Source organism: Sceloporus occidentalis, unplaced genomic scaffold (genome assembly GCF_023333645.1).
Source record: "Sceloporus occidentalis isolate IW3139 unplaced genomic scaffold, rSceOcc1.0.p SCAF_3, whole genome shotgun sequence".
NCBI classification, from domain to species: domain Eukaryota; kingdom Metazoa; phylum Chordata; class Lepidosauria; order Squamata; family Phrynosomatidae; genus Sceloporus; species Sceloporus occidentalis.
The window spans coordinates 28,887,747-28,959,835 of record NW_028316983.1 but is presented as its reverse complement, the minus strand read 5'-3'; the positions used below and the strand labels follow the sequence as shown (position 1 = coordinate 28,959,835).

The window sequence follows — 72,089 nt, the reverse complement described above, 5'->3', positions numbered from 1 at the left end:
TAAAGATAACAAGGGTTTAGATCTGAGTAAGAGATCAGGCTTATTATAGAATGTTTTGCTTTTATTTGTCCTGTGGTGGGGTTATGTATAATACTAGTGTATTTGACTAAGAGCTTGTTTGAATTTAGAGTTATTAGAGTGGGTAGAAAGCGCTATCCTAAGGAAGTTGTTGTAAGGAAGAAGACAATGATCATGTGATAATGATATGTTTGTGGTTTTAAAAGATATTAATTTTATTCTGTATGTAATGTTTGTATGTTCAATAAAGTCTTATTAAAAAAAGAGAAAAAAAGAAAAATGGAAACAGTATTTTTTTTAGAGCAGCTATTATTGCTCTATCTGCAATAGTGAGACTGGGGCTGTTTCTACCATTACACTCTCTTCCACATGCTCCCTTTGGGGTTTTTTAATTTATTTATTTTTTACACTTTTCACATAATTCCAGAGCTCTGCTACTGCAATTTAAAAAATTAAAAAATCAAGAAAAGAAAAGAAAAAAATGAAGGTAATTAGGCTTCTTGGGAAGAGCAAGAGGGAGAGGAGGAGAAACTGACACCATGCGACTACCAATACTGCAGCTGACCTGGCAGCAATATTTTGCACCAGGAACTAGCACAATTGTGAGCTCATTGAGCTCACCCCCCCACACACACATCAATGAAAAAGGATGTCCTAACCACACTTCAGTGACACAACAACTACTGATTGGAGGTGGCAGCATGTGGTAAGTATCTCCAAAGCAACTTTTTTCTGGATGCAATTTGGTTTAAAAGCCATGTGTGGAAGCACATCCCATTCATAGAAGCACATCCCATAAAGTTCAATGAAGATTTTTTCGAAGTCTAACAGGATTGAAGTCTAAATTAATAACCATCTCATCAAAATGACTGAAAAAATGGTCTGATTCCTGCATAAAAACCTACATCTGTCATAACATCTCTACCGGCTGTAAAATTATTATTATCATTATTATTAGTAGTAGTAATAATAATAATAACAATAATATGTTTTATTTATAGACCGCTATTCCGCAATGATCATAGCGGTGTACAGTAAAAATTGAATACAAAACAAATACAAGGTGACAGTTAAAGGAGGGAGAAGTCTCGTCCTTCAGGCAGTCCCTGATGTTGCTGGGTCTGTCTGATCGCTCCCTCTGAGGCCGAGATGACAGTTGAGGAGGGAGGGGCCTCTTCCTTCAGGCAGTCCCTGATGTTGCTGGGTCTGCCTGATGGCTCCCTCTGAGGCCGAGATGACAGTTGAGGAGGGAGGGGCCTCTTCCTTCAGGCAGTCCCTGATGTTGCTGGGTCTGCCTGATGGCTCCCTCTGAGGCCGAGATGACAGTTGAGGAGGGAGGGGCCTCTTCCTTCAGGCAGTCCCTGATGTTGCTGGGTCTGCCTGATCGCTCCCTCTGAGGCTGAGATGACAGTTGAGAAGGGAGGGGCCTCTTCCTTCAGGCAGTCCCTGATGTTGCTGGGTCTGCCTGATGGCTCCCTCTGAGGCCGAGATGACAGTTGAGGAGGAAGGGGCCTCTTCCTTCAGGCAGTCCCTGATGTTGCTGGGTCTGCCTGATCGCTCCCTCTGAGGCCGAGATGACAGTTGAGGAGGGAGGGGCCTCTTCCTTCAGGCAGTCCCTGATGTTGCTGGATCTGCCTGATCGCTCCCTCAGTAGTAGTAGTAGTAGTGGTAGTAGTATATTTATTTACATCCCAACCTGTTCCCAAGACTGGACTCATGGTGGCTTACAATATTTTAAAAAACAGAAAATTAAAAGCATACAAAATAGAACATTAAAACAGAATTAAATTACTACAATAATTAAAACAAATTGCATACTAAAATATCAAATAGAGTGGGCCCTCGGTATCCATGGGGAATCCGTTCCAGACACACACACCCCGCCCCATGGATACCAAAATCTGTGAATGCTCAAGTCCCATAGGGTTCCTCCAAGCCCCCAGAATGGAGGGGCCCCTGCTGTATCAAGCCCAGGGGTCCCCCAGACAGGGGCCTCCTGCAACTGAACACTCTTGTCCCAGCATTCTGACTACTTGAAAGGAGCAGCCAAAGGCTACATTGCACTAGCGTCACCTTAATATTAGTAATTAGAAATGAACATCTTCAAAGCACACTGTAAGCAGAAATTTAATCTCCCTGCCACCCTGTGAGGTATTTTTACAGATGATGATCTTAGGCCAAAAGTCAAAGTATGCTGCCTTTCATCCTACAAGGAAAGCGAATCAGAATGCTGGTCAGGTCACATTTAATCTCCTACCTCACCACTTTCTATCCACATCACTTTATCAAAGCACACTTTGGGCATACCTTTTTTATACCCATGTTTTGTTTGTTCAACTTGTCAAAGAGCTGGCCAAGTTAGTTTGTCACAGCATAAAAAGGATTCATTCAAAGATGTTATCAAAGTGGGCTGGACACACTAGGCAACTGCAAAATATATGATCTTTCTATGCATTCTTTCAGGGCTCCATGTTCCACCCTGCATTTGTATACAGTCTTTTCTGCTCCTTGCTTGGGGGTAACCCTCAGCAGACTCCACATGGAGAGCAAACCATTGGTGCCAACTACAGCAGCCGAGTGACAGATCCTCTCATGGATTAACTCCTCATCTTTGAACCAGTTCACGCTGATCAAATTAGGGGAAAAATTATTGATTCTACAGTTTAGCCTTAGCTCTTCCTCTGGTACAGGAATTGATGGATCTGCAGTGATCCAGAGAACTTCTGGAGGAGTTCCTGTAGGAAGGTAAATAACAAGATAACAAAATCACTGGTTAGATTATTTGTCCCTCAAAATGGCAGTGTTTACTGTCAGATTTGTGCAAATTCAGAACCTCTATGTATCAGAGTCCAATGTGTTGAAACAGCAAAGAAATACATTGAGAATATATAGTAAGAAATTCACCATTCAGTGTTTAAGCCAGAACTGCCCACCCACTGTTAGCCAGCTCCCCTTGCCATCCTTCTCACAGGCATTATCTCTCTTAGATGTTTATCACACTATGCTCTTAAAGAGGTACTATTCCAGTGTGACTCCTCTAGCTGCCTCCTGTTGCATGCTGGGATTGGCAGTTTTAAGGAGGGGTATTTAGAATTCTCAGGCAGAGAAGTTCAGCTCCTTAAAACTGCCAATCCCAGCATGCAACAGGAGGCTGCTAGAGGAGTCACACTGGAATATTACCTCTTTAAGAGCATAGTGTGATAAACATCAGAGTCTCAGACATTCTCACCATCCCCCCCTTTCTGTTACTACCAATCACCAACTCTACTCAGCCTACATCCCACACACAAACGAAGAGCTACCATTCCCATAACTATTCCAGGCAGCTGCAACTGACCCTCTGATAATGAGAAAGTGTGACTTGCCTACCTTCACCCAATACGTTTCCATGGCCAAGCAGAGATTTTAATCCTGGTTTCCCAGAGTTCTAGTCCACCATTCCAACATTACACCTCACTGGCTCCCAGGGCCATATTTAATTCTTACCATTTTGAAGATTTTTACACCAAACATAAAAAAAGCATACACTGAAGCTGACTTTATGACAAACAACAACAAATACAAAGCAATACTCAGCTCCACTCAGCAGTACGCTCCAGTGCAATGGCCTTATTAAAGTTGTTTTTGTGTGCCTTCAAGTTGTTTCCAACGTACGCTGACCTTATCACAGGTTGTAATGGCAAGATATGTTCAGAAGGAGTTTGCCTTTGCCTTCCTCTGGGATGAGAAAGGTTGACTTGCCCAAAGTCACCCAGTGGGTTTCCATAGTCAAGTATGGATTCAAACCCTGGTCTCCAGGGTCCTAGTCCAACGCTCAAACCACTACACCATGCTGACTCTCACTTTTAAAATATATTTATATTCATTTTCCTTATCCTTATCATAAACTAATTTCACCAACTTCCCTTTTATGCCTTTACTTTATCCACCCAGAAGTCCAACAAAGAGATAAATTGCAAGAATATGCTAATTGGAAGGGTCCAAGAATGTACAGGCTTTAAGCTTAATTTTGTTAATGCAAAAACCTTCCAGCCTGCAAGCTCAGCAGAGTTTCATGTTTTCCATCTATGCGCACATTCTTTTGGAGCAGGGCATTTCAAGTTTAAAACATTTTTATGTGCTCTTACCTCCGATAGTTGACAAGAAATAACAGCTTGGGAAGCTTATAGGCCAAATGTGGAATTTCTGTGAGTCACATGCAGCCTACATCCCAAAAGTTATAAATATTGGATACGAGAATTTCACTAGAACAGCCTTCCACAAACTGATGCCTTCAGATGGGAGAATTCTGGCAGTTGTAGTCCAGGATACATATAGATAAAGGAAAAGGTATTCCCCATTGACAAGGTTGTCAAGTTGTGTCCAGTCATAGGGGGGTGATGCATTACTAAGCTGAAGAGCCAGCATTGTCAGAGACTACTCTGTGATCATGTGGCCAGTATGATTGTGCAGAACGGTGTATACCTTCCCACCAGAGTAGTACCTACTTATCTTCTTGCATTTGCATGCTTTTGAACTGCTAGGCTGGCAGAAGTTGGGACTAGCGATGGGAGCTCGCACCATCATGTGGCACCCAGGCCTCGAACTGCCAACTTGCCGATCTTGCAATCAACAGAGTCAGCTTCTTAACCACTGGAGCCACCATATTTCTGTATCTATATACATATAGAGGGCACAAAATTGGGGGGGGGGGGGGATATACCCTACAATATACTCAAAAGCAAAAAAAAATGAGAATTTAGATTTGCTGAGTCTGAGGTCTGTTGAATGGCTCAATAAAAACTGGTGAAATTTCTTAAGTCCTTGAGATCAGCCTACCTTGCAAATTTAGTTCGTAAGAGAGTTCTTCTACATTTCCAAAGCTGCTGTGTTGGATCTGACAAGTATAAATGGCTCCTTCTTTGTCTTTGGTCAGGGTAAACTCTGTCTGGCTCCACACGCTGTAAAAGTCACTTTCACAGGGGAATGGTCCAAACTGTGTCACCTCTTCAACTGGTTGTCCATTTCGAAACCAAACCAAAGCAATGTCCTTTGGATAAAATTTCTCCACAACACAGGTCAGAATGAGCTTCTCTCCCTGGACAGGGAGCTGAGGTGAACTGAAGATGTAATTACTTGCTGGGCGAGCTGCCAAAGAGAAATCAAATGGGATAGGATTTCATTCCATCTTTTCAGACATTACACTGGCAGAATGTCATAATTTCCCAACTTGGGTCACTGCAGATGTTTTAGTCTACAATCCCCATCAGCCCAACCTGGCATGTTCAATGGCCAACAATGACAGAAACAGATGTAAAAATTATCTGGAGATAAAAACCCTAATATTGGGGGGTGCTATAGTGTGCCCCCATAGTCATGGAATGCTGACTATGTGTTGGTGATAGAATGGAGAAAATAGATGAGAAAGAAATGTGGAATGTAGTGTCCTGGCACACTAAAGCATTCTGTACTGCAACTTTCAGGTCCAACATGCAAATATTATAATATTATATAAAATTATTAAAATATTATACTGTAAAACCTAAATCTCAGTCTAGCAGAAATTAATAGGGCTGATTTCCCACTTCAGGACTTGTAGGCCAAAACAGCATAAGGAGCCAAGGTTGATTAATGCTCCCCTATTCACATGTCCTCCCAACTGTTCTGATTCAGTAGTAATAGTCCCTTCTGCCATTCTACTTTTTCATTTTCTTTTAAAATGTCCCAGTTTCTCTCTCCTTCTCCTACTTTTCTCCTTTGTCATCAGCTTACTTCAGATAGCGTAAACTGAGTTCAAAGTCCAAGAGTAGCAACAGGGAGAGGAGGGGGCACAGCCTTGCCCTTCCCCATAGGCTCAGGCAAAAGTAAAGGTGTATAGTCTCTCCTAGATTTGATTTTCCTCATTAGTAACTTTGGCCATCCTGACAACATTCTGATATTGTGTGGCCATACATGTCCCTTTTAGTATCTGTGATATGTTGGAGAGTGTGCTCCAGATCATCATGAAGTAGCCATGCTGGCAAAGGAGTTCTTGGAGCTGTAGTCTAAAAAAGAAATCTCAATCTTAAACAAAGAATTTGCGCCCCTATTATTATTATGTGGGAAGTTGTTGTTAATCTGATCTTTGAGTGTTCTAATAAATTCTTCCCAGATGTTCTGAGAGTGCAGGGTGGATTATGTAGGAAGAGGTGTTCCCTCAGATATTATTATTATTATTATTATTATTATTATTATTTGAATAGACTCACCAGTAACATGAACAATTGTGGATCTCAATATTGGGCTCTTGAGAGTGCTGTGCTGGATGTTGCATTCAAATTCCTCCCCATCATCCTTTATAGTAGGTGTGTAGGTTAGACAGGAGGAGATGCTATAATATCGGCCATTGGCTTCCAAGGGTTGCTTAGCCATGCTTGTAATATCTTCTCTAGCATCAGAAAGGGCCACATCTTCCCTTGCAGGATCTCCTGTTGGCATCATATGTGTGTTTTTCCGATACCATTTCACCTGGATTGTTTTGGGTCTGAATCCATTGATGTTGCATATCAGCCTGATTTTTTCATTAATTGGGATCAGATCTGGCTTAACGATTGAGGAGACCTGAGGCTCCGCTAAAAGGAAGGAAGGAAGGAAGTTAACATGCAGTCCTCTACAAGGTACTTAAAATTCTCTGATGTAATTCAAGGAATTTGACTAAAATTTTCTATGTGAGGATTCTGGGCACTTCACCAAACTACAAATCCCAGGATTCCATAGGATACAGACATGACTATTAAAATGGTATCAAAAAGCAATAACTGTCTAGCTTGGACAGAGTCCTAAACCACTTAGCAGGAAGTAAGTATTCTTAAACACAAGGGGACCCCTTCAGAATATGAATATAATTTCTTTGCTAGCTGATATTGCATATAAGTTTGATCTTTGCATTAATCAGAATTTGGTTCCAACCTGAACTGCTGCTAAAGTAAGAGAAAGAAAAACACTAGAGAGGCCAGAGATTGAACCTAGGACATTCTCCACACAAAGTGTTTTATTACTTAGCAATGGTATCTCCCCATTCTATGAGCTGCTATGAGTTGGTTTTAAGGATCAGATAACAAATGGTGGGAAACACCTTTATCTAAGGCTCTGAGCAGCTGCTACCAAGTCATAGAGTGCAATAGTTGCTTAGATGAAGCAACATCCTGACCTGATGTAGGACACTTCCTCTGGTTCACAGAACAGCAAAGTGCAGATTGATTAATAGAACAGAGAAGTCATGTCCACTAGTCAAAAGATGTTATAACATCAGTATGATGGGTCTGAAAACACAGGCACAGGAAACAGATCGTGTTATGTTTTCCAACTACAAATAGTAAGATATGCTGAATACTGTATTCAATGAAGTATCCACAAAACCTGGGTCATAATAGGTGTGTTACTTAATGGTGTCTATAGACTCTTTGTTGTGGTTGCTGCAATACACCATAATGGCTTTCTATATGGAAACCAGAATAATGAGTATAATTCTGGTCAGTGCACTTCAAAAAGGTCATTGGTTTGCTAGAAAAAGGCCAATACAGGGCTGCAGAAAATGCTCTATGGAGAAATGACACAATATTTTTGGCTTTTTAGCTCAGAAAAGGCTACAGTGGAGATGAGATAGCTTTCTAAAATTACACATGAAAGCAAGGGAAAGGCTTTTCTGTTATTCCTTATGATTGTCTAAAAATGTTAACTTGTTAAATTTATTGTGCAGTTCATCACCTTTTATTTACTTCCTTTTTTAGGGGGAAAGTTTAGGATTGATAAAATGACATAAACCTTGACATCCTATCAAAATACATCTTAAAAGTAGCATTAAAAATAACTAGAAACTATTACTTGACACATCAAGAAAGTATCAAGTTATTACTTCTCACATTCTTTTCAAAATGGGACTTGTTATAGCCTTGTTACCAAAAGGTAGCTACTATAAGTAACAGTGTAAGTGTTTTGTTCTATGTTCAGGTAACAAATACATATTATACCCTTTTGAAGTCCTCTCCCTGATCACACTTCGTAGATAATGAATGAATGTAGCTACTGTGGGTGACCTCCCCATTGAAGTATTTTATGTCAGGGTTTGTTTTGCTTTTTTGAGATTTACCTTTTGCAAGCCGCTCTTGGTAAAATAAGGTTAAAAATATGCTGCATAAACCTGTCACAACGATGCAAGCAACAGCTACTCCGATGATAAATCCTGTTTCCTGATGATAAGTTTGGGGTGCTAAAAACAAATTTATTATTATCAGTGCTGTAATAAGTATTCTTTCTGACATATACTCAGTCCCCTTTTCAGCCAAGCCTCCAAGTCAGACTACTTACTGGGACTGCCTTTCTTGGAGATTATGTCTTAATTTCACTTAGCCTAGCCTGTTATTTTCTCCAGCATCAGAGCAGCAGAACTATTTGTTTAAACAAAAGGAAAAGAAATGGATACCATAGTCCTGGAGAATCTGATCTTGGGACATAAATCACAAAACATCCTCTTGGCTCCAGCCCCCAAAACAATGTGTACTGCTGCTCATGATTATTTAGACAGGGTATCACATCACTTTTACATACTTTATATATAATTTTGCAAGTTTTTCCTTTCAAACAGATGTATTTATATGGGGCAGGCAACACTGGACCCCCTGCGTCTTTTTCTGACCCCTGCTGTCCTTTCCCATCTTTGCTGAACTTGCTGACACAGCACAAAATTATGCCAGTGCAGTGGCAGCAAATGAAGCTGCCCTCTCCTTCTAAAACAATAACAACAAGGTGCACAGGCAGTGTGGTTTTTTTGTTTTAAACAGAATCGTTTTTTCTAGAAGTCTCCTGGAAGTATGATTCTACTTTAAAACAAGGCACAGCCAGGGAGTGTGCACCATGCAACAAATTCATCTCACCCCTAAGCTGGAACGCAGCTTTGGCACAACTTCTGGCCTCTTAGGAAGCATGCATAATTTAAACAGCATACCTTCAAAGTGACTCAAAACAGTTTTATTTTGGTCTATCTCTATGGGGCCCTATTCTCTCTTTAGCCCCATTTTTGGGTGATGAGTTTCTTCTGAGAGCAGGATCAAAGCATACATGGACTCAAAACAAAGGCAGGATACAGACTACCCAAAAGGGCAGTCTCCCGCTGCCCTAGTTTGCTGCGTGAGGGAGCCGCAGCGGACAACCCGTGCGGCTTCCTTGTGCAGCAAAAAGAAGCCACAAAAAGCAGCTTCTTTTTCTGGCCTGGTAGTGATGCCACAAGGCGCCAATGGCGCACTTGCAATGTCACAAGGTGCCGAGACGTGCGGATGCTAGGTGTCCGTCACATCAAAATGGCGGCGCCCATATGTACAGGGCACCGCCATTTTGACGCCCTCATCATGTGCGAGGGGCGAGGGGCGTCTGAAAGTGCTGCCCCTCACACATGATGATGGCACCCCATAGGGCCCGTCAAGAGAGTGCCCCAGACCAAAATTGGTCTAAAGAAATAGATTTGTAGTTGCTTACCTGTGACCAATAATGTTGTAGTCTTCCTCAGTGGTTTCTTCAAGGACTCATGTTGCACCTCACAGATGTACAAGGAGCCATTGTTGCTCACATTCACCATTTGGGTTACACGACTCAACACAGTGAACAAACCATCAAAGCTATGTGAAGATGGGATTCCAGTGCATATATCTGAAGATAACGGTGTCTCATATACACTGCCATGCTTTTGGATCAGCCAAGAGACATTAATGGTTTGAGGGTAGAAGCTGCGGACATCACAAGAAAATGTCTTCTCTCCTTCAGCTGCAGTTAGTACACTATGGGGGGACAAATGAACTGCAGGCTGGGCTGAGATGGAAAGACAGATGACTATTAGAGAGAAGTCATTTTGGCCAATTTTGAAAAAGTTATATTTGAGGAACTGAATCCTATTGGGGCACAAAGGTTGCATAATGCTTGGTTACATGAGCAGCATTCTCCTTACTCATTCAAGGATAAATTTCCAAGATCTCTCTGTGCAAACAACTCCTAGCTGTTGTGAAGAGTCTGGGACTGCAATAGGACTGACTGATGTGCTTCATTTACTGTTCAAGAACATATATAAAGCTGATGGACTGTAACTCCCAGAATCCCCATCCATCATGGCTATACCCTTGTTGACTAGAGAATTCTAGGAGTTGTAATTCAAAAAAGTAAATTTTCTAAGTTATGCATTTGGGAATAATTCATCACTAACATATAAAAGGGATATTACATTTAAACAAAAACTTGAAAACTTTGAACCATAACCACCACCCATATCACCAGGTGACAAGTCTTCATTTGTGGAAGAGTCCTGTACATTGAGCAACTGTCCACTACAAAGACATTTTATATTTCAATAAATGAAGTTGGAGCAGGTATGGGCATCTATTGCCCTTCAGATGTTGTTGGACTAAAGCTCTCTCCTACCATGGGCTATGCTTACAAGGGTGTTGCTGTCCAACAATTGGAAGACCACAAATTTTAAACCTCTGAAGTGGTGGGAAGTGGAACAAAGTTTCCATGTTAAAGTGATGCCTGCATTTTAGCTGTTATTACAGGAACCTCAATTTAGTACCCAATTGTCATCAAGATGTAAGCATAACATAATGTTTTTCTACTCTTTCCTACCCACACAGGAAGGTTATACTGCAACATTTTGTTGCATGCCTCCATGTGTTCCCTCTATCAACAGTGTTCAGGAATATGTGTTGGTCCTTGTATAATCAAAACAGTGCCATCCATTCACAAGGAAATAATTGTTGGCTCAAAGAAACCCAAAGGTTAGGGAAAGGAAAGGAAGCCCCAAGGGAAAACTCAAAACAGCCTAATAAGGATGATGTTAATGGTGGTGGAGGTAGTGGTGACGATGATGGTGATGATAATTATTATGATGGGCAAGGAACATTAACAATATTATGATAAAAACAGTATCTTACAAAAGGGCATGAGTGGGTGGAACCCTAAATTTTTCAGTCTGTAACATTCTAAATGGCAACTTTATTGACCTTGACAATTTCCACTTTTTTTTGCTCTGATGACTTCAAAAGCAACCATACCTCTGACTTTAAGTTGAATCTTCCCATTTCCATACTGTGGCATTACTAAAACGGTGCATATATAAATCCCTTCATCCATCAATGTCACATTGGACAGAGTGAGTGATGCGATGCCGTAGGGCAGTAGCTCAGGATTCACTAATGAACCTTGTCGGTAACATGCTGTATGATTCCCATCGAACTGAAACACTGGTTTGTCTTCTCCAGACACCACTTTTTTCATGGTCCACTTCACAGCCACATCTTCCTTTTTGACACTTTCCCAAACAGTGAAGTTACAGTGAAGTACAACATCCTTGTATACCAGACCTATTACTGGGGAAGGGCTAATCTTCACCTCCAAGGCATCTACAAATAAAACATCATAATAATCATAACAATAGCAACCACAGGATCACCATGACCAACAGCTTTTAGAAAAAAAATTAGACAATGTTGTCAAGTTGCCTTCTTTATTGGACAAGAGCAAAATTGTAATGGGAGCACTGTAAATGATCAGTGGGTGCTTGAGTGCACAAATGGCTGCCAAATGCAATTCAGCCAAATGAAGTGGCTTTATTACCATTTCATTCAAATGATACCACTCAGCCAAATTAAGTGGCTTATACTCAGTTAGGTGGGACTAAATCCCATTGAACTCAATGAGTAAATATGCTTAAGCCTGCCCTGCCCTGCCAGTCCATGGAAGAGTTAAGCATGGTCTGAAATATTTCCCACTCAAATGAGATTTTAAGGTGGTAACAACAACAACGTTTATTTATAATGCCCTTTCACAAAGGGTGGTACAGCAGAACATATATAATAAAAAATGAACAATAAAACACTCCACCAAAATGCTGAAATAATAAAATATTAAAATAATATACTAATATGCTAAAAACAAAAACAAACAAAAGGTACTTCATGATGGTTAGATTGTGCCCAACATGTGCACGAACAAGCCACTCTGACAGTTTCTGAACATCCTACTCATGTACAAGCAGAGGGGTCTAAAAATATTTTCCTGTTCTATTTGCAAGCTACTGAGATGTGTTTTTTCCCCTTATCTGAGTGCTCAAACTAGTAAGATATGGCTAAATCTGAAGGTAAACAGATTTTAAATTGCTTCCATGCCCTTTCTCCTGTTTTTAAAATGATGGGAGTACACAGATATATAAACCACTTTGGACTCAAGACATAACTTACCATAAATTAAGCAGGAAACCCTATAGGGGGTAGAAATCTGGGATGATGTACAATAGGCCCTTGGTATCTGCTGGGGTGTCATTCCAGGACCCCCTGGGGATACCAAAATCCATGGATGCTCAAGTCCCATTACATACAATAGTGTACCTTATACAAAATGGCACCATCAAGGTTTGCTTTTTGGAAAATATATATAATATTTTCAAGCTGTGGATGCTTGAATCTGTAGATAAAGAATCCATGGATACAGAGGGCCAACTGTACTTTATGAAGAGATTGCAAAATAAAGTTTAGACTAGAGGGAGTTGCTTCTAAGATTCCTGGGTCAAGAAAAATGACAGTGGGTTGCTACTGCCCTCTACTGACAGATACCTGAGGTGGCATCCTCTAATACAAGGGCTAGCCCTAAAACTAAAATTCTGAATCTAAATTAGCAAGCATCAGAAGACCACTTTCTCCAGCACTGTGCTTCTATTTGATAAATTCTTCTAGGCTTGTCTTCTGATTGGAGGAAGACAAACCCAAAACAATCTTACTTATGCAAAGACACAAAGAGCAACCACCTTTCAGGGCAGGAAATTCATCTGTCTTGCAGTTACTTGTTGGGATGATTGCAACTCATCTGAAGTAAAAAGAAATGCAGGATTGTATGCACTCTTGGTTCGTCGGCATCCTTTAAAATACTGTGCTCAGCAACAGAGCACAATACTCCAGAGGTGGCTTCTTACAGTTCCTAAGAATATACCTTTTCAGGCACAAAAGAGAATGATGACTCCAGTTTTAATATGCAATTAAAGTTTACAGTTCCCTTTATCAGAAGTCTAGGCAAAACTGCAAGCTTGGAGCGGACATCTGATGTTTCTGTGTCCTCAGCTCTGGGTGGCAGCCATTCCACAAAGCGAAAGAGGAAGAAGGAAAGTTTTTTACCTGCAGCCATGAGACAAAACAGGAGCAGCAACATTTTCAAGGCATGGGCTCTTTGCATAAAGAAAGGAAGAAATGGGAGTGAGTGGACTTTGGCTGAACATTAAGAGATTAAAAGTACACAAAGTTTGTCGATAAGAAAAGTGTTACAGTGGATTGGCTTTGCCCACAAAGGTGCTGCTTTGAAAGTGTCTGTAATACCAGGAAGATAGGATTAAAAGTGAGATCAAGCGTGCAGTGCAGAAACAAGAAGCAGTGCCACCAGTGTTCTCATTTAGAAACAAATACCATTGAATTCGGTGAGACTAGGAAATATACTTATTAATTTATGGCAGTTTCATGTGTTTCAAATATTGATTGGGTTAAGGGATGGAGATATTTGTGTTTCAGATGCTGATCATTTGCAGCCCAGGAATACACATGGGGGAGGCAAAATTAAAATGTTGTTCAAGTTAGAATTCTACCCCCTATTAATTTTTCCTTCAGTTCCCAAATTGCACTTGAACATTCAGAAGTACAGTTTAAAAATCCAGCATGGCATAGGTCCAAAACAAACTTCAAAAATAATCCTGGGAATTGTGATTTATTGTGGCACTAGAGCTCTCTGACAGAGAAGGCTAAATGTCTCACAAAACAACAGTTGTCAGAATTCCCTAGCAATGAGCCATGACAGTTAAAATGGTCTCAAGCTGGTTTATTTCAGAAGTGTGTTTTGGACCATAGTGATTTGAAGACTGGACTATGACTTGAGACTTGGGTTCAGATCCCTGCAGGGTTTGTTCAAGTCACACTCTCTCAGCCCCAGATGGCAATAGCAAACCCCTCTCTGAAGAAAATTGCCAAGAAAATCCCATTTTATTTATTTATTTATTTATTTATTTATTTATGGGATTTATATCCCACATTTCTCCCAAAATGATATTCAAGGTGGCTAAGGTTCAACTCAGGGTCCCCATAAGTCGGAAACCACTTGAAGGCATACAACGACATCCAAAGACAACAGGCAGGATAAGAGAAAAATACAATAGAAATGAGGATTTATTTATTTATTTACAGTATTTCTACTCTGCCCTTCAGCCTTAAAGGCTCTCAGAGCGGCTTACACTTATTATTTTAATTAGACAGTTCCCTGCTCTCAGGCTTACAATCTAAAAAGACATAAAAGGAGAAGGGACTGGTGGGGGAACGGGGGATCAGGTCCAGCACTTCTTCACTCCCTCTGAGGCCTGGACCAAAGTAGATGGACTGGAGGGAGGGCTCTTCTTCTTAATCGAAGCTGGGCCCAATGGCATTAAGCCTCTCTTTTCACTCCCTCCAAGCCAGAAGATGACAGTTGGCAAGGAGGGAGGGCTCTTCTTCTTAATCTAAGCCAGGCCCAATGGCATTAGGCTTGTCTTTTCACTCCCTCCAGGCCAGAAGATGACAGTTGGCAAGAAGGGAGGGCTCTTCTTCTTAATCTAAGCCGGGCCCAATGGCATTAGGCATGTCTTTTCACTCCCTCCAGGCCAGAAGATGACAGTTGACAAGGAGTGAGGGCTCTTCTTCTTAATCTAAGCCAGGCCCAATGGCATTAGTCATAACCAACTGTAGAGGCTGTGTTCACCTCCTTTGCTAGGTCAAAGAGCCATCATTGCCTTAGGACTGTTCTGGTGGTCATGTGGCCAGCATGACTGCACCAAACACTGTTACCTTTCCACCAAAGTGGTACTTATTTTTCTATTTGCATTTGCCTGCTTTCAAACTGCTAGGTTGGCAAAAGCTGGGACTAGTAATGGGAGATCACCCCATCATACAGCACTCAGACCTCGAACTGCCAACCTTCCAGTTGTCAGAATTGGCATCTTAGCCACTAAGCCACTGCATTGTTTTACATATTGAGGATGGAGCAAGCTTGTTTTCTGCTGCTCCAGAGAATAGGGCCTGGAACAAAGGATTCAAACTACAGGAAAAGAGATTCCATCTCAACATTAGGAGGAATTTCCTGAAAGTAATAGCTGCTTGACAGTGGAACATGCAGCATCAGAAAGTGATGGAGTCTCTTTCTTTGGGAGTCTTTAAACAGAGGCTGGATGGCCATCTGTTGGGGGTGCTTTGGTTGTGAGTTCCTGCATGGCAGAATGGGGTTGGACTGGATGGCCCATAGGAAACCATTGGGGAATACTTACCCATAATGAAACATTAATAATAATAATAATAATAAATTTTATTCATATACAGCCTTTCCAACAGATCAAAGCAGATTACAAACATTCATAAACAATTACATGAACAATTGGAGAACACTTGCCTATAGGGAATCACTGGGGAATGCCTGCCCATAATGAAACATTGGAGAATACTTGCCCTTAGAGATAGATAGATAGATAGATAGATAGATAGATAGCAGAATACTTGCCCATAGGGAAACATGGGACAAGTGTTTTCCTATATTTCCCTATGGGCAAGTAATTCCCAATATATCCCTATGGGCAAGTATTCTCCATTGTATCCCTATGGGCAAGCCCTTCCCTGGGCTTCTCCCTGTAGGTGGCTATAAGTCCCTTGCGGTGCTGCAGCTGGGAAGGGAAGGTGTCTGATGCCGGGAGGCGAGGGGGAAGCAACTAAAAGTGTCTCCTGGCCGGTGGAACCCAGGATCCACAGGGGAAGCGGGCACTAGGCCTGGAGTTCTAGTTCTCTCGCAAGTAAGTGAATACGCCTCGGACACAAAGCAGCCCGGGGCGCTAGGACGCTTGCAGAGGAGCGGAGCGGAGCAGCCTCGAACTCGCAGCCCGCACCTCCTTCGCCTTCGCCTTACTTCTCCCGGCTCCTCTCTCTGCCCGCTGCGCCACTGCAGAAGCCCCTCCTCCTGGCCCTCTTCAGGAGACTCCATACAAAGCAGTTCCCAGTCACTCCTCTGCAACGTCGAGATTCCCCCCTCCCTGTGTCCTCCTCACTCACCACAAAGGAGGACAAGGGCCTGCAAAATGGAGGACATCCAAGCAAAATGGAGGAGTTGATTACAAATAAAGAAAGCTTGGATAAAAAAATATTAGGGGGAGAAGAAAAGCTACAAACACATAAATATTAATGCATGCTTTTCAGCTACTTTCAGAATGGGAGGCCTGGTGGAATTCCTCCTGGGCAGAAGGCTGAAATGTAGGACGCGTCCTGCAAAAGGAGGACGCCCGTGTTTTACTGTTTGAATATTAAGATGTATTAATATGTATTATGTTTGTTTTCATAGAATTCAAAGATATAACCATGTTAGTCTGTAGACTCAGTACGCAGAGAGATCTTGTAGTACCTTTCAGACTCGCTGAGAGAAAGAAACTGGCAGCATGAGCTTTCCTAGGCTTCAGTCTGCCTCCTCAGATCCATTGTCTGTCCCTGGCTTCCACTCCACCAAATCCACCTGAGGAAGTAGACTGAGGTCTTTCAGTGAGTCTCAAAGGTGCTACCAGATCTCTCCACATATTTTCATAGAATGTATGCCATGGGCAGGTTTCTTTTAATTGATTGTATATACAGCGCCGGGTAAATTTAGAGCACTTTATAAACAAAGCTTAATAATAATAGTAACAACAACAACATCTGGTTGCCCTGGCTCTGCTTGCTTCCAAGTACTGGGTCTTTTCTCCTCTCTTATTTCATCTTTGGGGTCTTAAACTGCCCCCCAGGTTTGCCTTCTTTGGCTGCATCCACACTGGAGAAATAACCCAGTTTGGCACCGCTTTAACTACCAAGGCTCAGTATTATGGGATTCTGGGATTTCTAGTTTTGTGAGATATTTAGCTTTTTCAGGCTGCATCCACACCGCAGAGAAGAAAAAACAGTGTCTGACACCGCTTTAACTGCTATGGCTCAATGCTATGACATTTCTGAGAAATGTAGTTGCTTGTGGTGCCAGAGCTCTCTGGCAGAGAAGGCTCAATGTCTCACAAAATTACCATTCCCAGAACTCCATAGCATGGAGCCATGGCATTTAAAGCAGTGTCAAACTGGATTATTTCTGCAGTGTGGATGCAGCCTCAAGTCAAATTCACCACCTGTACTTTCAAGGAAGCATGAATCCCGATTCCGAAGCTCAGCTACAGTTCAGGAAGCAGCGCTTCCCTTCAGAACAGGACCATGGCACCCTTTTCCTGGTCATGCAGTTTTCTCCATTAGAAAGAAAGAAAGAGACAGATGGACAAACAGACAGATGGACTATGCTCCAAATCACACTGCAGAAATAATCCAGTTTGAGACCACTTTAACTGCCTTAGCTCAGTGATAGGGAACCCTGGGGATTATAGTTTATTGTGGTACTAGAGCTCTCTGACAGAGAAAGCCCAATGTCTCACAAAACTACAGTTCCCAGAATTCCCTAGCATTGAGCCAAGTCACCTGTGGTATAAAATTATGTTTTAAATTGGAATTTTGTAATTGTGCTGGCCAAATGGCTGTAATAAAGTTTGTTGTTGAGCCAAAGCAGTCAAAGCAGTCTGAAAATGGACTATTTCTGTAATGTGTTTTGGACCTATGTTTGGCCAGCACAGTCACACATAGGCAAACGTTTGTTGTTCTTGTTGTGTGCCTTCTAAAGTCCTTTCTGACTTATGGCGACTCTAATGCAACCCTTGGCCAGAGTTGTTCAGAGGGATTTGCCATTGCCATCCTGTGAGGCTGAGAGAGTGTACCTTGCCCCAAGGTCACCCAGTGGGTTTCCAGAGTCCTAGTCCATTGCCCAAACCACTACACCATGCTGGTTCTCACTTTCAGTATTAGGTTGTCAAAATGAAAACTGGAGAAGGCTCCTACCTCTTGAATAGTTGTGCAGAAGCGGGGTTTTCAGCAGGTGTTTCTTCTTACCTGCCTCTATCTGCACAGCCGCTGCCCTCTCTAGATTTTATTCCGACAACCCTCTTAGTCAATTAACTCTCAACACACTATTTTCCATCAACATACAATTTTCCATTATTTGTAGATTGAGATCCTTAAAAGTGGGTGACGGGGATTGCTCTAGCCTAGTTTAAAACATTCCTAAGCCCTCCCAGATACACATTTCCTCTAGCACAGTTGTGTAGCTTTGAACAGGTAAAATCTTCACCATCATTGCAGCTCTGCAGAAGAAAACTACATAGTAAGTTGAATTTCTGCCTGTCAAGTGGCTCTTAAAGGCAGAAGAAAACATGCAATGTGATTATGGCAATGTGACTATGGGAACACAAAGGTATAGTAAATGTTGGCAACCATTACTTGCTGGCAACAGAAGCTGCCTTGTATGTAACCTCTGCTCAGGGGCTGAGCCAAGATATTATGCTGCCTTGTACAAGGCAAGAGTATACCACCTCTGTTCCACGTACAAAAGCTAACGGGAATTGTTGTTACATCTTACACTGGCAACAGGTACTGTACTTTGCCACACTGGAGAGCATCAAGCTAACTTGACAGGCTATGCAACATACAAAGTTCTGCCTTCCAAGTTCCAAAAGAAATAATCCAGTTTGAGACTGCTTTAACTGCCCTGGCTCAGTGCTAAGGAATCTTAGGCATTGTTTATTAAGTGCTTGCAAGCACTTAATATTTGGCACAAGTGACTATGGTGCAAATAAGAACCTGTAAGGGGCACAGAATTTTACCAACCATGCCCTGAGCTGCAAGGAGCACATAATCCAATAACACTAGGTATTTCTATGGCAAGCCAGTGTTTTCAAGCCCCATTATAAACTGAAATTGAGGGGGGGGGGGATAGCCATGTCACTATACTGTAGTATTGTTTTGCCTGGCTTAAGCTTTTGTGGACTCCAGTCCACTTGAGGGCCTATATCTGATTTACATCTGATAAATGTGTTGGATTCCATAAAAGTTTATGCCAAATAAAAACTTGTTAATTCCTTAAGGCACCACAAGACTCTGTTGTTTGATTTAGGAATGAAGATGGCATAGAAGCAAAGCTGTAACAGTTCTTTAGTTGGTGTGTTTCTGTCCTCAAATTCTTCAATTATTATGCGATCACTATCAAATCTCAGTCATAAAACCACAAACTGCTTTATTGTACAAATGTGAAACAGTAAAAATAGCTAATAGAATTCATGCTACAACTTCTTTTGCACAGCTAGTCTCAAAAGTGCTGTAAGATCCCTTTGCATACTGAAATCAGCTATCTTATCATTTGACATAATATTTGAAACGCATAGAAAATTAAACCTCTCTTCCCTAGCTTTGCATTCTGATTGTTTTTATCCAACCATGGAACGCTTTCTTCCTCTTAGCCGTACCTCATCCAGTTTTTTAATCACTGGTGCTGATTTTTTAGAGGCAGATGAGTACTTCTTCAGGAGCGCTTCGAACAGGGCCTCTGTGTTTGGATGGGTGCTCAAAAAAGCTTTCTCTAAGACATACAAATCAACACCCTTATCTTCAGGGAGAGCAGAAATAAAGCTCAGTCCAAAATCTATTAACACAATGTCTAGTTTTTCTGCTGGTGGTCGTAAAAGCATGTTTGAAGTTGTAAGATCTCCATGTACAAGATCTTCATCGTGCATCCATGCCAAAATGTCACCTATCTTCTCTGCTAACAGAGTAAGGCTACTGGCACCTTTCCCAGACTGCTGCTCAGAGATGATATAGTCCCGGACTGTGATTGATCCCACAATATCTTCAAGATAGATACAGTTGGAAACATAATCCACAAAGTAGACAACAGGTGCAGAAATCCCTAGAGAGAAGAGGTGCATAAAGTATTAGTCTTCGGTTTTGTATTGTGTACAATTGTTTGTTGATCATCTCAAAAGTAATACAATATCAGAAAATGAGGGTTATACAATACTAGAGAAGAGGTTTGTATTTTGTGACTGAATAACGCCTCCTTTTCCATGGGCATAAACTCAGCTCTGTATCAGCCACTCTGGTTTCTACTTGCAGCTAACTAGGATGCCAATACACTTTGTGACTGAATGCAAGGTGCTTGTGGTGACATTTGAAGTCCTAAATGGCTTGGGACCTTGAGTTGTTTTCCACTTATGGTAGACCTAAAGTAGGGTGACCTTTTCCAGGACATGTCCTACATTTCAGCCTTGTGTCCAGTAGGAATTCCAAAAGCTCCTCCATTTTGAGCACAGCTAAGAGGCATGAATTTATGTTTCTATGGAGTTTATTACACTGGGGCTGATTTCAGCACAAGAGAGAGATCAAAGAGCATTTAAAGCATCCCGCAAATGAAGCGGAAATGGTGAGTAATTGTGTGAATGATCATCACACGCAATTGCACAAAGAAAGCGATATCGGAAATGCATTGCCGCTGAAATCCCAAAAGTAAAAGATGCGCATTGATGCTTCTTTGTGACCACTTTAATGGTGGGCTTTGTGTGACGTCGTGTGAAATCATTACACGAATTACACAATATTCACGGGATAAACTCCCAATCTCCTTCGTGTGATAAACTCCTAAAAGTGTTTTCGGCTTGCATTTGGTCATGTCTTCCATTTTTCTCAAACTATACTACATTTCTCCCCCCCCCCTTTTTTTTGGGGGTCCTACACTGTCCTACATTTTGGTGTCGTCTCCTCCTTTGCAGTTAGGACAGCTGGTCACCCTGACTACATAACACTGGCTTTGACTACAACTCCCAGAATCCCCTACCCATCAGGTCAACCTCAAACTTATCACGGGGTTTTTTTGGTCAGGTTTCTTCAGAGGGGGTTTGCCTTTTCCATTGCCATCCTCTGAGGCTGAGAAAATGTGTCCAAAACACACTGCAGAAACAATCCAGTTTCAGACCGCTGTAACTGCCCTAAGGAATTCTGGGAACTGTAGTTTTGGGTGCCATTTAGCCTTCTCTGTCAGAGAGTCCTGGTGCCACAATGAACTACAATTCCCAAGAATCCCTAGCATTGAAGCCAGGACACTTAAAGCGGTCTGAAACTGGATTATTTATGCAGTGTGTGTTTAGGACTTTATTTATTAGGTCACCCAGCCGGGCCTCGAACTCGCGTCCTCCAGAGTCCTAGTCCATCAAACCACTAAGCCACGATGACTTCCGGTGATCAAACGACAGAATTTTATATAAGCCCCACCCCGCTTCCTGTTTTATCCAATCAACGTTCACACCATGCCCACCCAGCACAGGCCCCGCCCCTACCTCTCCGTCTGCATCGTAGTAGCGAACGGGCCTCTTGCGCCGTCCGCCTTCGGCTCAGCCTCTCCTCCAGGAGCGGATGCCGGTAGCGCTTCGGAAAGCGGTGCTTCACCACCGCAGGGCGGCCTAGGAACAGGCCCCGATAGAGACGGGCTTCGGCCCCCTGCTGAACCAGCTGCAGTCCTTCCATAGGCGGCGGAGGCACTGCCTCAGCCTCGTTGCTGAGCGAGCTCCCGTCCGCCATTTTGTCTGGCACACACGCAGGGTAGTTCCTTACCAACCGCGCATGCGTAGTTCTTACTCTACGCAAATTGCGTCTAGGTAGATTAGTGTTTAATAGTGCTGTTCCCTTTGGCTGCTTTCCCGTTGCATTCTGGGGTTTGTAGTTTAGGGAGGAACGTTGAGAATTCTCTGCCAGAGAGCTCTTAGGCCTTACTGGACTACATAAACCAGAATGCAACAGGAGGCAGCCAGAGCAGTAAAAGTGGAGTAGCATTAATAATAATAATATAATTTATTTATATTCCGCCTTTTCCTGAGGGAATCAAAGCGGATTACAACACAAATATAACAATAAAATAATAATAAAATAAAAATAAAATATAATAATGCCATTACAGTGGAATAGCCCTCCACATTTGTGGCTTTGGCTGTTGCAGCTTTGGTTATTTGTGGCTTTGGTTAATATGTTCTCTCTAGGGATCACTAGGTCCTTCAGAGAATTTCTGGTGGAATTTGACCATAGAGTTGCCCAAACTGCTCTTTTTAAGGGATTTTGGCTTCAGCTCCCAGAATCACAGACTATTGGCCAGCATGGCTGAGGCTTCTGGGAGTTGGAGTCCAAAATCTCTTAAGGGATGTAAAGTGTTTGGGAAACACTGAAGAAATTACTAGAGAAAGCAGTTCTCTAGGCATTTATAGGTCCTCCAGCATGATTCTGTGATCAGCTTTTGGCAGATGTTGACCATAGAGTTGCACTGGAGGACCTAGAGATTCCTAAAGAGGTTTTTCAGGTAAAAAAAAGTAGTGTTTTTTTATTTGTGTCTTTTTCACTTTCATAGGAGTCTTGTGCCCCAGCGAACATAGAGGGGCTTCTGTACTATAAGAGTATAGTGTGGTAATCTAAGACGGTTTTTCTCCTCAGGTTTTTTCAGGAACCTTCTCTTCAGGCAGCAAAAAAGAACCAAACCCGGAAACTGTATCTGGATGCTTTATGATCTTATCGATCATTACGATTTTATGTGATCCAGTGTGGTTTGAGCATTGGATTACGACTGGAGACCATGGTTTGAATCTCGGCTCGGCCATGGAAACCCAGTCAGTGACTCTGGGTTAGTCACACTCTCTCAGCCTCAGAGGGTGGCCGTGGCAAACCCACTCTGAAGAAACTTGCCAAGAAAACCATAAGGGTCAACAAAAGTCAGAAACAATTTGAAGGCACACAACAACAAATGGCCTTATTGCCTCCCAATTTGTATTGCTTTTTTGCCTGCCACACAGAAGTCCTCACTGCAAAGGAGGACAAGGCACCGCAGAATGTAGGGCAGTCAAGAAAATTGGAGGAAACAAAGCTAAAAAGACTAATAGAAATATAAATTAGTGCTTCTTGGTCCTGCTCAAAATGGAGGAGTTTTGCAATGCCTCTTGGACAGGTTGAAACGTAGGAGAGACCTGGAAGAAGGAAGGACGTCTGGTTGTCCTGCTGCCACAACACCTCTATAGACTTTTGTAAACCTACCAGTTCTGACTTTGTTGTTGTTTTGTGCCTTCAAATTGTTTCCGACTTATCATGAGGTTTCCTTAGCAGTCAGAGGGGTTTGCCATTGCCATCCTCTGAGGCTGAGAGAGTGTCACTTGCCCAAGATCATGCAGTGGGTTTTCATAGCCAAGAGGGGATTCAAACCCTGGTCTCCAGTCCTAGTCTAACACTCAAAACCATTATATTCTGGCTCTCAAAGAAAAATTTACATTATGACTGTTGTTGCTGTGTGCCTCCAAGTTGTTTGCAACTTATGGCGACCCTAAGGCAAACCTGAAGTTTCCAAACTTGTTACAAAGGAAGCTCAATGTACAGAGCTGAGGTTACCAGCAAATGCACTACCATCTTTAGGTCTTCCAATTCTAGGAAGGGGAGCAGGTAGTATAACAACAGAAAATGAATAGTACAGGTACTGAATTAAAATTTATAGATTCTCTTGTCCAGAGTGCAGTAGTTTTAGAAATGCTATGGAGAATGCTTGGATTTCCTTGGGTGGACAGGAGAGTTCCTCAGTGATAAGACCATTAGTGGGCGAACAACTTCCATGAAACAACCTGCACACAGCGTCTTGTGGTGTTTTTTCTGCCCCATGGAGTTTGCAGTGGCAGGAAAGTGCTGAGTGTACTATTTGTTTAAAAACAAAACAATTTTAAAAAGATAAAATCACTTAGACATGTGAAGGGCCACATGATTCCCAAACCGGTTTTCTGGTGCACATGAACTGTAACCCAGAGCACTCTACTCCAGAGCCTGTGGCTTATATGTAAATACCCTTTGACAGAGAATTCATAGTGGGATAAGTTGATTGTAAGCCTAAAGGCTGAGAAAGAACTACTGGTTGCTTGGCTAGTCTTGCCAGATTTGTCATCTTTTTGTGATTGGAAGTGCTGGTCTCTAAACCAACACCTTTAACAGCATTACAGCTGACTGAAAATACAAAACACATTACAACAGTGGATCCCATCTGAATTTTGTTATGATAAAACTGAATATCACAGCGTATGGGAAGAAAGCAAACCTGAAAATCAGCCCCATGTGCCTGTTCATGTTCTGCCTCTGTGATTAGTCTTTTGTGTGCTTTGTTTCAGTTTGTTGTCAAAAAGACTCCAGGCAGAAAACAATATTAAAATACCCAGTTGAAAAGAAGTAAAAGTACAGTTTGTTAAAATTCTACTGCAAGAGATACAGCAAATACAGTAATAATTTTGTAGTTGTCTTGCTTATAGGCTTTGCACATGGTTGCATAGTGTCTCAAGTTGGGCCCTACATGGGTTCCCCCCAACTGCTATTTTCTGCCTTAAAGAAGTAAATCTGAGTTTTCCCATTAAGAAAACTGGCTGACATTGTTTCTGGTTTTAAGTAAAATCAACAAAACAAAAGACTAGTGTTTGATCTAACATTGTCAAACTATGCATAATACAAATAATTGATCCACAGGTTGAGAGGAGGGGGCCCCAACTGACTAGAAGAAAATATCATGCTCATATGCCTTTCAGGGTGACTGAGTTACAGAAACCAGGAGCCACAATGCTTTTCCGTGGCAAAATGGTAAGCACTAATATTTGTTAGTGCCTGTACAGCATTTTGCTTTCAAAAGCAGAAATACAAAGTCTGGTGGAAAATCCTAATGATTTTGTAATATGGACTTTGATTATTTGAGGTCTGTGTGTAGGGTACATAAAGTGACAAATGCAAAGGTGGACATGGCTCCACTAACTTCTGGACAGAAAAAAGATTTTTGTCACATACAGCTTATTAAGGGGTAAACAAACAAAAATAACTCCTTCTTGCGCATATCTACTGAAGCAATTTTCTTTAATGTGGTGCCTTCTGGATATGCTGTACTACAAAGGTCAAGCTGGCTGGCAGTGATGTGTATTGTAAGTCCCTATATTTTCGGCCTCTGAGGGAGAGAGTAGGCTGGCCCAGTTCCATCAGGGGCTAGCCTGAAGAAGAAGAGCCCTCCCTCCGGTCCATCTGCCTGGTCCAGGCCTCAGAGGGAGAGAAGAATGCTGGACCTGATCCTCTCCCCCCTCACCATTCCCTTCTCCTTTTGTGTCGTGTCTTTTAGATTGTAAGCCTGTGGGCAGGGAACTGTCTGTTATCCCCTCTATTGTAAACCGCTCAGATTCCCAGTGATTGGGCGGTATATAAATAAAACCTATTATTATTATTATTATTATTATTATTATTATTATTATATCCAGAGGCCACTAGATCAGGCAACACATTTTTAAAGTAACAGACTCCTGTTTTGCACTGGCTCACCTTAGGATCTGTTAGCATAGTAAGAATCAAACAGAAGAAACTAAAAGTAGAGTGATCAAGGTACACTTTCTTATAATCATAGAACTGTGGTTATAAATTCTGAGGTTTTTCTTTTCTTCCTGTGCAAGGCTGACTTTTGCTCCAGCAGAGTGGGGAAGAGTGGAGACCAATCCCTCTTCTCACCAGAGATCTGTGCTTTCTGATCCCAAGGATTTTCATCATGACCAATGCTTCCCAAGCTGTCTGATGTGGCAGACTGGCAGTATTTTTCCCCACTGAGCTAGAGACCAGTACCATAGTTGTGCCTGTTGGTGCCAATGTTTCTTTCTCTCCAGGAAACTCACCACCACAGACCAGTAGCTGGTTGCTTGCAGACAAGTACCAGTCCATAGACTGAAGGCCCACAACAACTCAGGGATTATTCAGTGGTAAAAATAATCCAGGTAAAATCTGGGTTGGATTTTTGTTGTTCAAATGCATTTTGAATGCATCCAATTAAATTTGGCGGAGCTGCCAAAAAAATCCACTTAACCTGGGATAATCGATGTTGGGGATGTCCCCAAAGTTGTTTTAAAAAATATTCACATTCTTGGCTGTGCGAATAACCAATGCGAATAGACCTGGGATAAAACTCTGCATGTCTTGAATGTGCTTTTGAGTGCATATGCATTTTCGACTCCATCTTTATTCGAGGGCCGACATGTGAGTAATAGACTCACAGAGATGCGGTTCCTTAGTGTGAACAACAAACCTGAAATGCATGAGTGAGATTATTTGCATAGTTGCACTAAAAACTCAATGTGTGAATGACCCCTCAGAGATGGCTTGTCATTGCCTTCCTTTGAAATATAGCCTACAGACATGCCCTTTCCTTCATGGTCCACCATCTAAGTACTTTGCAGGCCTGATCCTGCTTAACAGGATCTGATTCCCTCAGGGTATTTAGGCTTAGCTTTGAAATACCCCATCTTAAATCATTACTCGCTCAGGCTTGTCTTCACAGACTAGCAGCAGTTCTCTACGGTTTCAAACAGGAGTCTTTCCCAGCTCTACCTGGAAATGCTGGAAAATGAAGCTGGGATCTTTTGCATGAAGACCAAGAACTCTGCCACTGAATAATGGCCTTTCTCATTCATCTAGGGATGCATTTACCCTGTAGAAATAATGCATTTTGACACCACTTTAAGTGCCGTAGCTCCATCCAATTGAATCCTGGGGTTTGTAGTTTTATAAGGTTTTTATCTTCGCCACCTTGAGTCCCTGTATTGAGAGAAAGGTGGGATATAAGAAAATGATAATGATAATTTCTCTGCCAAAGAGTGCTGGTGCCTCACAAATCTGCAAATCCCAGGATTATGTAAAATGGAGCCATGGCAATTAAAGTGGTGTCAAACTGCATTATTTCTACAGGGTAAATGCTTGCTGACTGGCAATGAAATTCAAACACTAATCTTTCGGACCATGCTAGTTAATATCAATTTTAAGGCAGGGGTGCAGGAGACATGCAGCCTTTCAGAAGGTGTTGAAGAGCAAATTGGTGAAGAATGATGGCAGCTGCAATTTGACAACATGTGGTTTGTCATGTTTCCCATCACTGTTTCAGGGAGATGAGGAAATGGAAGCCAGGACTTTGTTGATTAAAAAATTCTCCAACTCTCAACTGCGTATATAGAGAAGTGGATCATAAAATATTATTCCTTTTCTTCCCCACCCCACTTCTTATTTATTCCTATATTTGCATAAATTATTTCTAGATCTAAGTTTTCCAGGGATCATGACAGATGTTTGTTGTAGTGACATTGTATATCTAGCAGTAATATGTATAATGGAGACAAAATGGCCCACCTAGATACATGCAAGGAATTTCACTCCTCCATTGATATTTTGGTCCTTTATCCAATCCCAACCCCACTTTGAATAGTTGAGCCCCTGCCACCCCACAATGCCCTATTATTTTAGATAATTTGCTGTGATTCAAAGTTTGGCACAGAGCTTTGGAGGGCTGGGGCTGCTCCTTGGGAAAACAAGCATAAAACTAACTTGTGTCCATCAAACAAGTTCCAGGTTCTTGGGATCCTTGCCAATAACAGTAATCTCAGTATATTAGACAAACAGATTTATGGCTTTTTCCTGGTGAGATTCCCACACCTTCTACAAAGAGATACAGCCAGAGCTATCATTGCTTTCTTTCTTTGAAGGCTTAAACCAAACAAGTGATACTTGGCTTTGGCTGCATCTCTTTGTGGATGAAGCTTTACCTGTTGTGTTTCTGCTGTCATGTAGTCAGGAAAAGGTTAATAGTACAGAAATACTTTTTTGTCTTTATGTGAAAATGCTTTAAAGCCATATTTGCCTTACTTCTGATGGAAGATAACCAGGTGAAAAGAAATGTGTGTTTATATCTTTAATGGTTGTGCTCTGTAGGTGTGTAGAAGCAAGAGCTTTGGTAGGTCAGAAAGACCAACTACAAAATGGTTAAATTTACATCATTCCTGTCCTTCTTTGCAACTAGTCATTTGGCTCACAGCAACAGCTTGGAAAGCTTAGGGTTTGGGGCTATAACCTCCAGAATCTGTGAGACAGCATGGATATTGGCCATCTTGGTTGGGGAGTTGTAGTCCAAAATCCTAAATTCTCCAAGCCCCATTGACAGCTTTAATACCACAGTTAGTCTTCTGCATCAGGGCTACAATTTAAGCATGTTAGTCCAGATATCTGTTGTCCTTCTTCTCAGATTATCCATAACTACTTATGATTTGTTTGTTTTAAATCAGTATCTTCTGTTTTTGAAATTGTATGGCTATGTTTTCCATCAGTTAAGATTAGGCTTGATGACACTCAGTCTAAATAAATGTTCCAGTCTGACAAAATTTCCTCAGTGGATTCCACAGTCCACAGGACTTTTGAAATTGCACATGAAGAGGATAGTAACCGTTGATTGACCTTAATCATTTTGCAAGTTTTGTATTTTCTGTTTTTGCATTTTATGAACTCCTTCAAGATTTGCAGTCTTTATAGCCTCAAACAATTATTTTCAGGCTTTTAGCCATTACAGCTGCTTGAAAATGCACAGAATCTATTATCAAACCCGTACACACAAATCCCAATTAGCAGAGAGAAATTAATATCACTCAAGCAGTTTCTATAGTTACCAAACCCTTCAAATGACATTTCTGAATCCCTTTGAAGCAAAAACAACCTCCTTTCAGTGACAGATTTTATTGATCATCTTCAGCATTTCAGGCTATTCACAAGATCCCTATTCCTCTGCAAATCTGTAAATGTTGTTAAATATTTAATTTGAAATTGAAATTAGGGAAGGCAAATGAGACACTAATATTTTACAAAACATCTGGTGAGCTTCTAACACATTTAAATATAGGCTGAATTATATGATATTAGAACCAAAAAGAATTAATTAAAGTATACCTCAGATCAGAACAGATAATCTTCAATCAAATTTCCAAATAGGTTGAAAGGAAACAGAATTCATCTTGCCACTACCAATTTCTGGTTTTTCAAAATAATTAAGCCTCTGAATGAAATATATTTTAGAAAATTTTGTAACAATAGTTAGGTGGAGGCAAAAGAGAATGTGCCTTCAGTTTTTTTAAAAAATTGTGTGGGGGGGGGGGGCGGGGGATCCAGTAATCCTTTGGTTTCTTTTCTTTGGGCCCATACAGAGAGGCCAAAATAAAGCTGCTTCGGGTTACTTTGGAGGTATGCTGTTTATATGATACACGCATCTCAAGGAGCCAGAAGCTGTGTCCAAGCTGCGCTCCAGTCCTTAGGACTGGAGAATGGCTTTGGCACCACTTCCAGCCTCTTAGGACGCATGCATCATGTAAACAGCATACCTCTAAAATGACCTGAAGCAGCTGTATGTCTGTACAAGCCCTTTGCTGGCAGGAAAACTAATCTTTTACATACATAATTGGATGTTTTTACATTGTCTGTAGACTAACACTGGTATCCTAAACACTTGAAGAGCACCCTCAAAAGGTATAGAGGAGTTTACACTACTCTGACCATCTTTGTAATTCTGAATCTATAGTGCTTCCAAAGGGATTTGTTAACTGACCAAAACAAAGAGAAGAACCCAGCCTAACATGCGAGGTGTTTTTGTTTTTTTTTTTTACGGGAAGCCATAATTGCTTCAGAGCCTATTGAAATGAATAAGCGCTTGCTTTTCAAAACATGGAGATAAGAATAACAGTTTGCTGATTTATGTTGAATAAATAATTACTTTATTAAATTTATTTAATAAATAAATTTGTTGAATAAATTTATTGAAGAAACAGAAGTAAGACTTTTTTAAAATTGTGTTCATTATAAAGTCGAAGGCTTTCATGGCCGGCATCCATAGTTTTTTGTGGGTTTTTCGGGTTATGTGGCCATGTTCTAGCAGAGTTTCTTTCTGACGTTTCGCCAGCATCTGTGGCTGGCATCTTCAGAGAAAGATGATGCCAGCCACAGATGCTAGCGAAACATCAAAAAGAAACTCTGCTAGAACATGGCCACATAGCCCAAAAAACCCATAAAAAACTGTGTTCATTATTTTTGCTGTTATACACCAGTACAGTCAGCCCTCTTTATCCACAGATTCTTTATCCATAGATTCAAGTATCCGCTGCTTGGAAAATATATATATATATATATATATATATATATATAAACTTAATTTTGCTATTTTATATAAGGGACACCATTTTAGTATGTCATTGTGTCTAATGGGACTTGAACATCCACAGAACCAAACCCCAGCAGATACAATGGGCCCGCTGTAATACATTTGTGTTCCACTCTTTTTAGTAGAGCACACGTTTATTACTAAATTAAAACAGCAAGACTTTTTATCTTGTTCTTGATGCATTATACTACTAGAAATTCTTTGTGTGTATAGTAATTTAAATGGTTTTAAACGTATAGCCACTCCAGATATTTTTGGACTGCAACTCCCAGCGGCCCTAGCTAGGAATGCCAAAAATTGCAGTCCACCAAATTCTGGAGTATGACATGATTCATATTACTGCTTTAGCAACAAGTTGCAAAGCACATCAGATCATAAATGGTTTGCAAATGCCCACTGGTAGAGGATTTATTCCGTGTCACAGGTTTGTTTGACTGGGCCACACATAGTTATCCTGGTTTGACCTTGGTAAACATGTTGAGAGAAAACGCGTCCATGTCAGATTCAAACTTTTTGTTTTATTAGTGACCATTCTGTTTTAAATAGAGTTCAGAAAAGATACTTTGGTACATGTCAGTTGGGGCTTCTGGGAGCTGTAATCTAAAAAGTATATATTTTCCTTCCCAAATACCTGGCTAGATGTATCCTATCTCATTCTCCTGTTCCCTTTTGGGAATTATGGTCCGATTACATTCTTAACCATAGCGACTTTGACTTTCTTTTTTAATATTAGAAACTGTGATCTTATGTAAGACGATATAAATGGGTGTCAATGACATGTTATCACTTCCTCTTTTTAAAATGAATTCCTTGACCATTTGTAAACAGGATTAACACTGCAGCACTAAATGTTAAGAGAGATGTTTTTGGGGGTAAAACTATAAAATATTGTGTGCCTTCAACTTATTTTCCAGTTTATAGTGACTTACGGGGAACACTATCATGAGATTTTCACGGGAACATTTGTTCAGAGGGGGGGTGTCTTTGCCTTCCTCTGAGGCTGAGAGCATGTGACTTGTCCAAGGTCAGCCAGTGGGTTTCCATGGTCAAGTGGAGATTCAAACTCTGACCTCCAGAGTTGGAGTCCAGCATTCAAACTACTACACCCTGCTGGCTCTCAAAGATACAAAGCTATATTGACTAATCCTTACTAATCTGCCCTCACAAGAGTATCCGTTTTACTAGATAGAAGGCATCCTTGAGATATAGCAGCCAAGAGAGGCTTAAAGGTTGTTGGTTTTTTTTGACTGCCTAGACCTGAAAAAGAACGGAGAGTGCTCACTAGGGGAGAAAAAGTGGTGCAGATACATTAGTTTAGGCTGATAACATGGCACTCAAAACAGCCAAAGGTTAATTCCCTTAACTTTCTCCCAAAGCCATGGAATTGATAAGGGAAAAGGTAACTCCCATAACACTTAAAAATGTCACCAGCATATCACCCTAAACACACTTGATCGCATGGGATTTTTGCCAAGATCCTACTGAAGCACTGGCAAAGCAAAGTCCTACCAGCTTACTTACAATGGCAATCCGCAGTGAGTTAGAAGCTGCTCCTTCTCTGGCTGTGCAACTGAAATAAAGCAGTTTGACACTTTTAACTGCTATGATTCTATCCCACAGAGTCCTGGGATTTGTAGTTTGGTGAGGTATTCAGCTTGATCTGTTAGAGAACTCTGGTCCTTCACCAAACTACAAATCTTAGGGTAGAATCATGGCAGTTAAAGTGGTTTCAGACTGCTTTATTTCTGCAGTGTGGATACACCCTCACAATCCCAGAGCACAAAAAACATTTTCCAACTTATGGTGATCTAAGGGTAAACCTATCCCTATGGGAAATGAAAAGAGGAAATTAAAAGCAAGAAACTTAAAAGACGATTTTAAGATTGATAAATGAAAAAGAAGTGGAAAGAAAGTGGACTAGAATCTACTTTTTTTCCAAACCCGACACTTGTGCCTTCAAGCTCTGATTTGTGAGGACCCAATCCTGATCTCCCTCTCTCTCTCTCTCTCTCTGCAATATCTGTTTACAGGGAGGGGGGTGCCTTTGCTTCCCTGTGAGGCTAAGAGAGTGTGACTGACCCAAGGTCACCCAGTGGGTCTCATGCTAGTGGTATGAATTCTGGGATTTGTAATTCTGTGAGATATTTAGCCGTCTCTGTCAGATAGCTCTGATGCCAAACAAACAACAAATCCCCAGGATTCCATACAGTGGAGCCAGGACAGATAAAATGGTGTCAAGCTGCATCAATTCTGTAGTGTGGCAATAGTCAGAGTTGGAAGGGACCTGTTGGGGATGCTTTGATTGTGAGTTCCTGCATGGCAGGGGGTTGGACTGGATGGCCCTTGGGGTCTCTTCCAACTCTGTGATTCTATATGGGGGCCACCCTAGGGTCCAAAACACACTGCAGAAATAATCCAGTTTGAGACTGCTTTAACTGCTCTGGCTCAATGCTAGGGAATTTGGAGATCTGTAGGGTTTTTGTTGTTGTTGTTGTTTTGTGAGACATCTGTCAGAGAGAGCTCTGGTGACAGAATAAACTACAATTCCCAGGATTCCCTAGCACTGAGACAGGGCAGTGAAAGCGGTCTCAAGAGTGAATGATTTCTGCAGTGTGTGTTGGACCTTTGTCTAACCCCTTGCCAGGTAGGAACACACAGCTAAAGCATCCCCTGGTGCAGTGGTCTCCAAACTGTGCTCCCTGAGGGGGTTTTGACTTCAGCTCCCAGAATCTCAGGCTATTGGCCCACATGTCTGAGGCTTCTGGAAGCTGAAGTCCAAAAGCTCTTAAAGGGCACAGTTTGGGGACCGCTGCACTGGTGGGTTTCCATGGCTGAGCAGGGATTTGGAAGCCTGGTCTTCAGAGTCCCTCCAACCACTGCCCCACGCTGCCTTCAGCCTTCACACTAAAGGAGAGGGCAAGGGTGGCACAGCTGGATGCATCATGCGGAGGAGCACATCCTCCTGGGGCATTTCTCCTCCTCACCAGCATCCTGGACAAACCCTTGTTTTTATGGCAGAGCTTCCCTGGCTGGAGGCAGGGCTGGAGCAACGTGGCAGCTGCGGACGGAGAAGCTGGAGGAGGAGGAGGAGGAAGAGAAGGCGAAGGTTTCGGGATTCCGGTGCGAACTACTTCAGGCTCTGGCCAGGCTGCATACGCACTGCAGAACTAACCTGGTTTAACCCCGCTTTAACTGCCCCGACTCCATGCTCTGGGATTTTCTGAAAGAGAAGGCTAGAAATAGCTCACAACATTCCAAGTTCTTAAAATTCCACAGCACTAGCATCAAACCCAGAGGCAGCGTGGCAGAGTGGTCTGAGTGTTGGACTAGGGCTGCATCCACACTGGAGAGATAACCCAGTTTGGCAGCGCTTTAACTTGTTGTCTGGCTCAAGGCTATGGAATTCTGGGGGTTGGAGTTGGTTGTGGGGCCCAGAGCGGAGCTCAGTACACAACTCTATGGCCTGGGTCAGAAAAGGTCCCCCCCCCCCAGATCTACCTCCTTCTTTTAAACAAAATAACCACAGATAGATAGATGATATAATCTATAATCCTCTCTCTATATAATCTATACTCCGACAGATAGGTAGTTAGGTAGGTAGATAGATAGAGATCTAATCTATAATCTATATAAACTATCATTATATCTATCTCTATAGATCTCTATAGATGTATAGATATAACCTATAATCATCTCTCTCTCTCTCTCTCTCTCTCTATATATATATATATATATATTATAGATTACACCTATATAGTTATATAGATGAATATAGATCATATCTATAGTTCTATCTATCATAGATTTAATCTATATACTGTAGCTATATAGCTGATTATAGATTATATCTATATATCTATATATGATTATAGATTATATACAGTACGTATATAAAAGATATATAGACAATCGTAGCAAAGGAATCAGAGCTAGATATATAGACAATCACCATCTATATAGCTATACAGATCTAATCATCTATATGATTTTTGATTTCATCTACATAGCTGATTATAGATTGTATCTCTATTAGATCCATCTATGTAATGGTAGATTTTATCTATATACTGTAGCTACATGATTATAGATTGTATCTATATTAGATACATCTGTCTATAATTCTAGATTTATCTACATATTGTAGCTATATAGATGGTTATATATTTATATAAGATGATATACTATATCTATAGATAATACAGATAGATATATTGGTAGCAAAGGAATCATAGATAGATATAGATATAGATGCTTCCTTTGCTGCCAAATAATGGAGCTCAGAGTGAAGGCTAGTTGTGAACATCAACATCTCTAAACAATTCTTGCCAACACACAATCAATCAATCAATCAATCAATCTGATATCTATCTATTGGCCCCGGTGCAGCAACAAACTACCCTTCCCAGAATTCCATAGCCTTGAGCCAGAAAAGAGTTAAAGCGCTGCCAAACCGGGTTATTTCTCCAGTGTGGATGCAGCCGGATGCGAGTTCCCCATCAGCTCCTCCCAGGGCAGGGATCGGAGTGGAGCTCCAGGGGCTGGAATGCGGGAGGCGCCTCCTCTCCTTTCCTTTCAACGATGGAGGACTGAGCTGTTGCTGCTGGGCTTCCCGGAGGGATCCTAGTCAGCCCCCCTGGTGTGGCTCTGCTCTGGATTGGGAACTTTTGCACTCAGCTCTGCCCTCCTCCTCTCTGCCAGCCTCGCCATGGGTAAGTAGAGAACCCTCCCTCTAGAAAAGAAAGGCTGGGGGAGTTGTAGAAAAGACCTCTTTATTTTGGGCTCCGTTTGTTGGCTGGTTTCAAGGGCGGAGGAAGGGAGAAGCCTCAGGACTTAGAAAAGTTACTTTGGGGGGACTTTGATCCTGCTGGCATCTTTTCCCTCCATCTCCACGAAGAACCGTTAACTTTTCTTCCCTTCTCGCAGGAGGATGTTTGTAAAAGAAAACCTCTCTCTCCTCTGAGTTTCCTCTCCAAGTTTGGCTCTCTTTCTGCTTTCCCATCCCCCCCCCCCCCCTTCCATGCTCTTCCCAATGGTCATACTGGAAGCAGCTGTATCCTCTCAGCCAGGGCCTAAATAAAGGCACATGGTTCCCACCTTGGAAGCTAAGCAGAGTCAGCCCTGGTTAGTACTTGTAGGGGTGACCGCCAACACATCCCAGGTACTGTGGGCTGTATTTCAGAGGAAGGAACTGCCAAAGCCACCTTGGACTTGGTTGCTAGCTGCCCTCCAGTTGGCCTCAACTTACTGTGACTCTGGATAATTATTATTATTATCCTGCCCCTCTGCACAATGCAACCGGGGAGGTTTACAACATTAAAATATACATTCCAATAAAAATACATTCCATATCCCACAATCCCACCCCACCCCCTTTAAAATACAATTAATACATCTCCAAGCCCCCCTCTCCACCACTCTGCTCAAATCCTGTAGGATCCTGCCTGTGGCCTCCTTGAATGAGTCCATCCGTCTGACCTGTGGTTCTCCTTTCTTTCTACTTCCTTCCGCCTTTCCTAGCATTCCTGGTCTTTTTGAGTGAGCTGCACCTTCCAAACCCTACACAATTCATGGGGTCACCGTAAGCTGGCAGGTGACTTGAAGGCATGCACACATACACAGTTGGCCCTCCATATTCACTGGCGTTAGGGGCACAGGACCCCTGTGAAAGTAAAAACAAACCCCACAAATAACAAAAACAATGTTTTCACCTGAGAGAACACCTCTCTAGGTCTTCCAGTGCAACATTTGGTTAATGTTGACCATAGAGTTGCACTGGAGGACCTAGAGATTCCTAGAGAGAACATACCAATACAATCTGTGAATAATCAAATCCACAAAAGTCAAACCTGCAAATGAGGAGGAATGACTGTGTTATGTCAGCTATTCTCTCCTTGCCATTGTATCTGATTTGGCTTTTCAAGAATGCACTAAGAAAGAAAGATGCAGAAGTCCTTTTGGTAAAATGTGGTCCTTCTTTGAATTCCAGGAAATAGCAAAAACATGTACAGCCCTCTCTTCCCTTATGCGAGGGATCTATTCCGGACCCCTCCGCATAAGGGAAATTATGTGAATGAAAACAATGGGGCTTGTGCACACGGCATGGTGTGGCCATGGGTGCATGCACCACTACTTTTCTGATGCACGGCTTTCAGCATAAACTGAAATCTGTGTATGGTATGCGCGCGTATGACATGGGCGCACTGTACCTTTCTATACTGCTTATCAGTGAGCACTAAGTCAGTGGTCCCCAAGCTGTGCTCTTTAAGGGCTTTTGGACTTCGATTCCCACAATCCCAAAGTATTGGCCAACATGGTTGAGGATTCTGGGAGCTGAAGTCCAAAATGTCTTAAAGGCCACCGTTTGGGGACCACTTCTCTAAGCCTTGGAGCCCTGCCTGGGATCGATCTCACAACCTTGTGGTTGGAGGACCGTCACTTAACCACTGAACCATCAGGGCTTCCTAAGGTGACACCTGGAGGCAAAAGACAAGATGGCCCTTCTTCCTTCCACACGTAGAAGTTGACTGGACTGATACTTTGAGCCTTATGTCAACACTGGCAACGGTAGAGGGCAACTGAGCCAGGCCTGAAGGCAGCAGACAGGTTAAATGGAACAGAACATACTATGTGGCACACACAGCTCTGTCTTCCAGGAGCAGGGAAATAGCAAGGAACCTGGGAAATCCGATAGGGGAGGGTGCCACTGCTATTACCTAATGGCAGGACTGGAGCTCCCTGTAAGGACTGAGCCCTCAAGAGGACTAATGGAGCAGTCCAGTGGCTCCTCTGTTTTTGGTCCTGTGGGACAGAGTTTGGAGTACCGTATATACTTGATTATAATACTTGATGGGCCTCAGAGGGAGCCATCAGGCAGACCCAGCAACATCAAGGTCTGCCTGAAGGAAGAGGCCCCTCCCTCTTCAACTGTCATCTCGGCCTCAGAGGGAGCCATCAGGCAGACCCAGCAACATCTTGGACTGCCTGAAGGAAGAGGCCCCTCCCTCTTCAACTGTCATCTCGGCCTCAGAGGGAGCCATCAGGCAGACCCAGCAACATTGGGGACTGCCTGAAGGAAGAGGCCCCTCCCTCTTCAACTGTCATCTCGGCCTCAGAGGGAGCCATCAGGCAGACCCAGCAACATCGGGGACTGCCTGAAGGAAGAGGCCCCTCCCTCTTCAACTGTCATCTCGGCCTCAGAGGGAGCCATCAGGCAGACCCAGCAACATCGGGGACTGCCTGAAGGAAGAGGCCCCTCCCTCTTCAACTGTCATCTCGGCCTCAGAGGGAGCCATCAGGCAGACCCAGCAACATCGGGGACTGCCTGAGAGCTGGTGGAGGACTACTTCTGCCGCTGCCCCCCCCCATGTCACCTGGGAAGAAGCTCCCCAGAACTGCGGAGGACTATCTTGCCGCTGTGGTGGCTTTTTACCAGGGGGGAGGGGTCAATGAGAGAGGGGTGTTTTTATGTATTCTTAATTGTTTTATTGATATTTGCTGTGAACCGCCCTGATCTATGGAAGGGCGGTATAAAAATAAAAAATTTATTATTATTTTATTATTATAAGTCAATCTCATGTATAAGTCGAGGGCAGGTTTTGGTGCGAGCATTATGGATTTTGATATGATCTGTGGATAAGTTGAGGGTAAAAATTATGGGCATGTATCAAAGAATCCAAAAGATGAAGCAAAGGAAAGCAATGCCAAAGAATTTACCAAATTCCAGTAGGCATAACTGTTTGCGTTCATATTAAAGGCTGGATGGATGAGAGAATAAAGAGGGGCTCAGTGCTTCTAGGACAGATTACACTCTTGCCTTTCACCAGGGACTGGTTCCTTTTTTATAAGTGTTAAAATACAGTACTTACATTGACTTGTGGATAAATTGACTCAGTTTTTTTGGGTCAATTTCCCCCCTAAAATCTTTAGACTTGTACAAGTATATATAATAGTTCTAGTTCTGCTGTGTAGGGTGTGTTGCTAAATATGATTTGTCCTCCTCTTAAGGACCTTTCACACTGATTTTGTTTGCTTGTTGTGTGCCTTCAAGTCATTTCTGACTTGTGGCAACCCTAAGGCAAACCTAACCCTGGGGGCTTGGAAGGTGAGTGAATACCCAGTTCCAGAGCCCACTGGAAGATGCTATATTCCACATCTAGGACTGAACAGAAGTAGCTAGATCAAGGATGCTCAATACTGGTACCGTATTTTCCAGCGTATAAGACGACTGGGCGTCTAAGATGACCCCCAACTTTTCCAGTTAAAATATAGAGTTTGGGATATACACACAGTATAAGACTACCCCTCTTCCAACGCACACCAAATAAAAATTAAAAAAAACATCAGATTTGATTTCAACATGGTAATTTTAATTCAAATGACATGCAAGTACTTAGCAGGAAAATTTCTTGTATACAAAGCCTGCTTGGATTGGTCAGCTCTCCCTGCCTGCCCAGCCTTTCCTGTCTCCAAGACTATCAAAGTGGTAGCTGCTTTCATACGATCGTCACATACGGTGGGGAAGTGGCCGCAGCCATTTTTGAGCTCCCTCCACCATATGTGGCAACCGCAGATTCTCCAGTCCGGCTCAGAAGTTTCGGCACCTGTCCTATAAGACGGCGTATAAGACGACCCCCGACTTTTGAAAAGATTTTCCTGGGTTAAAAAGTAGTCTTATTCGCCAGAAAATACAGTAGTTCCATTTTTCTGTCCTTTGAATCCCGTGGGAGCCACACAGATTGCTAGAAATGCCCCCCCTCCCCCCCCAAAAAATGGAGAAAAACAAAACTGGAACTGTTTTGAAGTCTGGTTCTGGTTTTGAAAAACTGGTGTTAGTGAATTAATCACAATTTACTTTTCTTTTTCCTTTCCTTTCTTGGTAAAAAAGGGTAGTTGGTAGTGTGGCATTGTAGAATACAGAAACAATTTTGGGGTTGCATGCCCCTGTGAAGCTGAACTGGGCTTGCCCTAGATCCAAGCTTACTAAGGCTTTTTTGTATCATGGATTCTGATGGGGATCCGCGCCCCCCGCCCCCCATGAACCAGGGACCAGTAGCATAAATGTGCTTGTTGTTGGCACAAATAGATTTTCTGTGCAGTTCACCAGGGACTGGCATAGGGTTGCCATTAGTCAGGACCTCCAAACCGGGACAAATGTAGGACAAAATTTTCAAATGTTGGACTTTTTTTTTTTTTGGTCCTACATTTGAAAAAGAGCCTCGCTGAGGGGAGGATTCCTTCTCCGCCTGGGCTCCATTCTCAGCAAGGACAGAGCCCAGGCGGAGAAGGAATTCTCCCCTCAGAGAGGCTTTCTTTTCCTCCTGTTCTCCGTTTTTGCCAACGGAGCCCAGGGGGAAAAGAATCCTTGCTGAAGGGAGGATTCCTTCTCCGCCTGGGCTCCGTTCTCAGCAAGGACAGAACCCAGGCGGAGAAGAAATTCTCCCCTCAGGGAGGCTTCCCCCCCTCCCCCGACTGGGCTCCATTTTTGCCCAAGGCCTGGCTGGGGCCTGGGAGACAGCGTCTCCCAAGCCCCAGAGAAGCCTTGGAGGACTCTGCTGCCACAGAGCCGCCTCCAGGGCCTCGCTGGAGCCTGGGAGACAGCGTCCCCCAAGCCCCAGAGAAGCCTTGGAGGACTCTGCTGCCGCGGAGCCGCCTCCAGGGCCTCGCTGGAGCCTGGGAGACAGCGTCCCCCAAGCCCCAGAGAAGCGTTGGAGGACTCTGCTGCCGAGGAGCCGCCTCCAGGGCCTCGCTGGAGCCTGGGAGACAGCGTCCCCCAAGCCCCAGAGAAGCCTTGGAGGACTCCGCTGCCGCGGAGCCGCCTCCAGGGCCTCGCTGGAGCCTGGGAGACAGCATCCCCCAAGGCCCAGAGAAGCCTTGGAGGACTCCGCTGCCACGGAGCCGCCTCCAGGGCCTCGCTGGGGGGGCGTCCCGGGGGTGGGGCCAAACCGGGACGGGACCGTGTGGACCCGCCCCAAACCGGGAAAGTCCCGCCCCCAGGCAGGATATGGCAAGCCTAGACTGGCACCAGTCCAGGATATGCCACTTTGAGTTGTACTACCCTAAATCTCTAAAGTAAGCACTTTTCCCTTTAAGGTTGCAGTCATGCCTTTGGCCCTCTGTATCCATGGATGCTGAAAATATGTGTTGTTTTTTTTAATTCCAAAAAGCAAATCTTGTTTTTGTCATTTTATACAATGGACACCGTTTTACTACACTATTGTATATAATGAAATTTAATGAGATTTAAGCATCCACAGATTTTGGTATCCATACAAGGTCCTCAACCTACATTTCAGAAGATACCAACAGCCCACTGTACTGTGTGGATTTATTTGGACCCCAGTAAGGAGAGTGTGGCTTACTTCGCAGTAAACAGGCATAAGTGGACATAAGGCTGCAATTCATGTATGTTGCCTAGATAATCTTTTTTCATGTAGCTCCCAGAGACAGAAAATTGGCACCCGGATGTGTTTAAGTTGTCCAGCCCTCTGACAGAAATACTGGAAGAGCAGTGCATGGATATATTGAAGACAGCATTCTACAGTTTTAATTTTTAAAAAAGCACAACTGCTTTACATACATTAGTCTAAATATACAGCACAGATGTACATGCATATGCTCAAAATTAAGTCTCAATGAGTTCAATAGGACTTCTACTAAACGTGTGCCTTTCAAAAATATAGTTCTTAAAATAAAGTAAACAATATTGGAAAGCCTTGATGGAATTAATATTTTATTTATATTGTTCTTTATGTGCCCCTGTGTGTAGGGAGTGGTTATTCCTGTTATTACCCCTAAAGTTTTAGGTTAGGCTAGGCTAGGCAGGTGTCCCTTATTATTAGAAATTCCCTTATTTGAAGACTGGAAAGTTTGCCCTTTATAGGACTGACCAGTGTCCCTTATTATGAGGGATATCCCCTATTTAAGGGTTAGAAAGGTTTTTTCCCCTATTTAGACTGAAGGAGATCCAAAAAGTCCTGTAATTGGGGGTGGGTGGGACTTCATAAAGGCAGAAATGTGTGCATCATTTCATTTATGAAATTAGTTTTACAGGGAAAGACATGGCTAAGCAAAGTGAAATCAACACTTTCCTTTGGTATGTAGAACACAAACTACTTAATAGCTACTTCTGGTTTGTCAGCCCTGCATGTTGTGAATTTTGACTGTCTCTAATTGCTATTTTGAAAATGTGGCAATACTGTACTAAGATATGGCAGGACATAAATCAACTTAATAATTTTTAGAACAAACCTGTAAAATCTAAAGAAATTCAGCAAACAAGCCACACATACGCCATATATACTGTAAAGCCACCCTCCCAATCTGGTAACCCTAGGTATGTGTGCTGGGGATGGTGAGACTTGTAATCCAACTCTTCTAGAGGTCACTTCTTGGGAAACATTGCTCTAGCTCGGGGTAGGCAACCTTTTTGGGCCGGGCGCCGGGTTGCTGTCCCTCAGGCGACTGGGGGGCCGAAGCCGGGGGTGGAGCTTCCACCCTCCGGGGGCGGGGCCACATGCCAGGGGTGGAGCTTCCACCCTCCAGGGCGGGGCCGCATGCCGGGGGTGGAGCTTCCACCCTCCGGGGGTGGGGCCACATACCGGGGGGGGCTTCCACCCTCCGGGGCGGGGCCACGTGCCGGGGGTGGAGTTTCACCCTCCGGAGGCCCGGCCTCCCCATCTTTGCAGGCCCTGTCAGAGGCCGGCAAAAAAGCCTCTTGGAGGACCCCAGCGACGGCACCGGGCCTCCTGGAGGCCCGCTGCCACCGCTGGAGCCCTGTTGGAGGGCGCCACCAACGGCATCGGGCCTCCAGGAGGCCTGCTGCCGCTGCCAGAGTCCTCAAACAGGGCTGTGACGGCGGCATTGTACCTTCCAGGGGCCCGCTGCCGCCGCCGGAGCCCTGTTTGAGGGCGCCAGCGACGGCATCAGGCCTCCAGGAGGCCCGATGCTGTCGCCGGGGCCTTCGAAAAGGGCTCCGATGGCTTCAGCGGGCCTTCCAGAGGCCCGATGCGGCCGTCGGAGCCCTCTTTGAGGGCGCCAGCGACGGCATCGGGCCTCCAGGAGGCGGGATGCCCTCGCCGGGGCCCTCGAACAGGGCTCCGACGGCTTCAGCGGGCCTTCCAGAGGCCCGATGCGGCTGTCGGAGCCCTCTTTGAGGGCGCCAGCGACGGCATCGGGCCTCCTGGAGGCCCGATGCCGTTGCCGGGGCCCTCGAACAGGGCTCCGACGGCTTCAGCGGGCCTTCCAGAGGCCCGATGCGGCCGTCGGAGCCCTATTCGAGGGCTCCCTCGGCCGCATCGGGCCTCCTGGAGGCCGAAGTCTCGCGCGACCTTGTTTGAGGTCGCGTGAGACTGCACCTCTGGGCGCCGCCATTTTGGGCGAAAAAATGGCGGCGCCCAGAGTGGCAATAAGCCGCTCTGGGCACCGCCATTTTTTTGCCCAAAATGGCACCGAACTCTCGCGTGACCTCAAAGAAGGTCGTGCAAGAGTTCTGCGCCATTTTGGGCGAAAAATGGCGGAGCCCAGTGCGGCTTTTTGCCACTATGGGCGCCGTTATTTTTTGCGCGGCGACAGCGGTGGCAACCGCCCCCGGGGGCCGCAACGAAGGCCTCCGGGGACCGCATCCGGCCCACAGGCCGGAGGTTGCCGACCCCTGCTCTAGCTCAAAGCCATAATCATATCTTTCAATAGACTGTGCCTTCCACAAATCCAGCTCTACAACTACTTTCTTGGGTTCTCTCTCTGTTGTCCCCTATTCCTATGGTAATAGTAGATTTGTCATGTTACCAGGAAGGTACATGATTAAAGTATCTCATTTCTACATTTCATTGTCACACTTTGGGAAACCCCTGTCTTAACAACAACCTCAGGGAATTTAGTTGATGTTGCTTAGGTTGCAGCTGACAATTTTATGTGTGGTATAAATGAAACAACATATAGTGAGTGATAGTACAGTACCTATATTTCTTGAAACTTGTTTCCAATTTCTGTGCCAAGTTTTGGGAAATTCATGCAGAATGGACCAAAACCAGCAATGTTGCTGATCAGTCCTGAACTTGCATGAAAATGTTTTGTGTTTCAGCTGTTGATGAGTTAGGACTGCAGTGTAATTCTTTGTTGAATGAAGGTAGTCTCCCCTAACCTGGTGTAGCTGGCTGGGGAATTATGGATGTGGTACTCTAACACATCTGGAGGGTAACAGTTTGGGGCTGGCTACATTAAGGAACCAGAAACTACATAGCTGAGGGCCTGCATATCTCTTGGATCCTTTTGTCCTCAGCCAGCTTTCCCTAATGCCAAGAGCGCTAAAGCTCTCCTGCAGTTTTTCATGGCTTCTCGGAGCTCAACAATGTTTTCTTCCCTTGGTTTTTGGACTACAACTTCCTGAACCAGTCCACCATGCTAGTCGTCATGCTGGCTGGGCAGATCTAGGTGTTATAGCTAAGTACTTCTTCAAGTTCTGAACCTTCTGAGTCACAGCACTGAAACTTCGCAATCCTCTTCCAAAGGAGGCTCACCTGACAGCCATGCTTGTTTATAGTTTTTGATATGGGGCAAAGACTTTTTTAAAAAGCCACAGGCGTTTAGATCTCTTAGTTTTAGAACTAAAGAATATTTATTATTATTATTATTATTAAAATACATTTAAGCCAGCATGAATTTTTAAGGCAGGAGTAGGGAACCTATGGCTTTCCAGATGTTAGCTGGACTGTTCATCTCATAATCATTTACCATGCTAGCACTGACTGATGGGAGTTACAATTCAGCAATGTTTCGAGGTCCACAAGCTGCCCATCCCTGTTTCACATTATCTTTATTTTTTGTATTCATGAATTTGTTTTTATCTGCTGCTGTCCACCACCCCAATTTTATAAACTTTTGTTATGAGTTTCATTGTTTTCAGTATCTGGGATCTTTATGTTTCTGGTACAATAAATAAATTTAATGAATAAATGCATGCCAATAATTACCTTTTTAGGCTGCAGTTTTGTATGCACCTCTGTGGAAATAAATCCCATTGACCTCAGTGGAACTTATTTCTGCTTAGACATATATAGGATTCCTCTAAGTGTTCACCACCTGACATGTGTGGCCAGCTGCACTTGTGAGTATTTGGTTATGGAACAGCTTGGTGGCATAATGCTGTTGTGGATTTCATGGGCATTGTTGCTCTAGTAAGCCATGCTTTGCCAGTTATTCCTCTGCTTCGTATTTCCCACTTTCCTTTTAATACAACCACTGTTTAGTAACAAGGTGCATTTTAATCAAAGCTCACAAACCATTAGTAGCCATAACAGTAGTGGGAATTGCAGGTGAGTCTAAGGCGGGATACAGACCGCTGCTTTGCGGCGGTCTCCCGCCAGCGCCATTTGCTCCGTGAGGGAGCCGCAGCAGCCAAACCGCGCGGCTCCCGCGCGGAGCAAAAAAGAAGCTCCATTTCGGAGCTTCTTTTTGCGGCGCCTTTATGACGTCGCGAGGCGCCGCTGGCGCATTCGCGACGTCATAGGCGCCGCGACACGTCTGGACGCTATGCGTCCAGTACGTAAACATGGCGGCCCCCATGTGGAAGGGGCGCCGCCATGTTGTACGTATTCTATACGTACTAGGGTTAGGGGGGTGCGGAAGCACCGCCCCTTCCTAACCCTAGTACGTATAGAAGACGTACTATATGGCGGTTTGTATCCCGCCTAACTGAATCAGCTGCAGTATTCACAGAAACACCATATGCACCTAATAGAGTTTGCAGGTAGAAACTAATGATCCTTTCCAGTTTTTTGCAAAGCTCTTTTACCCATCCTGAATAAATATAATTTGTAATTGGCTACCTGTGCACAGGAAGAGTTTCCAACAGCACTGACAGGTGCACAGACAGCATGCCTTCTCCGTATGTGTCACAAGGGAAATAAAAGATAGAAGTTATTCTGAAAGCAATGTAGTAAATGCTAATTTATTTAACAACAAAAAGTAGTGTATGGTAACACACTATGCCAAATGCACTAATGACTGTAAAAATTGACACATAAATTTTAACACCCCAGAAAGTAAAGCATTGCCATATTACATCTCCATTTCTAGAAGTTTTACTTTTGAAATAATTATAAGACCAGTATTTCAGACTGAAAGTTCCAAGTTTGCAATCTCAAGCATGCTTACTTAGAATTAAATCCTTCTAATCGCCATGGGATGTCCTGTTAAGGAAAAAGCAACATGGGACATACAGTGATTGAAATAAAACATGTATGTGAGAGTCAAAGTGACTCAGCAGAAGCAAGTAGCAACCACACAGGTGTACATGGTAATACAGTTAACAAGTCCTAAATGCCAAGGACAGAAATGCAAAGTGGTTAATTGAACACACCTGAGAATTGTTAAGTGGTCAAGGCTGAGATGATGAAATCATCTAATCTGGATAGAAACAAGAGAACCAATGGGAATGATGTACACGCCTACTGGGTGGAAACAGACAACAGTAGGTGGTACCTTGATTTGACTATATTAATGACTATAGATCCCAATGTGTTTTGTGGGTAGTAGTTGTGGATAGTAGGAGTGAGGTGTATTGTTGTGTTGGATAGTTTGGAGCTGTGTATATAGTAGAATAAAGTAGATCTTTTATATAAGACTACTGAGTTGTCTGGTGTCTTGGGTGAAGCTACAAGAGCCAGCAGGACCCTCCTGAAGAAGGGTGAAGACTTCTGTGGAAGCAAGAGTGAGAAGGCTTGGAGAGTTTGTCGGGGTCTTCAGCCTGTTCTCTGCAACTCTTGCAAAGATATAACAACTGGCCAAAACTGGTCAGCGTGGTGCACAACCAGGTGGTGAGTTCCAGGCCAGAGGTGAAGAGCCACAACTCCCATCATCCCTGACAAGGGTTATGGGCCCAGTCACTGCAGCACCCAGCATCCACAGAAGCTGAAAGTTCCAGAGAGTGGAAGACAGATCAGAGCAAGCTGTTTACGCTGCACTGAAAAGCTCCGTGAGTAACTCCTCCTGTGTTTTGATTAAGCCCGAAAGGGGTCAGCTGTGCATACTCAGAAGGACTGTGTCAATTGAGTCACTGCACAAATTAAAATGGAGATTTTGAAGTTTAGCAAATTGAATAGAAGCAACTACTCCACCTGGAAGATTTATGCCCAGTCTCTGCTAGTAAAAGAAAGTTTATGGGCCACTGTTGAAGCAGGATTGCCAGCCGCAGCAACTGCAGCTACGAAAGAGAAAGATAGTAAAGCTAAGGCTTGTCTTTTCCTAATGCTGGAAGAAGACTTGATTAACGATGTTAGAGATAAGGAAACCGCCAAAGAAGTGTGGGACACTCTGCAGAGATTACACACTCCTTCAACTGCCTTTGCAAAAATGCTGTGGTCAAAAAGAATTTATAGGCAGAAGATGCAAAAAGGGCAATGTGTGAAAGAGCATTTGAGAAACATGCAAGATTTATTTGTCCAGGCTGAGCTTAGAGGCGTCGAAATTAGCAGAGAACAACAGTGTTATATCTTGATTGAGTCCCTAGACCCTACTTGGGGCAACATCACAAATGCTCTGCAAAACTTACCAACTGAAGAATTAACGAGAGACTTAGTTGTGGCCAGAATTCTGGAAGAGAACCAAAGGAGACTGTCCGAGAGAGACGAGGCTCCAATATCCAAGAGTGTGCCGAGAGAGCAAGCCAAGCCTGATGTGCATGGGCTGGACCAGGCAGCTTCTTTGAGGGAGCAACGGAGATGTTTTTACTGTAAAAAGATTGGACACCTGCGGAGGCACTGCAAGCTTTTGGCTGCTGAGAGAAGCAAGCAAGAGAGCAGTTGGCAACCTCGACATGACCAGAGGCAGAAGCAATCCAAGCCGCCTTTTTTGAAGGACAATAGAAATAATAATAAGGTGTTTGCCACCATGATAAAAGAAAGACAAAAAGCAAATTCAAAATGGCTCGTAGATTCTGGAGCTTCGTCCTCTATGTGTAATAACATTAATTTAATTAGTGAGAGAAAGCCAGCCAATGTTAATGCCGTAGTTTTGGCTGATGGGAATGAGCTTAATACTGTAAATCAAATGGGAACAGTTTACATTCCAGGGTTGAAAGAAAACTTTAATGATGTTTTGCATGTTAAGGAATTAGAAAACAACTTGTTATCAGTGAGCAAATTAACAGACAGAGACTACATAGTCACTTTTGAAAAGAACTTGTGTAAAATAACTTTGAATGGGGAACTGCGTGGCATAGGCTTAAAGAAGGATAAGCTTTATTTCCTGGAAGAAAATGTTGATAGTTATAAGATTGAGAATGCCAACAATATTGACAATGTGCCATTGCACAAAGACTGCATACATGAGCTGCATAGAAAATTTGGCCATGCAAGTTTTAAGAGTTTAAAAAGTTTAATAAGCATGTGTCCAGATTTGAAAGTAGCAGAATGTAAAAATCATTTAGACTGTACTGTATGTAACCAAGTGAAGGTCAGAGCGTATCCAGTTGCCAAGAAGTCAAAGAGGATTGCTCAAAGGCCATTTCAATATGTACATGTTGATGTAGCCCAAGCTAATTGTTTGTCACTAGGGGGAAGCAAATATTTTCTTGTAATTGTTGATAGATTTTCAAGATTTGCATATGTAAGAATATTGAAAAATAAGTCAGAAGCTGGGCAAAGTTTAAAAGCATGGGTCAGGATGATAGAAAGACAGTTTGATAGTCAAGTTGGGACTATTATCACAGATAGAGGTGGCGAATTTTTAAATAATCAACTGTATAATTGGTTCCAGAAGGTGGGGATAAGACATGAAACCACCAATCCTGCTTGTCCAAGTGAGGATGGTTTAGCAGAGAGAAAAATCCAGGACATCAAAAGGATTTCTGCATGTTTGATGGCAGATGCAGGCGTTGGAGAAAGCTTCTGGGGTGAAGCTACGCTAACTGCAATACATATAAGTAATAGATTGTACCATTCAGAAATTGATGACATTCCCTACAGAGTTTTGTATGGGAGAGTGCCAAATTTCAAGTATCTAAGAGTTTTTGGTCAATTTGCACATGTGCACATTCCTGCCTGTTTTAGGAGGAAAGGAGCCCAAAAGCAAAAGGCTGATGTTCCTAGGGTATTCAGGAAACAGCTACAAGTTTCTCATGAGAGGAAAAGAGATACAGTACTCCAGGTCTGCAAATTTTGAGAGACATGCTGGCTGGGACAAGCTGCATGCCAATAAGGAAGTGTTTTTGAGATTAGGTAGCTCAAGTGAGCAGCAAGCACAGACTGAACCAACTTCAGGAAACGGAGGGGTATCAGTCAAGCCAGAAGCCTCAACTAGCAGTAGTGGTAGTACCTCAGATGGAGAGACACAAACAAGACCAGTTACCACAAGGATGACAGAAGACAAGAGGTTTAGCAAGAAGACAGCAACTTCTAGTGCAGACAGTGATGAGGAAAGAGGCAGAACAACAGAATTCGTACCCAGGCGTAGTCACAGAGTTAGGAAGTCACCAGATAGGTTTGTTGTGACACAGGCAAGAGCTTGTACAGTAGTAGAAGAGCCTGAAAGTTTTGAAGAGTTAGAAATTTTTTCTAGGGAAGAACAAGAAAGATGGTGTGATGCAATGGAAAGTGAGTTTAGTTGTTTAGTGAACAAAAATGTGTTTGAGATTGTGAATAGGCCCAAAGATAAGAAAGTGATTGGTTGTAAATGGGTGTATAAGAGAAAGGAAATGCCTGATGGAAGCATCAAGTACAAGGCAAGATTGGTAGCTAAGGGTTTTGCACAACAACAGCATGAGAATTTTGATAAGACTTATTCTCCAACAGCAAAGCCAGAAAGTTTGAGAATGGTGTTAGCTGTAGCAGCAAAAAGGAACTTGATAGTGGAGCATTTTGATTTTGAAACGGCTTATTTAAATGCAAATTTGGATGAAGAAATTTTTATGGAACAGCCACAAGGGTTTGAAGAGAATGGAAGTCAGAAAGTTTATAGGTTGAAGAAGGCATTGTATGGTTTGAAACAAAGTGCTAGAGCTTGGAATTTGTGTATCAATGATGAGCTAGTGAAGTTAGGTTACAAGAGAAGCGTGGCAGATGCATGTGTTTATACAAAAGGAGACATAGTGCTTGTGATTTATGTTGATGACTTGTGCGTGGCAGCAAAGTCAAAACAGGACATAGAGTCAGTAAAGAGAGAGTTATCAGAAAAGTTTGTTTTGAAAGACTTAGGTTTGTTAAAGTCATATTTAGGCATCAATGTTGAGTGGACACAAGAGGGACATTGTTTATTGAGTCAGAGAAAGAAGATTGAGAACTTGATAGAAAAGTGTGGTCTACAGAATGCCAAGATAGTAAAAGCTCCAATGACAACTGGTTTCATTTCAGAACCAACAACCAGAGATTTTGAGGACAAGACATTTTTCAGGAGCATCATAGGATCACTTCAGTTCATTTCTTGCCACACTAGACCAGACATTGCGTTTTCTGTTAACGTTTTATCTAGAAGAGTTTGCAATCCTAAAGTTGAGGATTGGACAGCTGTGAAACACTTGTTGAGATACTTGAAAGGAACACTAGACAAAAGGTTGATCATAAGAAGCAGCAACGCAGATCTAGACTGTTTTGTAGATAGTTCATTTGCATCAGAATTAGGAGACAAGAAATCAGTGACAGGAATGATCATCAAATATAGTGAAAGTCCCATAGTATGGAGAAGTAGAAAACAAACAAACGTAGCGCTAAGTACTTCTGAATCAGAATTTGCAGCACTGAATGAAATTGTAAATGAGGTACAATGGATTGAACAATTGCTAATTGACCTGAATGAAAAATTTAGAATTCCAGTTGAAATTCAAGAAGATTCACAATCTTGCATAGCAATGGCTGAAACAGAAAGTTTGAAAAACAGAACCAAATATGTGGGTGTAAGGTACCAAAATGTAAGAGACATGGTTCAAAAAGGAGAAATAGAGTTAAGGTACATAGAAACACAATATAACATAGCGGATTTGTTTACAAAAGCACTAACAGTGGATAAACATGAAAGGTTAACACAAATGGTTGGAATGACATTTTAAGCCACATACAGTACAATATTTTATTTCGGAGGGGATTGTTAAGGAAAAAGCAACATGGGACATACAGTGATTGAAATAAAACATGTATGTGAGAGTCAAAGTGACTCAGCAGAAGCAAGTAGCAACCACACAGGTGTACATGGTAATACAATTAACAAGTCCTAAATGCCAAGGACAGAAATGCAAAGTGGTTAATTGAACACACCTGAGAATTGTTAAGTGGTCAAGGCTGAGATGATGAAATCATCTAATCTGGATAGAAACAAGAGAACCAATGGGAATGATGTACACGCCTACTGGGTGGAAACAGACAACAGTAGGTGGTACCTTGATTTGACTATATTGATGACTATAGATCCCAATGTGTTTTGTGGGTAGTAGTTGTGGATAGTAGGAGTGAGGTGTATTGTTGTGTTGGATAGTTTGGAGCTGTGTATATAGTAGAATAAAGTAGATCTTTTATATAAGACTACTGAGTTGTCTGGTGTCTTGGGTGAAGCTACAAGAGCCAGCAGGACCCTCCTGAAGAAGGGTGAAGACTTCTGTGGAAGCAAGAGTGAGAAGGCTTGGAGAGTTTGTCGGGGTCTTCAGCCTGTTCTCTGCAACTCTTGCAAAGATATAACAACTGGCCAAAACTGGTCAGCGTGGTGCACAACCAGGTGGTGAGTTCCAGGCCAGAGGTGAAGAGCCACAACTCCCATCATCCCTGACATGTCCTTCTTATACCTAGGATCCAGTTGGAAGGGTTGGGGCCAGAGGGAGTGAATTGCTCTGTTCTTAATGAAAGCAGTATCTTTGTTTAGTCCATTGGTTTCAATGGAATCTATGTCCAGCCCAGTCTGGATCCATCTCAGATAGTTTTGTGAAAGAAAAATAGCATTGTTTTAGAGACTGCACCCTTAAAATAGGGATGGGAATTGTATAGCTCTCTAGATGTTTCTGAACTGCAATTTCTAGCATTCATCACTATATGGTAGACCTGCTGGGAAATGCAGTCCAGAAATATCTGGAGGGCTGCACAATTACCATCCTTGCTCTAAAAGCTAAGGCTATTAGGGCAGTAATCCATTGATCATTGACCCTGGCATGTGAGATCCACTTGTTAATAATTGTAATGCACCAACATTGTGGTGCCTTTAAAGGTACCAACTGAACAAACTAGGGCGTGTTACAGACGGGCCCCTTGAGGTGCCATCATTATGTGCGAGGGGCAGCGCTTCCTCACGTGCCTTGCCCCTCGCGTGTAATGAGTGCGTCAAAATGGCAGTGCCCTTTACAGATGGGTGCCGCCATTTTGATGTCACGGACATACAGCGTCCAGATGTCGCACACTGGAAGTGGCGCTGCGAGTGTGCGCCTCGCGCTTTGCGGCGCCTCATCTGGGGCCCAGGAAGAAGCGCCATTTTGGCGCTTCTTTGTTGCTGTGCTCGGGAACCACGTGGTTTGGCTGCTGCGGTTCCCAGACGCAGCAACCGGCAGTGGCGCAAGACCACCCATTTTGGGCGGTCTGTAACGCGCCTAAGAGCTGCTAGTATTTTCACTGGGCATGGTGATAGTGGTACTGCATAAAGCTACTAACCATTGATGTACTTTGAGACACAGCACCTGTGATCACTTAGCTTTTGATACATAGTGCTGATGATGTGCATTATACTAGAGATGGTTCAGCCATCACAGAGCTATCAGGGATGATTCAGCTCTCTGCATCCGCTGCACATTGGTGACTTAATGATACAAATAATGGGATGTACCAAAACAGAATGGCCTTAGCTTTGTTTAAGATACTGCTGCTGTGGATACATTATGACAAAGCATTCTGCATACTGTTATGAGCAAGAAAACATATCCAGGGGGAGCAGTGTTGGACAAAAAGCAAAGTACAATAATGTCCAAAATCCACAAAACAAAACAAAAACCCTTCATTGTGTCAAACAAAATGCACAAAACACATGATGGAAACTTTTGAAGCTCCACTGGCTTCTTCAGGCAAAAAAAAAAAAAAAAAAAAGTGGGGGTATGATGATGATAGAATTTTGTCATGATGTTTTTCTCAGTTAAGATGGTAACTGCAAGGTACAACTCTAGCATCAGATGTTTGTCTCATTGAAATCTCTGGAATATGATTGTGAAATTTCTTAAGGATTTAAATACAGTGGCTGCAAAAGAATAGCCTGCAATAAAATATTAAGAGTCCAAATTGTTCTTGGTCAGAATATTTCATCCTGTCATCTCCTCCTATCTGAGCTATGGTTTTGCAAAAGTTTGGCCCTATACAGACAGGCCAAAATAAAGCTGCTTCAGGTCACTTTGGAGGTATGGTGTTTCAATGATGCATGAGTCCTAAGAGTCTGGGAGCTGCACCAAAGCTGCACTCCAGTGCTTAGGACTGGAGTGTGGATTTGGTGTGACTTCTGGACTCTTAGGATGCATGTATCATTTAAACAGCATACCTCCAAAGTGACTCGAAGCAGCTTTATGTTGGCCTGTCTGTATCAGGCGATAGTTAGCCTTCAGTGAGAATTCTTCTTGAGATTTTGCTGTGAGCTCTTGCTTCTTGAGATCTTGCTGTGGTTCCTCACCATACATGTATTCCACCATGACAGATTATTTATTTAGATCTTGCCACTATGTCCTAATTGTACTTTCACCCTGTCAACTTGTCACCACAATATTTATGGACAACCTTAGACCCTTTAGATCAGAAGTGAGCAACTGTGGAGGCCTAGGGGACTGCTTTAGCTCCCTAGGAGACCTTGGAGGGCTGCATTCCCCTCCATGGTACATGGGGGCATTTTACCATATTTTTTAGACCCCCCTCAGCAATTTTAGGCCCAGGATAGGCCTTTGTTAACAACAGGAGGTGAGAGGAAGTCATTTCCAGTTTACTACTTGTTTCAAAGATTTTTTGGGACTATACAATAATTCCTTTTTATTGATTATGATGTGTAGGCCAAAGGTTACAATCAAAAGTTCCCCACTCTTGCTAAAACACATCCTGCTAAGGGCTGGCTGGCTGGTTCAAGCTTTTCTTGCTATCCTAGGAACCAAAATTATTATTATTGCACACCCAGGAGCAATTTCTGTCCAGCAGTTCTGTGCCTGAAAACAGAGTTCCATGGTGGGCAGGAATCAATCCAAGACAGATATGAATTGTCTCCAATTATTCCAGTACTGAAATAGGCTTTCCTGGCAAACTACTTCTGAATAAATCTTGCAAAAAAAACCAAAAAAAAAAAACCAACCCAACTACTTTTATAGCCTTAGGGTTGCCATACGTTGGAAATGACTTGAACACATACAACAACATTTGCAAAAGATTAGATGTGAAAATGGGAAAATATATGGAAGTGTGGTGAGATGATACAAGATAGTCAACATGGCAAAGTGCCCATAGGTGGGTGTTCTACTTTGTTGAGCTATTACAACAAAGCACTTCTTTACATGCAAAATTCCTGGCAGGTAGGAAGAAGTGGCACAAAACCAACAAAGATATACAGTATGTAAAGCAATCATTGGTTGGGAAGCTGTTGACATTGGAGTTTATCAGACAAGGGAAATTGGAATTATAATCCAATGGCAATCTGAATGCAATCATGGAGTTTAACTACCATAGACTACCACACACAAATTTGGGCAATGGGAAGTCAGTCCGAGCGCAATCATGGGGTTTCACATTATTATGTGATAGTCTGCCACACGCAAATTTGGGCAATGGCATGCTATTTTGGGGCAATGGGGAGCCAGTTCGAATGCAATGAGCATTCACGTAAGAGTTTATCAAACGGGAAGAATTTCTCTTAAATTTGAATGAAAACAAAGTGGGGCCAGAATGCATTCACTTAAAGTTGCTAGTTTCGCGCAATTACGTGAATACGCATTGCATTCGAACTGGCTCCCCATTGCCCGAAAATAGCATGCCATTGCCCAAATTTGCGTGTGGCAGTCTATCACGCAATAACGTGAAACCACATGATTGCGTTCGGACTGACTTCCCATTGCCTGAATTTCTGTGTAGTGGGTTATCACACAATAACGTTAAACCCCATGATTGCGTTCAGATTGCCATTGGATTATACTTCCAATTCCCCTTGTCTGATAAACTCCACTGAAATGTCAGGGTGCACTTAGCTAGAATGCCCTACAGGGAAACTGGACTGGCAGTTCTGGTCTTCGTCATTGTCACACAGAAGATTTCCTCTCACGTACCAAACATACCTACAATTATTCTAAGAACTCAGATTGAGACAGGAATGCAGCAGAGAACTAGGGCATTTTATGTCTTCCAGGGAGGCATATGGATGAAACAGAGCACAAAGAAATATTTACCTGAGGATAGGGTTGCCATACCTCCGGACCTCGAAACCGGGGAAAATGCAGGACAAAAGTTTCAAATGTAGGACACACAAAATGTGTCCTACATTTGAAAATTTTGTCCTACATTTTCCCTCGCCGCTTGGGCTCCGCCCCCCGCCGCGATCGCAGCGAGGCCCAGGGCCCAGGCGGGGAGGGAAAGCCTCCCTGAGTGAAGGATTCCCTCCCTGCCTGGGCCCCGGGCCTCACCGCGATCGCGGCGGGGAGCGGAGGCCAAGCGGCGAGGCAAAGCCTCCGCCTTAAGGAGGCTTTAACTCGCCGCCTGGGACCCCGGGCCTCGCCGCAATCGCGGCGGGGAGCGGAGGCCAAGTGGCGAGGCAAAGCCTCCCTCAGCTTGCCACATCCTGCCCGGGGGCGGGGGCAAACCGGGGCGGGAAATCGGGAAAGTCCCGCCCCCAGGCGGGATATGGCAAGCCTACCTGAGGAAGACTTTCTAAAATGGATCCCTGAGGCCACTAACTCATCATGGCAAGTTGCTGATATACAGCATGGCTCCCTATTCAAGCTTAAGGATTTTCTCTGTGCATTACAGAGAGCAAAAAAGAAAACATCCAGTGCTATGCATCCCTACCTGGGAGTAAGGCCCACCCTGTTGAGGCACTACACTAGTGTAAAAATCATTGCACAGCTGGTTGTGGTTTCTGAATTTGTGGAGATGTAGACTGTAGTGCAGCCAATAGTTCATGCAATCCCAACTCACTTTTGACTTGGTGTGTGTGGAGCTATTGGGCCATGTACAATGAGTGAGCTCAAGGCCTTGATACCTGCTGTGGAACTGGTTGCAAAACTGTGGGATCCAGTATATGTTCATCACTGTAAGTTTATGCTATGCTAGTACTACATAGCAGTTATGGCTTGCATGTTTCCTGGCCTGCATAGCTAATAGTGAGCATTGCTGGGGATCCAACAACTTAGGGAGGACCACATGATTTTCACCCTTACTGTACGGGATCTTACCAAATATAATTTCTTCTGATTAGACAGGAATAGGTTTATGATATAAATTTATTAGCCATTGTGTGCTATGCTGTCTATGTTAGGTACCATTTTAAAAAATAATAATTAAGAGGCTCCAAGTGCCTGCTTTAATTGGTATGCTGCTCTCTAACTTATTAGGAGTGTGTTTTGAAGTTGAAAGATTAAACTTCATAAATTAACTATTAATGTTTTATATATATATATATATATATATATATATATATATATATATAACCATTATTTATGAAGCGCTGTAAATTTACACAGTGCTGTACATGCAATCTTTTTAGTTAGACGGTTCCCTGCCCTTGGGCTTACAATCTAAAAAGACATGACGCAGAAGGAGAAGGGAGTGGTGGAGGGAAAGGGTAAGAAGTCCAGCAGTTCCTCTCTACCTCCAAGGCCTGGACCAAGGCAGATGGACTGGAGGGAGGGCTTGGCTTCATAATGGATGGTTAATCATTTTCTAGGGAAAATACATACTCTCAAGTAGGATAATGCATATACAGTACATAGCAACACAGGAAATGGTTTGATAAACAGGCACCAAAAAAACATCAAATAGTAAGTGACAATTATGCAATGCCTGGGAAGGCTTCTCTGAACAGGATGGTTTTCAACTCCCTTTTGAATCTGGTTAAAGAAGTGATGGCTCTTGCTTGTGGGGGAAGAAGGTTCCAGGAGTGAGGGGCAGCAAGTGAAAAGTGGCGAATCCAGGATGGGAAATCCTGGGCTGAGACAGCAGACCTTGACTACCAGAATGGAGGGCCCTGGTGGGAAGGTGAGGAGAAATAAGGTCTGATAAGTAAGGAGGGGCCAGTCCATGGAGGGCTTTAAATGCTGACAGCAGGAGCTTATACTGAATGTGGAAAGGGAGGGGGAGCCAGTGAAGGGATGCCAACACAGGAGAGATGTGGTCAGAGCAGTGGGTGGAAGTGATAATGCGTGCAGCTGAACAGAGATTAAAGGATGGAGGTGAGAAAGAGGAAGCCCAGCCAGGAGGACGTTACAGTAATCAAGTCGTGAGATCACTAAGGCATGGACTAGGATCTTGGCAGTAGAGGCGGAGAGATATGGTCGGATTTCGGCAATATTGTACAAAAAGAATCTACAAGCCTTGACTGTGGTCTGGATCTGAGGGATACACAACAGAGAAGAATCAAAGATAAAACCAAGACTGAGGGCTTGCTGGACTGGTTGAATAGAAATGTTGTTCACAGAGACAGAAAAGGAGAGTTGAAGGGTGGGCTTAGGAGGAAAGACAAGAAGCTCTGTCTTGGACATGTTGAGCTTCAAATGCCGATGGCACATCCACTGCGAGACAGCTGTGAGGCAAGACGAAATTTGCTGTTCAAGCCTTGGAGAAAGGTCAGGGGCAGAAAGATACAGCTGGGTATCATCAGCATACAGATGGTAGGAAAAGCCAAGAGAGCTAATGAGTTTTCCTAAGGACAGTGTGTAGAGAGAAAACAGAAGGGGACCCAGAACAGAGCCTTGGGGAACTCCAACAGATAAAGGAACAGGAGAAGAAGTCTGCCCCCCTGCAACTACTGCAAAAGATCTGCCAGACAAGTAAGATCTAAACCAGTCGAGAACAGAGTCTGAGAACCAAGGTCAGAAAGTATATCAACTAGAAGACAGTGATCAACAGTGTCAAAGGCAGCAGACAAATCAAGAAGAATGAGTACAGAGTAAAGGCCATTAGCCTTGGCCTGTAAAAGGTCATTCGAAATCTTAGTGAGAGCTGTCTCAGTAGAATGCCTTGGGCGGAAACCAGACTGAAAGGGATCGAGGATGGAGTTGGCTTCAAGAAACTCAAGACAGCGTGAATAAACAACCCGTTCCAAAACCTTAGAAAGAAAGGGAAGAAGAGAAATCGGGTGATAGCTAGACAAAGAGGAGGGGTCAAGAGAAGTTTTTTTCAGAATTGTGGAAATGAAAGCATGTTTGAAGTCTGAAGGGAAGGAGCCTGTAGAGAGAGAGAGAGATTGAAGATATGGAGAAGCGAGGGCAGAAAGGAGGGAGCTATAGAGATTAGAAGACGAGTAGGAATTGGATCAAGAGAACAGGTTGCAGGTTTGGAAGAGTTCAGAAGTGTAGAGAGTTCATCCAAAGAGGCAGGAGGAAACACAGAAAATTTGTTAGGCGAGGGCGATAGAAGATTAAGAGCAGAAGAAGAATCGGGGGGAGACTATCTCAGAGCGAATAGTGGAAATCTTAGAGATGAAATAATTAGCAAAGTCATTAGGAGAGAATGATGAAGAGACAGGAGGAGAGGGAGGTTTAAGCAAAGTGTTGAAGGTGGAGAACAAATGCTGCGGGCGCCTCTCATTGGCGGAGATCAATGATTTGTAATAATTCTGTTTTGTCATAGAGAGGGTGCATGAGAAGGAAGAAAGAACAAATTTGAAATGGATAAAATCAGCCCACTCTTTGGACTGTCTCCAAAGACATTCGGCCGCTCTAGAGCAGTCTATATATAACCAGTCTATATGGAAAATGCCCATTTCTTAATCGTCCTTGGTTAGTCGCATGCTACAACCTGTATCCACCTAAAGCTGGTAATGAATGAGTCCCATTGGAAATCATGGGATTTGAATTAGTCAGAACTGATTTTGTTGGGCTGAATTACCCTATGAATCCCTGCATTTATTTCATGTAAAACAATCATACCAGTATTCCCTTTCAAATGTCTTTTGGCTTTATCAACATATGAATTTTGAAACCAGAATAATTATCCTTCCAGGGATCAACAAAGTAGCAAATTCATTTGGAACAAGTATGACTGAATAATCAGCCTGTTGAGCTATTAAGGATGAGAGCATCTTGTTTGCAAAAAGGACAGGGCATATACATATAGTGCTTGTGAACAGAGATAATTCTATTTTGGTAGAGGTTGACTAAAGGTGTAGTTGCCTGGATTTGTTCCCCTGGAGTAACATTTCCAGACTTTACTTTTTTAGATCTCTGTGCTTGTTTCCATGTACAATACCAAGTTCAGTTTTTATAAGAAAGTTGATTTTTCTTTCCTATTTCAGGTATGAGAATTCTTCAGAGTGCGCGCGCGCACACACGTACGTCTAGTTGGACTGCATTTCACAGCATTTTTCCTCATTGGCTGTGCTAGCAAGGACAGCTAGGACTTACAGTCACCAACATCTGCTGGGCCACAGGATTCACATCTCTGGTACAAATGTGAAAATTAATGAGACCTTATATTTTTTTCTTCTTCTTTTGCAGGACAGGCACTACTAGTCCTCCTGTTGTCTGCAACTGTCGCACTCCTTGGTGGACTAATATTTGGATATGAGCTCGGAATTATCTCTGGGGCCTTGCTACAGCTGCAAGTAGACTTCCATCTTGGCTGCTTTGAACAGGAAGTCCTTGTGAGTTCTTTACTCACTGGTGGTCTCCTGGCTTCTTTAGTTGGGGGCATCTTCATTGACCGACAGGGAAGACGGAAAGCAATATTGGTCAGTAATGCAGTTTTACTGTGTGGCACCCTCATCCTGACACTTGCTGGGTCACTTCTTTGGCTCATTTGTGGGCGCATGACCATAGGCTTTGCAATCTCCATGTCATCTATGGCATGCTGCATTTATGTCTCTGAAATGGTGGCTCCCCATCAACGGGGTATGCTGGTTTCCCTCTATGAAACTGGCATCACCATGGGATTTTTACTTTCATATGCACTGAATTACTTCTTTTCAGAAAGCAAGGAAGGTTGGCGTTACATGTTTGGCCTCGCTGTTGGTCCAGCAGTCATTCAATTTCTCAGCATTCTGTTTCTTCCAAAAAACTGTGTGAACATTAATGTACACTACAGTGGGAGTCGCAAAAGCCTCATCCAATTTCAGAAGAATGAAGATGGTGAAGCTTTCTTGCCATCATGCCATAAAGAAAAGCATTATTCTTTCACAGACCTATTTAAATCCAAGGACAACATGAGGAGCCGGACTTTGGTGGGGCTAGGATTGGTACTCTTTCTGCAATTTACAGGGCAGCCCAACATCCTTTGCTATGCTTCCACCATATTCCGATCTGTGGGATTTCAGAGTGACTCTTCTGCCATCCTAGCTTCTGTTGGTCTTGGAGTGATGAAGGTGCTTGCAACTCTTTTTGCAATGGTTCTTGCAGATAGGGCTGGCAGGAGGGTGTTGTTGATGGCTGGGTGTATAGTGATGGCCTTGTCAGTATCTATTATTGGATTGACCAGTTGTTCTATTCCACTAGAGATGACAAGAGACTGTGAAACACTTATTGAGTCAAGCAACTCTTCCTTCAGCTCAGGTCACCTTCCCATAAAGTCTGTTTCCTCTGAGCCACCTTCATCATATTTCCCACTGGCATCAGGTCCTAGTGAAATTCCAGTGAAATCAACTTTTGCCCTCACAGGATCAGCAGCTGTTGCCAAAACACTTGCCAGTAGTGAAAACGGAGAGAGAATAGCAACCATTCCTTCACACACTGAGCAGGTCCCCTTTCTCAATCGCTCATTTGAAGGAAAAGAACAAGGTCCCAGCTCATCTGTCTGTGAGGCTCCTTCGAAGAAATATATGCTTCTAAATTGGATTACATTGCTAAGCCTGATGGCTTTTGTGAGTGCATTCTCAATTGGATTTGGACCAAGTAAGTCTCCCCCTTATGCTTTCACACTTTACATCCCACTCATATGAATGGACCTGGAAGTATGTGGATATGGTTCAAGTTTTATCAGGTAGCTGTATGGGCCATAATAGAATGAGTGTGATGAAAGCTGAATGCATGAATCCTTCATACTGAAAAGGTTTTTTTTCCAGATGTTGGACTGCAGCAATCTCTTTCCATTGTGTATATTGATGGGAATTGCTATTCAACAACATTTGGAGAGCTGCTTATTATCCATCCTTGCTTTTAATGAAGATCCCCTGAGTCTGAGTTTTGGGAGAAGAGTGAGATATAAATAAATATAATATAATAATAAAAAAGACTAATGTCCTAAAAGACCTCTCTAGTTTCCGTGGTATCCCCTGTTGTCATCATCAAAAGACAGTATAGTGGAAGGGTGAGAACTTCAAGCCAAAGCAGGAGATTATTCTAATCTTGAGGGGAGGGAAACAACCATTCTTCAAATGCAACCCTTTGCCTATCTACCTGGGAATAAGTTTCTCTGAACTCTGTGGAATTTACATACAGGTAAACACACATAGGATGGCACTGTTAGTAAGATACAAATTAACTAATTGTTTGCAGGATGGCAACTAAAGCTTTCTCCTGCAAAGGTTTGGGCTGCCCAAAATGAAGCCCAGACCCTCCAACTGTGTTCATTTGGCTGTGGCTGTTTTGACTAGCTTCATGCTGACCCAGTTTTTCCCAGTAAGCACAGACAAAAGCAGACCACTGCAACTTCTCCTAGCTTGTGTTTTCCTTCTCATTGATAAACTTGCCATCTTTACCAGCTCTGAAGTTGCTTGGCCACACATGTCCCAGTTTTCATCTATAAAATACTGTAGGGTATGGAGGCCCTGGGACAGTATGTGACCCCAAAGATGTTTATGGTTCTTGATCCCTCTTGCCTTTGCAGACTGCCCTTTTTCTCTCTCACACACACAAAGGTAAATCACCTCTTCTAGAACCCTCCTGGGGCCCTTTCACAATACACAATTATAGCATTACCACTAGCAATAGCAGTAACAGCTTCATTTATATACCGCATTCATATCTCCTAAGCAGTCTCTAAGCGGTTTACAACTGTAAGCTCATTGCCCGCAACAAGCTGGGTATTCATTTTAGCAACCTCGGAAGGATGCCAGGCTAAGTCGAGCTTGAGCCCTGGCTAGAATTGAACTGGCTGATATTGAACTCGCAATCTTATGGTTTGTGAGTGAGTGGCTGCAGTACAGGCATTTAACTGTTGCGCCACCAGGGCTTATGGAATCCTGGTATTTCCTGTTCAGGAAGGAGCATTTAGAATTTTGTGCTCGAAAACTCCTCTAGTGCTTCAACAAACTATAAACTATAGGATCCCATAGGATCCAGCCATGGCAGTTAAATGTTACATTTGTGTAGTGTAAAAGGTCCCCTGGAGAGGCAATTCATCTTTTCAGTAGTGTGTGGGGCCCTCTGACACTGTGTTTACATTTTTTAAAAAAAATCTATTTTAAAAACCAGAGGCCCTTTCACACTATACAGTTATAGCACTGTGATTCCATTTTAACTGCTGTGACAACATCCTGGGGGATCCTAGGGTTTGTAGGTTGTTGAGGCACTAGAGCTCTCTGGCTGAGGACTGTAAATTCTCTAAATTCAGACTCCCAGGATTCCACTGGATGTTGCCATGGCAAGTTAATCATAATGCTACAATTGTATACTGTGAAAAGACTTCAGAACGAGTTCTGGCCATGTTAGGGACATTTTTGGAGTCTGTGTGGCTCCTGGTGGGTCACAGTGGCAACAAATGGGTACCCAGACCAACCACAGTTGTACACCCCTTGCTTTATGCAACTTTTAGTGATTGCTGGTTTCTGTAACATAACAAGGCTTTCACATATATTTGATAAGACTGTTCAAAATATATATGCACCATCCCTCCATATTTGTGGCTTTAATATTTGCAGATTTGATTATTCATGGATTTGATTAATATGTTCTCTCTAGGAATCTCTAGGTCCTCTATGGTCAACTTTAACTAAAAGTTGCACTGAAAGACCTAGAGAGAATACTCTACTAGGCATTTGTAACTCCTCCAGTGCAGTTCTGTGGTCAGCGTCTGTCGGACGTTGACCACAGAGTTGCACTGGAGGACCTAGAGATTCCTAGAGAGGTGTTCTCTCAGGTAAAAGCATATTGTTTTTGTTATTTGCAATTTTTCCATATTCACAGGGGTCTTGTGCCCCTAACCCTAGTGAATATGGAGGGACAAGTGTATATGTATATATGGAGAGAGAATGGGAAAGAGTGAAGTTCATGCTTGGAACAGATTCCTATCACCCAACCCCCACCCCAATTAACAATATAATTATAGCAATATGTCAAATTTAGTCATATATCAAATTAAATCACCCATAAATACTATGTTTGCCTGTGCATCTATCTATCCATCTGTCTTGTTGTTAATTGCCCTCAAGATGACCCTGAGTCCTGACTCATGGCAGCCATGTGGATTAGATACCTTAAAGACCTCCTGTCCTCCACTGCTCTGCTTAGGTCAGGTAGAGCTAGGCCTGTGACCTTCCTGATTAAAACTTTCCATCTGACATGCAGTCTTCCTCTCTTTCTACTACCCTCCACCTTTCATAACATTATTATATTTTCTAATTAGTCATGCCTTCTCATAATGTGGCCAAGATACGACATCCTCAGTTTGGTCATCTTGGCTTCCAGAGAGATTTCAGGCTTGATCTACAAGCCTGGGACAACCTAGACAATGAAGAGATCAAAATAGTTAAAAGATTTTCCATACCTTGGATCAAATGTTAAGCAGAATGGTGACTGCAACCAAAAAATCAGAAGAAGGCTAGGAATGGGGAGGGCAGCTCTGAAAAAAATTAGACAAGATCCTAATATATCCTAAGATATACAGCTCAGCACTAAAGTCTGAATTGTCCAAACCATTGGACAGTGAAAAAAGCAGATAAGAAGAAAATAAACTCATTTGAGATTTGGTCCTGGAGAAGAGTGCTAAGAATACTGTGGACAGCCAAAACAAACAAACAAACAAAAAACCAAACAAATCCCAAAACAAAAACAAATGGTTCCTTGAACAAATCAAGCCTCGACTATCCCAGGAAGTCAAGATTATCTGTCCATCTACCCATATGCCAATTATTAGTTACTCTATATAATAACTGCTGCACCAAAACTGTAGTTCATTAGCTGGCAGTCCATCTCAGCCATCCAGTTCTTGAAAATGCATTAAATGTGAGTAACAAGTTACAGCAAAGTTGTCTTCCTTTTATTTCTGCTTTTATCGTGTGAAAATGGCTAGTCAATTTTTCTGCAAGTGCAGCTGGCCATAGTCTATTAAGATATCTGAAATGAAAGTCCAGGGATAGCTTTCAAAGTTTTGGCAATCTTCAATCTTGCCGCCCCTGTATGCGAGATTCTCCAAAACAAGCCATACATCCTCACCATGGCAAGTGGAGAACTTGTGTTTGCCAGTCAGAAGCCATTGACAAGATGGCTCTGTTTCAATGAGTTTGTGAAACACTGTCCTCACTCTAGTTAGTTTCAAATTTCTAAGTATCTATCACTCTCTCCTGTGTATACATTTTTTCATTAACACCTTTCCCACCAGTTAGTTCCCTGGTACTATGGGAAAAAATAGTGCTAGGGCTTTCTTGACAAGATGTTTTATTTCATCCTTCCTACTTATGTTCTTCTGCCTTCCTTTCTCTTGCCACAGTGACATGGCTCATCCTCAGTGAGATCTATCCTGCTAGCATCCGAGGAAGAGCCTTTGCCTTCTGCAGCAGTTTCAGCTGGGCTGCCAATCTCCTGATCAGTCTCACCTTCTTGGACCTCATTGGTTTGTATAAGCATTGCTTCCAATTGATGTTTTCCCTGCAGCATTCTCTGCTTCATAGCAGGCTTGAGAACAGGGTCTGGGTTGGCTGGCTGTGTGAGCAGAGAGCCTGGACATGTTGTTATTGTTATTATGTGTCTCCAAGGAAATTCTGACTTTTGGAAACCTATGCATATGGAAATCCTATCGCCCTGGAAAGTCAGCCAAGAAGAGTTTCCATAAGTCAGGCTTTCTTAACAAGATTTATTCAGAGAAGGCTTGCTAATGCCTTCCCAGGGTCATCCAGAGGGGTTCTATGGCTGATCTCCCAAAGTCCTAGTCAAACCACTACACTACTCTGGCTCTTGTAGGCATATGACAAGTGCTTAAAAGTTTCCATGTTTATCACCTGAGGAGCCACCATGGCTGGTGGCTTCCATGTCAGTGGGATGGTGAATCTGTTCCATGTTTTAGTTCAAACTTTAAAAGTGCTATCCAAAGTGCTGAATCTGATCTCCAAACTGGAATTGGCCCATTGACAGAAAAGCTGCCACTGCACTGAGGGAATATGTAAGGTTGTCTCCTGCACAACATCATGGTCTCTATAGCATTTGTCATCGGGTAGGGCAGTGTGATGTAACAGCTTCTGCTGCTGCTGCTGCTGGTGTAGAGAGATTAGCTTTTTATATTTTTTATTATTTTTGTTACACCACACAGCATTATTCAGATTTGATAAATGAGCCTTCACCATATCCAAGCAAAAGAGTTTGTCATAAAGTAATCTTGTTTTTACTACTACTTTCAGATGCCATTGGTTTATCATGGTTGTTCCTTCTCTATGGAGTAGTCGGAGTTGTGGCTGTTCTGTTTATTTACTTTTTTGTACCAGAAACCAAAGGACAATCACTAGAAGAAATAGACCAGCACTTCTCTAAGAAACGGTAAGTCCCAGTCTGCTTGCTGGGAAGCTTGATGTATAAATGCTGGCAGTACCAACACTAGGCCATGCAGGAGTCAAAGCATTTGTGCCCAAGCTGCAGGAAATATTTGGGGTGGAGAAACAGGGGCAGGATACTGACCTGACACATCCCAACTAATTTCTTTCACTAGCAGGTTGCTTCAAGGGAACACATTCTGGGAAAACTTGTGGAAGAGAAGTGAAATTCGTGCCCGTGCTCAGTACCAAAGGGTACATCATTCTAGTGGCTCCTGACAGGGGCTGTGTATGTTGTCACTCATGAAGAGACCACTTTTAGAGACACATCAGGATGCTTATATCTGCAGGACTGGAAATGTGATCGATGGCCCACCCAAAGAGGACTTTTTGTTGACTCATGCAGGTTCATACAGAAGAGAGCACACTTTCTGTGCTTTAAATACATTGTTATATTATTCATAGAATCTAGAATTCTGGTCTCTAGGAAAGATTCCTCCTAATAATATGGCTTGATATTTTTATGTCAGTCAAGCGGAGTCATAGCCAATGGCTCATAAGGCCTCATTACCACATGTTTTTGTAAAAAAAAAAGATGAATAAAGCATAAATTATGATAACAGTTAGGACTCTCTTTCTACATATATCTTGTGATAAATTACTTGAATGGCTTGAACATGAAGGTGTGTGTGTGTGTGTGTGTGTGTGTGTGTGTGTGTGTGTGTGTGCTGTAGATTTTCATATGTTTTGGAAAGTAATTTAAAATTCATTTCATTCCTGTTCCTCATTATACTACACATACTACACTTAAAAAGTAAGCCAGTTAGTGCATTTTTGTTACTTCTTTGATCCTCATGATTGATAAAGAAATGGCATAGTTAAATCTTATCAAAATGTTTTTAAAAACTCTTCAAAAGTAACATTTGAAAATAACTAGAAAACATTGATTGTTACAGGATTGCAGAGACCTCAATTACCACATGTTTTGTTACTTTTGAAATGTGATTTTGTTCTGCCTTTATTACCAAAAAGCATAGCTCATTCCAAGTAATGATGTTGCTTTGCAACTTGTTACTTCGATGGTCTGGTTTTGGGACTCCAGAACAACTGCCACCAATCTCAGCCAGTATGACCAACAGAATAGAAGTATGGGAATTGTAATCCAAAAACATCTGGAGAACTCTAGTTTCTCCAGCCTCTATAAGAATCCATTTATATTAAGACTTAGCCTTGACAAGAGACAAGAAGTGAAACTTCTCCTTAAATGTATTTGTTTGGATTATTACTCATCCCTTTCAAAATTCAAAGAATGGATTAACAGAATAACAAAAGACAATTTACTGCCCATTTAGGATATTTAAAATCAGCCATACATTCTACGTAATAGCAGAGCAGCTCTTTTGGTATGCTGTTTTTCCTTTTTCTCATGAGATGGGCCTATGGCTTCCTGAACATGTTCTTATGTGCCTGCTTACTCTCCATCTACTTACTGGGAACAGTTCAATATTCTCTTCATGGATATTCATGAACCTTCATTCATATATTTCTATCAAATTTATTTATCTGCAGATTTTCTCATAGATAATGGCCTCTTTCCTAGACTTGTTAGACTACACCAGGGGTAGGCAACCTTTTTGAGCCGGGGGCCGGGTTGCTGTCCCTCAGACAACTGGGTGGCCGAAGCGGGGAGGGGAGAGCTTCCACCCTCCGGGGGCGGGGCTGCGTACCAGGGGTGGAGCTTCCACCCTCTGGAGGCGGGGCCACATGTTGGGGGCAGAGCTTCCACCCTCTGGGGCGGGGCTTTCTCTGCTCCCTTTCCCGACCTCCAGCTGTCTGAGAGACAGCTAGAAGTGGGGGGGGGGAGGGATTGGGAGAGGGGGTGACAGGCGCGCGCCTGCTCCTCCTGCCCTTCCTTGGCCCCCAGCTGCCTCCCAGAGAACCAGTAGGGGCCCATGAGGGGCAGGAACAACAGGTGCACGGCCCCTGCTCCTGTCCTCGGGGCTTTGCCAGGCCTGAGGTGTCCTGCGAAGGACACCTCAGGGCTGCCAAAGCCCCGTGGGGAGGAGGAGGCGTGTGCCTGCCCTCTCCTCCTTGGCCTCTTCCTTCGGCCGAACGGGCTCCAAGGGGCCCTTTGGGCCAAAGGGGAAGGCCGAAACCACTCTCACTGTTAAAGCAGACCTTTTAGCATTGAAAACACTGAAAATACACAGAAATGCACTTTGGAAAGTCACACTGTCTCACCTTCAGAAAGATTGCATGTCTCTGAAACTGACATATCTTCATCATCATCATCACTACCACTCTCATTGTAAAAGCAGACCTTTCAGCATTGAAAGCATTGAAAATACACAGAAATGCACTTTGGAAAGTCACACTGTCTCACCTTCAGAAAGACTGCATGTCCCACAAACTGATATATCATCATCACTACCACTCTCATTGTAAAAGCACACCTTTCAGCATTGAAAGCACTGAAAATACACAGAAACGCACTTTGGAAAGTCACACTGTCTCACCTTCAGAAAGATTGCATGTCTCTGAAACTGACATATCTTCATCATCATCATCATCACTACCACTGTCATTGTAAAAGCAGACCTTTCCGCATTGAAAGCATTGAAAATACACAGAAATGCACTTTGGAAAGTCACACTGTCTCACCTTCAGAAAGACTGCATGTCCCACAAACTGATATATCATCATCACTACCACTCTCATTGTATAAGCACACCTTTCAGCATTGAAAGCACTGAAAATACACAGAAACGCACTTTGGAAAGTCACACTGTCTCACCTTCAGAAAGATTGCATGTCTCTGAAACTGACATATCTTCATCATCATCATCACTACCACTCTCATTGTAAAAGCAGACCTTTCAGCATTGAAAGCACTGAAAATACACAGAAACGCACTTTGGAAAGTCACACTGTCTCACCTTCAGAAAGACTGCATGTCCCACAAACTGATATATCATCATCACTACCACTCTCATTGTAAAAGCAGACCTTTCAGCATTGAAAGCACTGAAAATACACAGAAACGCACTTTGGAAAGTCACACTGTCTCACCTTCAGAAAGACTGCATGTCCCACAAACTGATATATCATCATCACTACCACTCTCATTGTAAAAGCACACCTTTCAGCATTGAAAGCACTGAAAATACACAGAAACGCACTTTGGAAAGTCACACTGTCTCACCTTCAGAAAGACTGCATGTCTTCTTCCTACTCCTACTCCTGCTCCTTCCTTCCTCCTTCCTCCTCTTCTTCCTCATTCCTCCTCCCTCCCTCCCTTCTCCTCCTGCTCCTTCCTTCCTACTTCTTTCTCCTCTTCTTCCTCCTCCCTCCCTCCCTCCCTTCTCCTCCTGCTCCTTTCTTCCTCCTTCTTCTTCCTCCTTCCTCCTCCTGATCCTTCCTTCCTTCCTCCCTGCTCCTCCTCCTCCTCCTGCGGACCCCCTCCTCCTTCTCTCCAGGCCCGCGGTTGTAGAGCAACCGCGGGCTTGGGGAGAAAGACGAGGGGGACCCCCGCCTCCCTCTCCCCAGGCCCCCGGCGCCACTGCCTCTCCCCGCGCTCTGGGAGGGCCAAGGCTTCCCCACAGGGCGGGGGGAAGGCCAGCGCCGGCTGCCCCAGCGCTTTCCCCGCCCCTCAGGGCCGGCAGAGGCTGGCCCTGAGGGGCAGGGAAAGGCCAGCGCTGGCGTCCCCGGTGCTTTCCCCGCCCCTCAGGGAGGGCAGAGGCCGGCCCTGAGGGGCGGGGAAAGGCCAGCGCCAGCTGCCCCCGGCGCTTTCCCCGCCCCTCAGGGAGGGCAGAGGCCGGCCCTGAGGGGCGGGGAACGGGTGCTCCGGTGGCGGCAATCGTTGGCAGGGCCGGCCTGGGGCCGCTCCTACGGTGCCCGTGGGCCGGATGCGGTCCGCGGGCCGTAGGTTGCCAACCCCTAGACTACACCTTCCCCCTCTTCTTGCCAACATCGTATTAGCTGTGCTGAGATAATAGGAAAAACAGTCTAGTACATCTGCAGAGTGCAAAAGCCAGCATGATTTAAGTGTTGGCTTATGAATCTGGAGACCAAGGTTCAAATTCCCACTCTCAGCATTCACACTCTCAGCACCAGAGAAATACAAAGGCAAGCCCCTAGTGAACAAATTCTGCCAAGAAAACCATGTGATAAGTGCAATGTAATTGTGCCATAAATTGGAAATGACTTATGAATAATAACAACATCTCGAGGGTGCCAGCTTGGGAAGGGCTGATAAAGGAACAAAACTCAATAGTCCTTTAAAGAAGAACATTCATAACATTTCATGGGGGATTATCAGACAGGGGACATCTCGTCATATTCCCATCATGTTGTCGTCCCTTCCTGATCACAGGAAAGACTTTCAGATGGGATTCTCACTTACCCCGTCCAGGAAGCACAAATGATGGCAACCACGTGATAAGCTTTCAGATGGTCGTGGAAATCCTGTCATTATCCCACCATTAACCTGTCATTAAAGTGACATTAGAGTTTATCACACTAGCGCGATCCTGTGGGAAAACAGCAGGAAAATGGGAGTTGAATGAGATTTAAAGTACATTTAAAGTTTATCACACTAGGGGACTGCCCAAGTGAAATAACACAAAGTTAATCCAAACACAAAGCAGAGAAAACTGGCAGCTTTTTTTTACTGTCGGGTTGTTCCAAAAGTAAAAAGCTGCCGGTTTTCTCTGCTTTGCGTTTGGATTAACTTTGTATTATTTCACATTAACTGTGACGTTGTGTGATAAACTTTGGACATTTCCGGGATTTCTTTGCTTTAAATCTTGTTTAACTCCCATTTTCCCACAGGATCTCGCTAGTGTGATAAACTAGATTGGCTGGCATTTTGCATTAACAGAAGTTCACGTTAATGCAATGCTGCTTCAGTGACAGGTTAATGGCAAGATTTGTGCTATGATTTGAAAGCTTTTCATTCCATTGCAGTCACAGACAGGTTAAGGACAGAATAAGGATGGGGAGTGATCCCATCCCTATCCTGTCCCTGTGTGAAAATCTCTATGGTTTCTATTACTGATGTATATTCTTCCTGCTATACCAATATGTGTTACTTGCAGCTCATTTTTATGTATACTTTGATGTGAACTAACAGGAAGGAAGGGAGGAGGAGGAGAGGACTCAGTTTATGCATTTACATATTTGACCTCTTGGGAGTTGATTATTCAAAAGCTTGATGATGTCTATGAGATGCCTCTATTTTATGTTCTAAGTTGATGGCCAACATGATATAAATGTCTGGTGTGATTAAATCCCCAAGGGTTCATTTGTATTTTGATTCATACAGCAGTGCTTTTCAAGCTTTATAGGTGTGAATTCTGCCAACAGTCGTTCCATATCACCAAAACCACAAAACATCTTATGACACCTAAAAACTACCCACGGTTAATGTGGCATAAGCATTTGCAGTTTGCAGTTCATGTCACCAAGTGTATGAAGTGTTCTTATCCTATCATTCTTAAAGGGTGGTCCACATACAATCACTTCCTAATGGCCATTCTATAGGCATAAACAGTAGGCTTCTTGATTACACCAGAATACTTTTTGCTATGTATGACCACTTCATCTCACACTATAATGCAGAGGTGAAAATTGTGCAGTCTATGGTGTATAGGCAACTTCCAGGATTGTTTTAGTGGGTCCCTTTCATGCACACACGGTTATTTGAAAATATAAAAAATGTGGATTGCTGCTCTTAGAAACTGCCAGTTTGACCTCTCTTCTATAACTAAGTGTTGGGTTCACACTTTGTTCTAACAAACAAATAAATCCAAGTGCTTTTTCAACCTAGAAATAAGTTTTCAAACTGTAAGTGACTTTCTGGTCATTTCCAGTTTCACGTGGAAGGCTGGTGCAGTCCCCAGAAAATCCTGGGAGATGGAAAAATTGTCTCCATCACTTGCCCACCCCTGTTATAATGGGTGCTCTCAAGTGTCAGTGCCCTCAGCCTGATGAAAGAACAAAAGAACAGCTGGTGCCTCTATTCAATGGAAGGAATGCCTAATAATGCAATCAGAAAATTAGGTGTTAAATCTTTGCAATTAATTTTTAACGATCATAAGGTAATATACACAAGCTGGCTTTGCTACCATGATAACACTTTCTGTTTGTTGTTAAAGTTGACTTTGCCTTATGGCAACCTTATGGATGAGAGCCCTCTACCTCTCTGTTATCAACAGCCCTGCTCTGATCTAGTAGATTTAGGACTATGGCTTCCCTGATTGAGCAGTTCTTCTTTTCCTACAGCCTTCTACCTTATCAAGCATTAACATCTTTTCTAATGAGGCCTGCCTTCTCATGATGTGTCCAAAGTATGATACTCTCAGTTTAGTCATCCTGACTTCTAGGGAGAATTGCAGCTTGATTTGCTCTTGGACGCATTTATTTGTGTTTTTGGCAGCCCATGATATCTGCAGAACCATTTCTGTACTGATGAGTGTGAATCCTCTATCCCTGAAATGGGCTCAGCATCTTGAATATCTCCTTTCAAGTGTGGATTAAAACCTGGAGCATATTTGTTGCCCCAGTGACATGGAAGCCAGCACTGCACCAGGTATAACTGATGTTAATGCTAACAAAGAGACACCTGAGTCTCCATTGCAATGCAAACCAGCTGTAAACTGGCTTTTAGAGCCTGGGACATTCTTGAATTATACTTTTGTATATGAGGGGTGAAGTTACTGTATTTGTCCAGATGGTAACAGGAGCTCCCATTTGTCATGAGACCTTACAAAATAAGTAAGTGTGGGTTGAGAATGAATGCAGGAAGGGTTGTAAAAAAAATGGCAAATATCTCATATACAATCTTTGAATGAAAAGCTCAAAAGGCATCAGAAGACTCCCTGGGGCCAGAAACCCTCATTTTGGGAGGAACTGAGCTTGGAACTTTGTTTTCCAGGCTCACTGTGTGCAATTGGTCAGATAATGGTTACAAATGCCTCCTGCTGCCTACTTCCTATGCAATCACATAGCCTAGTACCCCAGTGATATAAAGTGAAGCTTTGGTTACCAAATGGAAAGTTTTGCTTTCACTGTAATGAATGCCTTGCTCAAGGTTTGACTTGATGACAAATCAAGTGCAGATGACAAAAGGGATCATTTGAGAAAGAGATATTGCTTTATCTATTCAAGGCCACCTTGGCATGTTGCTAGTACTGAGGTGGAAGTGTCATTAGTGGGGAAAGTGGTTTTACAAGGCAGCCAGTTGAACATATTTGGCTTACAGGGTGTTTACAGCAGCAATCCCAAAATTATGGAAT

General features: G+C 43.1%; 2 protein-coding genes and 1 gene segment (V, D, J or C); 1 reads left to right on the top strand and 2 right to left on the bottom strand.

Moving 5' to 3' along the window:
- Positions 1-1,488: 1,488 nt before the first annotated feature.
- Positions 1,489-11,436, bottom strand: LOC149315688 (immunoglobulin heavy constant gamma 4-like; the record flags this gene model as incomplete). The annotated part of the segment is given in 6 exon segments: positions 1,489-2,753; positions 4,837-5,145; positions 6,246-6,608; positions 8,126-8,245; positions 9,508-9,837; positions 11,070-11,436. Coding segments are annotated over 6 exon segments (1,824 nt in total), but the record flags the coding sequence as incomplete, so codon positions are not given.
- A 7,726-nt stretch (positions 11,437-19,162) lies between these two features.
- Positions 19,163-21,547, bottom strand: TP53RK (TP53 regulating kinase). The gene is made up of 2 exons (XM_089518507.1): positions 21,281-21,547; positions 19,163-19,857 (listed from the first exon to the last, which is right to left on the bottom strand). Exons 1-2 carry the CDS (start codon positions 21,519-21,521, stop codon positions 19,379-19,381), a joined length of 720 nt encoding a protein of 239 aa, XP_089374633.1. The 5' UTR covers positions 21,522-21,547; the 3' UTR covers positions 19,163-19,378.
- A 12,969-nt stretch (positions 21,548-34,516) lies between these two features.
- SLC2A10 (solute carrier family 2 member 10) lies at positions 34,517-65,382 on the top strand. Its single transcript, XM_089518505.1, has 5 exons — positions 34,517-34,703; positions 58,619-60,007; positions 63,762-63,884; positions 64,666-64,801; positions 64,974-65,382. Exons 1-5 carry the CDS (start codon positions 34,700-34,702, stop codon positions 65,071-65,073), a joined length of 1,752 nt encoding a protein of 583 aa, XP_089374631.1. The 5' UTR covers positions 34,517-34,699; the 3' UTR covers positions 65,074-65,382.
- Positions 65,383-72,089: the final 6,707 nt, after the last annotated feature.

Excerpts from the sequence above, each read along its gene's own strand:
- TP53RK (XM_089518507.1), bottom strand. The coding sequence starts at position 21,521 with ATGGCGGACGGGAGCTCGCTCAGCAACGAGGCTGAGGCAGTGCCTCCG. Across the intron at positions 19,858-21,280 it reads ACTACGATGCAGACGGAGAG|GGATTTCTGCACCTGTTGTC; the intron begins GTAGGGGCGGGG and ends TCTTCTCTCTAG.
- SLC2A10 (XM_089518505.1), top strand. Across the intron at positions 63,885-64,665 it reads CACCTTCTTGGACCTCATTG|ATGCCATTGGTTTATCATGG; the intron begins GTTTGTATAAGC and ends TACTACTTTCAG. Across the intron at positions 64,802-64,973 it reads CAGCACTTCTCTAAGAAACG|GTTGCTTCAAGGGAACACAT; the intron begins GTAAGTCCCAGT and ends TTTCACTAGCAG.